This window comes from Mus caroli, unplaced genomic scaffold, assembly GCF_978045245.1.
Source record: "Mus caroli unplaced genomic scaffold, Mus_caroli_1 scaffold_14, whole genome shotgun sequence".
NCBI classification, from domain to species: Eukaryota; Metazoa; Chordata; class Mammalia; order Rodentia; family Muridae; genus Mus; species Mus caroli.
In genome coordinates, this window is record NW_028227269.1 from 64,669,774 (window position 1) to 64,734,122 (window position 64,349).

At 38.1% G+C, this 64,349-nt stretch overlaps 1 protein-coding gene, 1 long non-coding RNA gene and 1 pseudogene across 2 annotated transcripts; 2 read left to right on the forward strand and 1 right to left on the reverse strand.

Annotated features, from left to right (window-relative positions):
• The first annotated feature begins 35,516 nt into the window (after window positions 1–35,516).
• LOC147001247 (uncharacterized) lies at window positions 35,517–40,293 on the forward strand. Its single transcript, XR_015045124.1, has 4 exons — window positions 35,517–35,550; window positions 36,764–36,852; window positions 39,669–39,815; window positions 39,969–40,293. It is a non-coding gene; the product is annotated as an uncharacterized LOC147001247 (long non-coding RNA).
• A 5,823-nt stretch (window positions 40,294–46,116) lies between these two features.
• Window positions 46,117–46,931, forward strand: LOC110306536 (vasculin-like protein 1 pseudogene; annotated as a pseudogene).
• Window positions 46,932–58,730: 11,799 nt separating this feature from the next.
• Window positions 58,731–59,780, reverse strand: Rpl10l (ribosomal protein L10 like). Its single transcript, XM_021179332.2, has one exon. It carries the CDS (start codon window positions 59,687–59,689, stop codon window positions 59,045–59,047), a length of 645 nt encoding a protein of 214 aa, XP_021034991.1. The 5' UTR covers window positions 59,690–59,780; the 3' UTR covers window positions 58,731–59,044.
• Between the last annotated feature and the right edge of the window lie 4,569 nt (window positions 59,781–64,349).

Consider the following 64,349-nt stretch of genomic DNA (forward strand, 5'->3'; position numbering starts at 1 on the left):
TTCTCTCTCAATCAACATTGTCAATGTTTTTAAAGCAGTAGAGCTTCCACTCAGCCTTTAAGCTTTGGTACAGTTATCATCCATGCTTTGCTCATGACTGTCATTTCATGCAGTCTGTGTCCTTAAAAATTCACCTGTACCTTGGTAGATTAAAAATTCACACTTCCACTCAGGAGTTGTCCCTTTGTAACCCATCCTTTCTGATTTAGTTACTTGATGATGCCATATAGCATAACATGGGAAAAAATAAAGATGGGGCAAAGGGACTGATTTAGAAACTGCATTCTTGCTAAAGGGTCAATGAATAAAGGTTTTCACCCAGTGCCCTATCGAAATCTTCTGGAGGTCTAACTGACACCTTAAACTGCCCATGTCCACAGAAAGCCTGACAATACCCTTCTCAGATCTGTCTTATCAATAGGTAGCAAACTCCATCACTTCAGCTGTTCATCCTTCAGAACTGGTATGACCAATGGGCTATTTCTCACATTCCACATCTAAGCATTTAACAGTTTCAAATCATATTCAAGATCCAACTGCATCTTATTACCTTTACTTCCACCAACCCAAAGAATTCTGTCAGTATGTGAACACATCTCTAGCCACAAACCATTGAAATGTTTTCAATTTCGATTTATTTATTAATATGTTTCATTTTCTTGAGGCTGAATCTCACTCTGTAGCCAGAGCTAACCTGGAATTTCCCGATCAAACTTGGCTGCCCTTTAATTCTCTGTAGTTCTTTCTCCTCACCCTCCCAAGTTCAGGGACCACAAGCAGAAGCCATAATGACTGACTCACCTCGGGTACTTTACTTTTTTCTCAATGTTTAAGGAAATTGTATTAAGGCAAGAATTGTATAATTCAAATTACAGAACCTCAATCAGTTCTGTTACTCAATACCAAATTGACAGCCCTGCATTTGCTCAAAATACAGGATCCATGTTTTCTTTTATATTTATACGACTTCATAAATTTTTTTCTATGTTTATATATTTTTCTTCAGTGAAAGCACAAGTCTCCCTTCATGGCCACTGATCAGTTTTAAACAGTCAGGAGTCCAGTGGCACTGCTCACTGCTATCCGGGCTGCCTCTTCAGCTTGGTGGGCTTATAGTACAGGTTCATGTACTTTTGAACACAAAGTCTCTGGAGTTCAAGTATGTGAGGTAATTATGAGTTATCAGTCTCCAATAGCATGCCAGCAGTGTTACAATGAAGTAGTAGAGTACACAGGTATGTTTATAAATTAAAATGGGAGTGTGTGGGTTGGGGAGCAGGGGAAGGGCGTAGGGGATTTTGAAGAGAAAACTAGGAAAGGGGATAACATTTGAAATGTAAATAAAGAAAATACCTACTTAAAATGTCATAAGGAAACTTACTACTTTGTAAACTAATGGAAAAATAAAAATAAAATAATACACTAAGGAAAAAAACCTCTGGAGATTAAACACAGTACTTGCAAAGCAAGTACTTTCTCTGAGCTATAGCCCTAACTCCCACCTTCAGACTTTCGAAGTGTCATTCACAAACACTTCAAATCATCATTACAAATACAAACTAAATTTTAACACTGCCGCTCAATGCTCTCCCTCAGAGTAGGACTGAATGTACTCAGAGATAAAGCCCATTCAGCAACTTTGAAATTATAATAGAAGCTGGATTGTCCATGCCTGTCAGTTGCTTCATCCTAGCCCTATTGTCTTCATGAGGAACGTATAGTGCACTAGAAAGACACAATTTAAACTTTCACTTTATATTGGTCACTACTCAAACCTTTTTAAAAAGAAATCTCCCATAATCCTTTAGTCTCACTGCACCCTGAGCATGTAACAGGTACATTCATGTGTCTGTTTATTGCCTATTATCCCCAAATGAAGACTTTATGAGAGGTTTGAAGCTCAAGGCCTTCAACAGGAATCTCTTATGTGGTACATTTCTACTTCTCTGTACAGTGAGCCACTGAAGACAAGAGGATATTTTACTCCAACCTGAGCAAAAGAATAAGCAGTGAAGCTGAAAGCTCTAGGGTCCGATGAGTGCCTTCCTCAAATCACAGGACACAGAAACTCACTGCCTTCCCAGAAGAAAGCTGAACATACAATTTTATAATTTTTGTGAAACACTCGTACCTTCACACACAACTCATACAGGCAGTGGCAGAAAAAGAGATGAGCCTTGTAGAAAGCACACTCTAAATTTTAGTGGAAAATAGATGTTTTACTCATAAATTAGCAGAGTAGCATAACAAAGAACATTCTCAAAAAATAGAATTATAGTAAAAGAGCAAATTCTATTTATTTAGTGTGCCTGTAGGTATACATATAATAGGAAGGTAATGTTTTCTGGTAATTTATTTCTGATAGATTTTGAAGAACTTTTTATAAGTGTACCAATTGTACTTCATTGGATTTAAAAATTGATCATTGGTAGTTAGATATTAAAGAGAAAACTCAGTGTCTAATGACAATTAAATGTGAAGAAGGATCTACTATAATACTCAAAAATGTAATTTAAAAACAAATCCTTTTTATACTATCTATATCCTCCACATCAAAATGTTAAAATCAACCCATTGGATCATTATAAAAACGGAATTAAAATCCATCCATCTTTTTTATTACAGTTCTGCAGTGTTTCTCAAATCAGGGAAAATTTAATAAATCTTTGAAGGACTTAATAAAAGAACAGAAGATTTATATACCTAATAAAAAATTCATTTATTTCTGGTGGTTTTATTTAATTTGTTTCTCTATGTCTTCTTAAAACCTATTAGATGTCATTTTGTTTCTTAAAATACAAAGAATAGAAATCACTTGTATTGTAATCTTTATAGAAAAGAAGTTTAGACTATTCTAGTCCATATGTTTGTCCTTTAAAATGTAGATTTGATACTAGCCTTCACTGGCACAGAGCATTGGAGCAGAGATTAAAGTTGGCAAGTAAATTTCAGGTCCAATTGTGTTATTTTTAACCTTTTTGTTTGTTTTTGTTTGTTTGTTTTTGTTCTGTTTTTCGAGACAGGGTTTCTCTGCGTAGCCCCGGCTGTCCTGGAACTCACACTGTAGACCAGGCTGGCCTGGAACTCAGAAATCTGCCTGCCTCTGCCTCCCAAGTGCTGGGATTAAAGGCATGTGCCACCACTGCCTGGCTCATTTTTAACATTTTAATTCATCATTCACATAAATTTTCTCCAGAGGGTTCCAGAGATTAGAATTTCAATTAACTGTTTCAGAATATGTTTAAAATGTGTTGATTTCTTTTTGTTTTTAGTAGAAAAGAAGCTACTTTCCTAATGAATTTTTCATGGCAGGTCAAATTGGGTTGTAATCCCTCTTTACTCATAAGAAGTAAGTGTACATCTGGTTTTAAAGCTCATTATAGTTCATCAATTACGAATTAAGATGCATTAAGAGGGAATCAGTAGCCGGGCGTGGTGGCGCACGCCTTTAATCCCAGCACTCAGGAGGCAGAGGCAGGCGGATTTCTGAGTTCGAGGCCAGCCTGGTCTACAAAGTGAGTGCCAGGACAGCCAGGGCTACACAGAGAAACCCTGTCTCGAAAAACCAAAAAAAAAAAAAAAAAAAAAAAAAAAGAGGGAATCAGTAAGACTAACCCTTTGTTGATGGCTGAAGCATGACTGTTCTGATTATAAGCAATTTAGGAGTTAGATAATGGAATGGCTTTGCTCCTGAACATAGGATTAAAAGGCAATGGTAATACAAATTTCTCTCCACTAAGATTGCACTTCCTTTGAGGACCAGAAGATGAGTTTTAAAAAATGGTATGGAAAACAAAATAAATGAGAAATCAATAGCGACACATGCTGTCCTGGCCACATGAACACTATGTGCCAGCATTTTCCAAAGCTCTGTTCAGTAGTTAGCCAGATTAGATAATAGCTATTTTCATTTAACTAGCTATAGGATATTTGATAAAAATTTCTGGCTCTAATTTTCTTTTTGGTTAAAATCCAAGAGTTCTCAGTATGAAATTCTCTTCAAGTTTAATAATTCCACTTGTTTTATAGTAAAGGTGGCTTATTTTACCTTCTTTTGTTTCCTTTAGACATTGACTTAAGTACCTCAGACTGGCCAAGATGGCTTTGAACTCTTTATCCTTCTATTACTGTCTAAAGAGTGCACTAAATCCAGTGTAAGCAATGCTAGGAAGTCAAATCCAGGGCTTCTCTCATGATAGGCAAGCATCCAACACTTGAGCTACATCAACAGCTGTGTTTCATAAATGTAAGTATATGATGTTTACCTATAAAAACCTAAGCTCTAAAATTCATATTGAATGCATGTGTTGTTAGCATGAGTTTTCCACATATTATTTATTTTTGTTTGTGTGTATGTGTATGTGTATACAAGTGGGTACCAGAAACTAACCTTGAATATCTTCTTCAGTAGGCAGATACTTTATTTTATTGGACAAGGTCCCTCATTGGCCTGTTGCTTGCTGTATAAGATTCCCAGGGATCTGACTGGACCTCTTCAGTGCTGGGATTAGAAGCACATGCTACTGTGCTTGGCTTTTTGTTTATTTTGTTTTGTTTTTCCTATTTTTTAAAATTTTTTATTAGATATTTTCTTCATTTACATTTCAAATGCTATCCCAAAAGTCCCCTATACTCTGCCCTTGCCCTGCTCCCCTATCCACCCACTCTCACTTCTTGGCCTGGCATTCCCCTCTACTGGGGCATATAAAGTTTGCAAGACCAAGGGGCCTCTCTTCCAAATAATGGCCTGCTAGGCCATCTTCTGCTACATATGCAGCTAGAGACACGAACTCTAGGGGTACTGGTTAGTTCATATTGTTGTTCCACTTATAGGGTTGCAGACCCCTTCAGATCTTTGAGTATGTTCTCTAGCTCCTCCATTGGGGGCCCAGTGTTCCACCCTATAGATGACTGTGAGCATCCACTTCTGTATTTGCCAGGCACTGGCATAGCCTCACAAGAGACAGCTATATTAGGGTCCTTTCAGCAAAATCTTGCTGGCATATGCAATAGTGTCTGCATTTGGTGGCTAATTATGGGATGGATCCCCAGGTGGGGCAGTCTCTGGATGGTCCATCCTTTCATCTTATGTTCATAGCAGCCTTATTTATAATAACCAGAAGCTGAAAAGAACCCAGATGTCCCTTGGTAGAGGAATGAATACAGAAAATGTAGTACATTTACACAATGGAGTACTATTCAACTATTAAAAACAATGAATTTGAGCCGGGTGTGGTGGCACATGCCTTTAATCCCAGCACTTGGAAGGCAGAGGCAAGCGGATCTCTGAGTTCGGGGCCAGCCTGGTCTACAAAGTGAGTTCCAGGACAGCCAGGGCTATACAGAGAAACCCTGTCTCGAACCCCTGCCCCCGAAAAAAAAATGAATTTATGAAATTCTTAGGCAAATGGATGGATCTGGAGGATATCATCCTGAGTGAGATAACCCAATCACAAAAGAAGTCACTTGATATGCATTCACTGATAAGTGGATATTAGCCCAGAAACAGAATACCCAAGATACAATTTGCAAAACACAAGAAAATCAAGAAGAAGGAAGACCAACACATGGATACTTCATTCTTCCTTAGAATAGGGAACAAAATACCCTCTTTATTTATTTATTTATTTTTTTTTTGGTTTTTCGAGACAGGGTTTCTCTGTGTAGCCCTGGCTGTCCTGGCACTCACTTTGTAGACCAGGCTGGCCTCGAACTCAGAAATCCGCCTGCCTCTACCTCCCGAGTGCTGGGATTAAAGGTGTGCGCCACCACGCCCGGCATTATTTTTTAATAAGCAGAAAACAGAGGTTAATTCAATGTGGTCACACTGGGAAAAATGAAAGAGATAAAGTGGCCTCTTCTCATATCCGTCTTTAGGATTTTGAGATAAATCTTAGCATTCACATAATGTTTTAACATAAATTAATCATATGATGGATTTCATTATGATATTTCAAATATATTATGTATATAATTAACAAATTTATTTCAATCATATTCATCCCCACTATTTTTTTACCTCTCTTGTCTCTCCTACCCCAATATCCCTAACCCCCTTCTGCTCAACTACAGCCACACTGCTTTCATGGTTTTGTTTTTGGTGTGTGTTGTGTGTGTGTGTGTGTGTGTGTGTGTGTGTGTGTGTACACTGAAGAGTTTTATTGAAGTTGTTTACAAGGGCATGAGTGTAGAATACAAAAGCATGGCATCTTACCACTGGCTACAAAACTGAAGAAAATGTCTCTCCTCCTATCATCCATTATTATTTCCATAAATTTGAGGATGGAGGTGCTATGATTCTCTTCCCCTTCCACAACAGGGTGTTGATGGCCTCAGTCTTGTGTGTATCCTGTTCAATTAATCATGGCAAATGTTAGTTCACCAAGCCAGGCTGCCATTCCTCCTCACTTCCTTTGAGTCCTACGTTCTTTCTGTCCCTTCTTCTACAATGTTCTGTGAGCCCAGGACGGTTTAATATAAATGTACCATTTACAGCTCGCCATATTCAATAATTTATTCTTGGCACTTTGACCAGTTATGAATCTCTGAAGTCATTACTGACCACAGCACAAGGAAGTACTTCTCATCAAAAGTGGGCAATAACGCCAATCTATGGGAATAAACATTATTTAGAAGGCAAGTTGATGGACACATAATGCCTATTTAGGAAAGCCACAGCAAGAGTTTCCCCATTAGGGCTATGAACTTATTCACAGTCTTCTGAACGGGTTTACAGTACGAGGAGTTAATTCCCTTCTGTAGAGTGATCATTAAATCCAATGAGAAAGTTATTGCTTGCCCACGTAACATGTCTGAACCTTTTTGCACCAATGGGTTTATTCTACGTGGCTGGTATGTTTTGTTGTGCACAGAGTCCAGAGATAAGTAAAATTACTGATGAAAGTTATCTTCTGGAGAATGGTGTAACCACTCCCAACACTAAATTTTAACCAACAAGAAGAAATTTTCCAGAACAAATCCAGTTTGATTTCTCTGGGCCCTGAAACAGAAATATGCAATTTCTGCAGCAACAGAATTTTACCTTATCGTCTTAGCAGCAAACAGAAAGAGTAACAATTTTCTGTATCTGGGGGGACCCTTGGGAGCCCCCCAGACCAAAAAGCCAGACAGAAGTACTCTACTCTTTCTTTTAATGATAATAATAATTATATATATACATATATATAATGTGGGTAATAAGAATCAAATTAAAGACCTCATGCTTGCACAATAGTGTCTTTATCAATTCAACTATCTCTTCAGCTCATTTCCCCCATGCCTCAATTTCAAATTACCACATACTTCATTGAATAAATTATTACATTTCTTTTACACTTGTTTAACACCAATACAAAACACCAATGCATTAACTGTGAAGAGAGCAAAAGGCAGGGCTACACAGTTCTTTGTTTCCTGATAATAGTTGAGGTATTTTTTTTTTATTGAAAACAATATTGCTTTTGACTCAGATATATCTTCAAAATATCAGTTGAGTGGGATGTGATTATTTTTTCTCTAATACTGATTGTCCATCTTTTTTCTAAAGACAAGTGTGAGTTTGCATTCTCACTGCACAATAACTATTTCCTACTTCATTTTATCTCTCCATCTTCAACAGCCCACAAAAACAGCGCACTCACGTGAGACTATAACGTAAGGATTTGCTTAAATTTGTTAAAATCTTTTGACATGTATAAAAGAATTTTAATCATTTCTCACTATATTTAGATGATTAGTGTCTGTAACAAATGGGTAAGCAATAAACAAATGATATTATAATGAAAGGAGAATTACATGTCATTTAACTACAATTTGAGTTCTTGGTATAATGGGAAACAAATGCCTGTGACAGAAACAGGTAGAAAGAGAATTGAAGGGAATTTGAAGGTAAAACAAGCCATGCCATTCAATAGTGGCTGTACATGCCTAATTTTGAAACACTGTAGATTAATCAGTAAAAACTACTGTTGAACGTAAATTTTACTAAAACAGGTTATGTGGTGTTTATAAGACCTGGCAGAGGGAGGATCAAAGGCTATTTTTATGCTAATTGTATAATTGGATACATTCTTTTAAGCATTAGTCTTTTTCCTTAATATATAACAAATTTCTTTTCCTTAAATGTTGTCATACTAGAATTTATATGCTAGAACAGTTCTTGTCGCAAAGAAATAAAGGACATGGTTTATTCTAGATCATATACGAGTCATCGTGGCCCAGGAAGATACATTTTGTCCTTCCCAAATGTAATGTTCAAACATAGAAGCAGTTTCGTCAAGTTTTATAATTTTGCAAAACAACAAAGTCATACATCAAGGCAAGCTTAAAATACATTGGTGGGTACACCAGAGAGGCAGTTATAGCAAGATGGGGTACAGTTTTCTATAGGTCTCAGATGCTATCCAATGACCTCGTTAGCTTTTGAGTTAGTGAGAGCTGAGTCTGATAACAGACTCTAAAATGTTTTTATCTATTGGTCACATGGGTGTTAATACTAACAATGGTGAGCAAAGAATAGCTAGCTATTCATGGGGCTAAACCTAGCCCAGAGTAAGGTAATTGGGGTCTGGACCTACAACTTTCTGTTCTCTCCACAGTACTGTATTGCTAACCTGTCAGTTTTTTGTTTTGTTTTGTTTTGTTTGTTTGTTTTTTTCTGCAGACACAGGGGTTCTTATTCACATTCCATGTAGCTGGAGGAATTTTTCCAAGGTGTCTTTTTGTTTGGTTGGTTTTGTTTTGCTTCTGTAATATAAGTGAGTAGACAGAGAAGGTAGTCCTTTTATGTGGAATATATATTCCAAAAGAAGGCTGAACAACAACAAAAGATACCTCCTTGTTTTAGAGTTTCATTTGTTTTTATTTATCTATTTATTTATTTGTGTATTCTATGTATCTGAGTGTTCTGTGTTGATGCACATCAGAATAGGGCATCAGATCCCATTATAGATGGTTGTGAGCCACCTTGATGTTGCTGGGAATTGAACTCGGGACCTCTGAAAGAGCAGCCAAGTACTCTTAACCACTGAGCCATCTTTCCAGCCCCCAGGATGCCTCCTTGAATTCTTGCTTCTAGGCTTCTGATAACCATAGTCTCATATCCTTATAGAATCCAGATGGCCTAACCAGAGAGCTATCTACACTCCTTTTCTTGGAACATATACTTTAGAAAACTTAAAAGTGTAAATTCTTTCTCTTCCTCTTGGAGATATAAATCTTCTCATAGCCTCTTGACTGTTTTACAGCATAGTACTGTCTTGCTGTGAAATGTAATTTTTTTCATATTTTGAAATACAGTTGTGAAGAAAGATAGAAATGCCTGCAGGTTTCTGTGGGAGGGTAGAGACTGACTTTGGATGGCTTATGTTGTAAAACTTCTTCCTACCCCAGAAGATTTAAGGAACTTTGCTTTTCTTTAGGGTAAGACCAATTTGTATACAGAGCTGGCCTTAGATGCTTCCCACTCTTGCTCTTAAAACTCTCCAGGCTTTTGGCTCAGTAAAATGGAATTCAGGCAATTTGGAGGATTTGTGCCCCCTGCTGCAATAAAGTCCTTTCCAGTTATTTAATTTTGTCTAGTCCAACATTTGCTGTGGCAAAGCTAAACATATCTTGTGCAGTAAAAACAAAACAGGGTTAGCCTTTGCTGCAAGGGGTATGTCTTCAGAGTCCCAGTGGAGTGGTCCAGATAAATCCAGGAAAAGAGCAACAAAGCAAACACCTGACAAGGAATGGTAAGTGAAGAACAATCCTTTCAGGCAGAGTCTGTCACAGACTCGAAGATACACCTGACAACGTGATGTGTGTGCGGCCAGTGAGGTGGCCACAGGGAACCACAGTCAGGCTCTGGTCTCTCACTGATTAATATATTGTCTGGTGATTTCACTCTAGCGTAAAGACTAGAGTTTTCACTAGAGTACATTGAACAGAAAGAGGTCATAATCCAAGTAAGCTTCTATAATAGCCATGGCTACATTGAAACGTTGAACAAAAAATTGCAGACAAGAAGAGAAGCAAAAGAAAGCTGGTAATTAATTTCAGTAAGAGGAGAGGAAGAAGAGAGAGGAGAGAGAGAGGGGGGGAGGGAGAGGGAGAGGGAGAGAGAGAGAGAGAGAGAGAGAGAGAGAGAGAGAGAGAGAGAGAGAGAGAGAGAGAGAGAGAGAGAGACTTTGGAATTAAAGTAGAACAGAGATGTTGAGAAGTGCTTAGATTCCAATGTATTCAACGTGGAGTGTTAGCACTTCTTAGTAGACTAATTTATGTGACTGACATGTTAAGAGTAACTAAAGTAAGAGACCGCAGAATGGCAGACCCAAATGAACCTTCTCTGTCACACCCTCCCACTTCAGAGTTCAGGATTATCCTGGAAGAGGAGATTGACAGAGCCAGAGAGAGTGAGTGGCTGCAGCAAGACAGTGCTTTCCAGACACCTTAGGGCAACTGCACCTATGCACAAGACCTATGTGAGCTTAAGTCACATAAAATCCCAGCCTGGTGGAGGGTAGGGGGAGAAGGTAGTAGTCATACAGTCTCACTCCTAGCTGAGGTATTATTCAAGATTGATAGCTGCTAAGAGAAGAAAAGTCAATTTTCTTCAGGGATCTGGGCCTTGAGATGTTACCAATGCTCCAGTAGGTAGCCCAACCCCAGTGCACACAGTGACTAATGGGTGCACATCGTGCCAGAACTAACTGGACTCAGAAAATTGGTAGGGAGTCATGGTAAGTGGGATAGGGGAGGATTTGAATGAGAGGTGTGAGGAGCCAAATTGATCAAACTACGTTGTCTATATGAAATTCTCAAGCAAGAAAAAAAATAATACTTTTAAAGAAATTAACTGGAATATTCTTTATTTTAAGTTTGTTTTTTTCAGTTGGTTTGATATTTTCTTTTTGTTTATTCCTTCTTGAATCTCTGTAGTCTCAATTTAGAAGATCAGTTTGGAGAAGAAGTTTAGGAGATTGGTTAAGTTTTTAAAATCCAGTGTATTATTATTTGAGAGTCCACAGCCTAAGTGAGTAATATAATGACAAATTTTAAATAACTACTTATAAAAAATGAGAGGGGGACTGGAGAAATGGCTCAGCGGGTAAGAGCACTGACTGCTCCTCCGACGATCCTGAGTTCAAATCCCAGCAACCACATGGTGGCTCACAACCACCCATAATGAGATCTGATGCCTTCTTCTGGTGTATCTGAAGATAGCTACAGTGTACTTATGTATAATAATAATTGGGCCAGAGCAAGCAGGGACTGAGCAAGTGGGGCCGACCTCAGTGAGCAGAAGTCCTAAAAATACAATTCCCAACAACCACATGAAGGCTCACAACTATCTGTACAGCTACAGTGTACTCATATACATAAAAATAAGCAAATAAATCCTTTTTTAAAATGAACACAAGAATTCTCAGCTCTGTCCATAGTATATAATTAGGGTATTATAATGTTTTTATCATAAATGAACATATAAACCTTGACCCTAACCAATGCCAAACTGCCTTGAATGGCTCTAAAATAAAGTTTATAAGTCATATATTTTTTTATAACCAACCAGACCCCCCTCCAGAGCTCCAAGGGACAAAACCACCAACCAAGGAGTACACATGGAAGGACCCATGGCTCCAGCCACATATGTAGCAGAGGATGGCCTTATCTGGCATCAATGGGAGGGAGAGGCCCTTGGGCCTGTGAAGGCTCGATGCCCCAGTGTAGGGTAATTCTAGGGCAAGGAGGTGGGAGTGGGTGGGTGGGTCGGGGAACACTCTCATAGAAACAAGGGGAAAGAGGATGGGATAGGAGGTTTCAAGGGGGAATTAGGAAAGGAGATAACATTTGAAATGTAAATAAACAAAATATCCAATAAAAATAAAAGAAAAAGAAAAGCATGACGCTTCAAAGGTCTTTAAAAATAATCTCAAGAAATAATCTCACTATACATGTTTCATAGTAGTACTAAAAATATATCAAAGCTAATCAGACTTGCTGTCACTCATCCTTAATTCTAACACTCAGAAGGTAGAACAGGAGGATCTCTGTGACTTCATGACCATCCTGGTCCACACAGTTAGTTTCAAGACAGCTGAGAATACACAGTGAGACATTGTCTTTGAAACAATTTTTAACTGAGTAGGCTTGAAATAATGTTAACATTTCCAAGGATGTTTATTAATTTAATCTAAAGTAATTCTGTGTTTTATGTGTGTTTGGTCACTTAAAAATATCTAATTCTAAGTTTGTAATAAGATACTCATTTCAAATATATTTTCAATAAGCTTTATTGAATGTTGCGGTAATTGTGCTAATAGATGATAGGATTCTATTTTTTGTTCGTTAGTTGACACTATAATGCATAAAATAAATGGTGTATTGAGGCTAATAAACTGGTAAGTAATTTTGAGAAAATGTGTTCTCTAATTTTAAGTTTTCCCTAGGTTTAAGTTTTCTTCTTCATGAGAATTCTATAGAGTTTTATGTGGCTTACTGAAATTAGATATTACTTACTAATCTATATTTATGGTGGGTTTAATGGACCATGACACTGAAAATAGTGTTGGACAAAAGACAGCTCTTTGATGCACAAGAGTAACAGATTAGCAGTTTTATGCAATCTCCCTGACCTTAAATATGAGATGAAGTGACATTTCAACTACCCCACTTCTCATTTTTTACTCTAAACACCCCCAGAGACTTTGTGAACTACATTTCTCAAACTATTCATAGGAACACATCCACAGCTGGACGGTTCTGTCAGAGGAGGGCATCAGCAGTGTACGGGGAGGCTGCCAGGCAGAGGGTTGTACTGCCAGGCAGAGGTTTGTACAGTGGTGTTTTCAAGTCCTGGTTAGTGTCTTCCAGCAAGTGTAAAGCAGTCCTACTCGGTTCTTTCCGAAATCAGGAAGGTAGCTGCTGCAGAGTTCTCTCCAACACACATGCTTGGCTGTGGTTTGTCTCCCTGTAGGGGAGTCTTCAAAGAGCCTCTTCTGAATGGCATCTCCTCAGATGTTTCAGCAAAAACTGTATATTCCTTACCCAAACTCCAAGTACCATCTCTGGGCAAGCTCATCAAATTCTATGTTCTGGGCTTCCATTTTCTCCCTTTATTGAAGGGATTTAGTGCACATAGAGAACATGGATATCTTATGTATACTTTAGGGGAATTCAGTTTCCTTTATGACTTTCAGATTTCTAACATTTCTATAATGAGTTTTCATGAAATGCTCTTTTGCCTATATGTATTCACTGAACACAGTGTTAGTTTATTAGAGATAATTTAAGGATGGCATTTACTGTTCCTGTATTTTAATTACCCTCCCCTTTTATATTTTTTCTAGTCTCTTCCTTCCCCCTAGTGTCTTCTCTCTCTCTCTCTCTCTCTCTCTCTCTCTCTCTCTCTCTCTCTCTCTCTCTCTCTCTCTCTCTCTCTCCTCTTTCCTTCCTTTCCTCCCTCCATCCTCCTTTCTCTAACACACACACATTTTAATCTATCATCTTAGATTCATGTCAACAGATGTATGGTAAAAGAAAATATGCTATATAAACACTATAAAAAATAATGAAATTGTAATTTTCCAGAGAATGGTTGCTGTTTGAGATTATTCTCACATGCACACAGACCTATATTTAATATCTTTTCTTATTTGCAGCTTCTAGAATTCATTAAATATCATTTTTTCTCTGCTAGCCTTGCTTTCCTAGCTGGACGCTCCATTCTAGAATCTACACTGCCTCTGTTGCTCTGTAGTAGACAACAGAACAAAGGATTCTTCCAGACAGATGGACACACAAATGTAGGACTCTGATGTTTTTCTTTTTATGGTTTTTTTAAAACCTGGAATAAACAAATTTGGGTGATTTTTTTTTACAGCTAAAAATATTACTCCTACTCTCTGAATGTATTGGCATCATATTTCAATCAATGGGAAGATCTTTCAGGTAGAATATTTATTGTGAGATCAAGGAAGGCTCAGGGAACCAGGAATTCCAATGGAAAAAGTTAAATAAATAACTAATGTGCAGATCCATTGCTAAGTTTATGCTATGTTTTTCGCATTTTTATGACAATTTTAAATTATTATTATCTATTCTCTTGATAGCTGGAAGCTTATGAGATCCCTCTATCTGTAACAATACATGAAATCAAAGCTGCAACCATGCTATTTTTTGATATGACTCTTAGCTGCTTGTAGAATTTAACGTTGAGACTAGAGAGCTCCGCTTATCTAAATCACCATTCATCAACATCGTCATAGGTGACTCTGTACTTTCAATGTGAATTTTTAAAAGCTGCATATTGCTTATTCTAAAAGATACATGAGCTCTTTGTAAATGGCATTATAGGTTGCATATTTCTTACAGAGGACTAGCACAAATGGACAGTTGCTCAGCAGTGCTAGGTCCTCAGAACTTCTTTGACCACATGATGGCAGATGTTTTTCCTCTCATAAAATAAATACTAAAATATCTAACAAAGCCACAGAGTTTTTGACTCAATAATATAATTTTATGCTTAAATTTTGTATTATTGTGTCCACTAAAACTTCCCAGTGTTTGAAAATAACATGATTTTAATCATCTTCACAAAAAACTTAACAAATTCTTTCTTATTATCCACTGTAAACACTTGTGTTGGACAACTATGCTATACCATCTCTTGTATAATGTAGGTTAATATACCAATTTATGGGTGAGCCAAAATCAAATAATAGTTTAATGCCCAATTAAATTATTTAGACATAAAATTCAATTTGGGATGATAATTATCCTTTCATATGGCTAAATTACTTGTCTATTAAACAAAAGCAAACTCTACATAAATCAACACCTAATTACACATTTTCATTACTGGTGGTTAGTTTTTAAGAAAAAAAGTAAATTTCATTTGTGAATTTATAGAAAGTTCCCTCTACTTACTATACAAAACCATAAAGAAAACAAGAACTCATACTCACTCAATTTGAGAATGCAGCAACAGGTATAGTTTAAAAGGAATCTGCTCAGAAATGCGTTCTGTACTTACTCAGCATCATATACTCGTCTACATTTGCTACAGTATATTTAACTATATAATAACCCAAATACTGAGTCAACGGTGCTGCACTTTCATGAATGATGGGGCTAAAAGACAGCATTCCCTCTGAGGGTCTTACTTGTAATTACAGTTCATAGTTAAAGACAAAGAAATAAAAGTCAAAGACGTTTAAATAGTAAGCACTAGGCTTAAGCAAATAAAATCATGCTGCATTATGTGTGTGTGTGTGTGTGTGCGTGTGCACATGCATACACATGTATGCTCAAGTGTACGAAACTCTTAATCTTCTTTGAATCCCAATGATGAGTTGAGGTGGGAAAAGCATTTGCAGATAAAGAAAGTAGGGCAGATAAATGTGGTCTTCTTGCCTAATTCCCTTTTCTAACTGTTGAAATCTTTGCCTTCCTAGTGTCTAATGTGAGGATGGCAATTTTAATTTGTACATAGAATAAGCCTGAATCTTAAATGATATTCTGTGTGTATAGACTTCTTAGCACTGTATGCATTGGATGAACTTCCAGAAGATGGGCAAAGAACTTGGAGTTGGCACCCGAGCTTACTGGATCTAACCCTGATCCTCCCTTTACTAGTTTTATGACTTTGAGTAAATTTATTAAACTTTCTGTGCTTTAATTTCCATTTTCTCTCATCTAAGTACATTGTATTTGAGATGATGAAATGTGTTTGTACATAAATCAGGGTCTTCATCAAAGCGAAGTTTGTAGAAGAACTAGTTGCGAAGCCCCCTGACTCTCTCTCTCTGTGTGTGTTTTAGCTATATTTTGTTACTCCACACTTGTTATTAACACCTCCCTTTTACAATTCTACTCTGCCTACCTTCCTACTTCTGCAGATTCACTGCACTATAAGGAACTTTGCTCTATGTGAACATTATCTCAAGCACACAATTCTGGTTTAATCAAAGATTCTACTAGCCCTTTTCCTTTCTCACTCCAAAGATTATTACCACAAAATCATATTGATGGGGCTTTGCTAGCTCACATTCAAATCAACATTAGAAATATATTTCTCTTTCTGATACTAATATAAAGTTGAGGCTTCAGATATACCCTTCTGTATTTCACAGACTGATTTGACCACATTGTGCAAGTAGCTCACAATTTTCTCAACATTTCGCCAATTTTTAATAATCTTATAAAATTGAATTATTTCTTCAATTTGTGTATTCATTATCTCATTTTTATGTTTAGCATATTCACCACATAGGGATGAGTATCTGATTAATCAGAGTATCACAGTGCCCTTCAGCATACAGGATGCATCGCTGACATTTACGCATGTTTATTAACTGATTGTTGAGTTGAATTGATAGTTTGCACCTATCACTCTGAATGTCCCAGAGCTCCTGGAACGTAAGTCCAGGGAGTATTGATAGTACCATTTCCTATCTGTATAAACTCCCATAAACACACTGCATTTATAACTATTTGAGTACAAATTTTCCTGTGCTTTTAATTAGTATAAATAATAAATGTTACACTATGCTCAATTCCCAATGGCCTACTGCATGAGGTATTGATAGAGCTGATTTTTGCTTCATATGTAGTTTGAGACATTGAAATTCTGCATCATTGCTGAGCTAGTAATAATCACTCTATTAATAACAGTAGATTACTTGGTAAAAACACAAGTATATGTTTAAATTGTTAATGCTAAACAGAGGAATGCACAAAGAAAAGTCTGGGTTTTTTTTTTTTTCAGAAAGATATGGTGACAATTAAAATAAAAATTTAAGCTTCTGGGTGGCCCTGACTTCTGAGGTCACTCTGTGTAGCCTCCAGCTTACTCCCCTGCTGACAGTAAAGGGAAGAAGCCACCAGGCACCTATCCGCGGGGTAGGAGCATCAGCTGAAACACAAAGTGTAGGCTAGTAACATACACACTTTTCTCTATCTTATTTCCAAACATGTCTCAGATAGGGGTTGATGAGCTAAGATTCCATGTCCTTACCTGAAATTCTCCCATGCTATGCCCATTGCTGTAACATGTATTTAATCACAGCCTTTATGGTTGGGCACATTTTTACTTGCTATAACTATTTACTCATTTCCAAAACTCATATAGGTCTTTCACTGAGAACTTTCACTTTTTATTATCATTGCCGTTGTCTTTGTCAAGGAGAAAAGCAATTTCTTTTGAGTAACTTCTCACTAAGCATCCAAAAATGTAAAATATATCTTTCTGAGCTTATGTTACCTCCATCAACATAATTTTCCTCAGTCCCATCCATTTACTTGTATTATAATTTCATTTTTCTTTACACCTGAGTAATATCCTACTGCATAAGCATATCAATAATATTTTTTGTCTATTCCTCTGTTGATAGTCATCTAATTCGATTCCACTCCCTAGTTATGGCGAATTGTGCAATAAAAAAGGAATGTGCAAATGTCTCTGTAGTCGATATAAAGCCCAGCAATAGCATAGCTGGGACATACGGCAAAGTGACTTTTAAAACCGCCACACTCCTCTTAAGTGGTGGCATCACTTTGCACCTTGAATATCAGTGTTTAAAGCTTCCTTTTTGCTGCATCTATGCCAGCATTCGTTTTAATTTGTATTTCTGATGACCATTCTGACTGGAGTAGGATGGAATCTAAAGCAGTTCTAATTTACATTTCTCTGGTACTAACTAATGTTTGCACTTTTTAAAGTGTTTCCTAGCCATCTGCATTTCTTTTGAGACTTTTCTGTTCAGTCAGATCCATAGCCCATTTTTAATTGGGTTATTTATTTTCTTAATGTTTAGGGGTTGTTTTGCCTTTAAATATTCCAGACACTAAGAATATGCCAGATGAATAGTTAGTAAATGATTTTCTCTCATTCTGTGACTAGCTAGCCATTTGCTTCACAGTTTCCTTTGCCATGCAGAGCTTTCAAGTTTCAAGGGAACTCATTTGTTGGTTGTGTTATTTCCTGTGCTAGCAGAGTTTTACTCAGAAAGTCCTTAGCTCTACGGAAGGTTGGAGTCCATGTTTTTAGTCTATCGTTTAGCAGTTTCAGGGCATCAGACATTATGCTAAGTTCCTATATCTATTTGGAACTGAGTTTTGTGCACAGTGAGAGATAAGCCTTTAGTTCCTTCATTCTTTGCTTCCTTCCTCTTCCTTCCTTCCTTCCTTCCTTCCTTCCTTCCTTCCTTCTTTTCTTCCTTCCTTCCTTCCTTCCTTCCTTCCTTCCTTCTTTTCTTCCTTCCTTCCTTCCTTCCTTCCTTCCTTCCTTCCTTCTTGCCTTCTTCCTTTTTCCATTCTTTCTTTTTTTCTATTATTCATCCTTTGTCTCTCCTTCCTTCCTTTCTTCTCTTTCCTGCATGTTGAAATTCCAGTTTTCTCAAATCCCTTACGTTGTCTCTCATGTCTCTCATGTTAGCTTCAAATCTTTGTGTTGTGCTTATTTAATTTGAAACATGGATGAAAGCCAGGAAATGAGAAAGGAGCCTTTTGAATCAGGAACACATAAATTAAAGAGAGAGGGGCTACATTTTGTTTGTAAAATTAAGATAGATAGGAGGAATGCTGAGGTAGAATGGTTTGATCAGGGTGGGACACGGAAGTACACAAAAAAATCAGGTGAAGAGGAGGGTTAAAGTAAGAGGTATGGAAAACCTGTGACATTACAACCAGCTTTCAAAAAGAAAACATAGGTGGAGGGATAGTAGGACACATGTAAGATGAAAGAGGAGAGGAGAATACTAAGAGTTAAAGAAAAAATGTAGATGATATGGAAAGATGGAGACAGGAGGCATAAAGAAAGGACTGACCAACCAAAACTAAGGATCTATAAAAAACAACTTACAGAAGTCAAGTATATAGTTAGCTAATGCCAAGATACAACTTTAAAAAAAAAAAAGACCTTGGGAAATTATCTCACATAGGAGGACAAGATTACTACCAGAAAAAAATGGTTAAAGGAAAAATGCAATACAAGGCACAGGATGCCTCCCAAAGCTATCAGTCACAGAGATCCCAAGGGACTCCCAACCAACAAAGGTCACTGCCATTGCTCTTAGTTATACAACACAACAATATGGTCAGGCCTTATGGCTGAAGAAAGCACATAATCTGGCTACAGGTCATAGAGAAATCAATCATAAACTCACTAGGAAGTATTCTACCTGCTGGCTACCTTTCATATTGCTGGAAGGTGATATCTAGGCTGATAAGAGAGAAAAGACATCAATGCTATTTATTACACAGCTCTGGCAACGGAATACTACAATACAAACCACCAGGCTGCAGGTGCCCACCAGTACAATAGAGGCATGGCTGTTGTATGGTAACTAACCACTTTCTGACTGGATTGAGGCCTGCTTCACAGAAAGGAATTCCAGGCCTGATGCTACACGCTTCTTCAAAAGGCTAATGGCTATGGCAGACATAGGCCCTAAGATAAAATCTGCTATCATTACTTGACTAAAAATGGACATGTTGTAAAACTGCTTTCTAAATATTTGTATTTATACATCTAAACTTGGGCTGCTCTCAATTTGATGAGATAATCTTTTTTTTTTTCCAGTGAGCAGCAGTTAATGGAGAGAAACACAACTGTTCAAAGTGCTCTCAATCAGATACTGAATGCTCAGCCCTTAAAAATGACGCCGATAGTAATCCCCTCACCACCAAGACTAAGGAAATATCATAGAAGAGAAAACTCATAATCTAAGATCCAAAGGATGGAAAGGAAGCCAAGAAATGTGGTCCTATGGCTAGGACCTGGCTAGCACACCCATGAAGTCACAACTCTTCTGGTTACCTGCACGAGACCATTGTGAAATTAAAACAATCCAAATCCTGACGGGGATAGGTAGAAGATCTCCATGGCTCACTCCTTACTGAAGAGTTACTGGCAGATGACAGCTGTTGAAGGAGGGAAAATTATTCAGTTTTGAGGATGTGGTCACTATAGGTTTCCCATGCTTCTGTAGGTAACCCTGCACCCATGAACATATTGGCAGTGCTAACAGATTATTAATAAAAGTAAGAACTTTGATCTGAGAGTGAAACATGTTGAGGGTAGAACATGGAGGAAGGGGAAGGTGCAGGGGGAACGTGTGGGAAGGATATGATAACATTTAATTATTTAAACATATAAAATTCTCAAAAATAAAAGTAAAATTCTAAAATATATAATGTTCTTGACTATAAGGATTATTTTCACTGCAGGGTTTATCCTAGTATAGCAAAAGTACAGAATGTCCATGTTCCAAGCTACATATGGAGCAAACGCCAACAACATCAATCATCCATTCAACAGCCCAATAGGAAATTAGTTCATTCTAAAATGTATTATATACTGTAATTATAAGAAATGTTTTGTGCCCAAATAACTGAATGCGTGAACATCAAAATGAGGGAGAAAGCATTCAATCATAGTGACACTTTATTTGGGAACATACTCAAGTAGCAGAGAACAAATAAAATCTTCATTTAATTATTCTTAATTGGGAAATTTAAATACACTCAATTCAGGCAACATTATTTTTAACGAAGTATAAAAAAACACAAGCTGGAAGTTGGACTATAAACTTTATAGAGGAGATGTCTTGGTACTGTATTGCTTCATAGTTACTTGTAGCTAGTTCATGTTTCTATATATAAGTAGAAATATGGTTAATGCTTATTGATTTACTTCAGGGTGTATACCTGGTGGTTGCTGCTATATCACCTTCATCTTTTATTTTTAAGGTTGAAATGCATATTTTTTTGCAGGAAAAAGAAAAAGCTGGGTTAATTTATTTCTAACATGCTATTTCAAATTTTGGAATTAGGGTAAGATGAACTTAAAAGTTTTTGTATTTTCAATTGATTGCTTTTAAATTTCCTCATGAAAGCCTAGCCCTGTATTCCTTCACTCAGCCTGGCCTCTCCCAGGGCTCTCATTACTGCCAAGATCAGCATGTTTTTGGATGCTATTAGCTAGCAAAGCCAAGGCATTTGGGATTTACTGCAAAATAAAAATAGGTTTGAACTTGTTCATATTCACCTGCTGTTCTTTAGATGAAAACACTCAGCAAAGCAATTTGAAATTGCCTAAGTTTTTTGTTTGTTTGTTTTTGTTGCTGTTTTTTGTTTTGTTTTGTTTTTAGTTTAAGGAAAGTATTGTATTTAATGAAAGTATGTCAGCACAATTTTGCACTTAAGGGTGAGCCACACTGCTATAGACAATTGTGTTTCTTGAATAAACTCTAAACCTTTTGGTACTTCAATTTTTTTTTTTTTTTTTTTTTTTTGGTTTTTCGAGACAGGGTTTCTCTGTATAGCCCTGGCTGTCCTGGAACTCACTTTGTAGACCAGGCTGGCCTCGAACTCAGAAATCCGCCTGCGTCTGCCTCCCGAGTGCTGGGATTAAAGGCGTGCGCCACCACGCCGGGCTTGGTACTTCAATTTTTAACTTACCACTTTTGTAAGCTTAATTTCAGGAAATAAGAATACTATATACAATATACTTTTGCTGTCTGGAGACTTTATACAATGTCATTTGTGTAGTTTCTAGGAAGTGTGGTCAATTTAAAGTTTTGCTGTGACCTTTGTCTGCTTCAGAGTCATATGGCATGTTCACTGGAGAGACGAAAATGACTATAGAGATGGTTTGGAAGCCAGAAGGCTGTTAGCTACCACCGTGGATGGAATCTCTTCTTATTGGGGCTACCTTTATTTTTCAGTTGGATTTATGTGGAGTTGCTGCTAGAAGTTCATATGAAATTTCCATGTAATTCATGAGCCATCCATTGAGAAAGTTTTGGATTCATCTTCAATTTCTGCTTCTTAGAAATATGCCAGAGGGAACAGTGCTTCTATGAAAAATTAAAAGTCTTAACTTATAAAATGAAGCATATGGCACAATTTTATTGGACAATTATGAAAATGAATATTAGATTATTAACTTGGTTAGTGCCTGGCATAGCTTAGGTGCAAAATAGATGTTTCTCCCTTTCTTTTTACACACTATTTTGTGTATACATTCAACAAATATTTTGCTGTAAGAGATACATCCTCACTATATGTATTTCAACAATTTTAGTTTGTTTGAGTCTTTTGAAGGGGACACTTGACCTCTTCATCTTTTCCCCCTTAGGTTAATTGTGAATTGGCTGTGCATAGGAGTGGGACTTGTGTTTTACGTACACACATGCACCCAATGTACACTGACCAAATCCCACCTCCCGTGAACCAAATTCTCCTCATATTTGCTTCATCTGCTTATTTTAACAGAAAAAAAAAATAGGTCTGTGAGCTCTGGTTTAGGTACTGAACTTGGGGCTATGTTGATCAGAATAGAGAGTGCATGTACCTGGATTTCTGGGCAGGAGTTAAGTGTACACCCTTTAAAAGGCCTTCTTAGCATGCTCGTGCAACAAGTGTGCATCATCCCAATGACTCCTTAGAGATTCCTTTATTCTTTTCTCCGTTTATGTTCAGATATATCTGGCAGATCCTTTCTCCTGATCAGGTTATGCACCATTTTTTTTTTTTTTAGAAAATGGTTCTTTGGCTAGATAAGAAGCCTTTAAATTTGGGTACATGTTATTGGTTTGTTTTCTTGTATGAATTCCTAGTGCCATGTCCAAACATCAAGGCAAATTTCAAAGGAGATTTTTCCCTATATTTTCTAGAACTAACCTGAATTTAGTTCTTACAATTAAGCCTTTTATGCAGTTAGAGTTGATTTCTGTGTGTTGTTTAATTTTCAACATGAGAAAAACTTGTAGGAGATTAATATTCAAACTAAATAAAGATATTCATAATTCAAATTTTTAGATGGACAAAAGACTTAAAAGGCATATTTCAAAGAATTGTAACACAACCAAAAACACTAACATCAGATAAATTCAAATTAAAGCTACAATGGCTTACCTTACTCAAGTTCACAGACTTTGTAAACAATAGAAGAGTTACCTAGTGCTGGTGATGGTGTGGAGAATAGAGAACTCCTGCACACTATCTGCAGTGGTTAAAAAAAAACCAGCTCATTATAAAACATAGTCCCTCAAAGATATAATAAATCTACCATATGACTCATGCCCAGAATAAATAAAATGGGCCTCTTATGGAGATACCTGCATCTCTATGTTCTTTGGTTTGTCTAAGTATTGCTCATAAGAGCCAAAATAAATGAGTAAGTATGCACTAATTGATGATTTGAAATACAATTTGAAATATACATGGCTAAATGTACATATGTGTGTATATGTAATTTCTTTTTATTTATATACCTATATTATTTGGCTTGAAAGGCGATATTAGCATTTACAATAAAGTACGTAAACTTGGCAAGCATTATGTTAAGCAAAAAACAATGCAAAAAGAAATTTATTTCTTAATCTGATTTATATATAGAATTTTAAAAGTCAAACTTACACAGAGAATACAAATATAATTCTTAGATTAAAAAAAGGGAAAACAAAAACAATTAAGCCAAAGACTATGAACTTGATATTAAGTAGTTTGATTAAATAGATTTGTGGTCTACTGCACAAGACCTACCACTAACAATATTGTATTGTGTAAGAAAAAGTTGCTAAAAAAGTAGGTATAAAATCCACACATATGCAAACATACATATAGAAAATTTCAAGGGTGATGAATACATTAATTTAATTAACTGTACTAATTATTCCCAGCCTATGCAAATATCAAAACAATATATTGTAAGACTTGTATATGAAAAAATTAGGAGAAAGATCAAAACGTAAGTCATCTTTTCCTAATGAATGAAATGGACAATGGGGAAGACATTGTCACTTTCTATGCTGTCCAAAAGTTCCAGGCTTCATATTGCAAATCCATCTGAATTTATTAACTGCTGTTCCCAACAACTTTTCTTGTTACCTTGTTCTACCATGGTTGGCCACACATCAGAGGAAGTAGCCATTTTGTTGGAAGAATAATCAAATGGGCAACAGAAAAACTGATCCTCAAATTGATGCCAGACAATATTTATGAAAGGAACCCTGACAAGATTTCATTTCTTATTTTACAGTAAAGCAATAAATATCAAATCCCTTGGGTTCATATTTGGAATTGGGCATGTCACCGTCTAGTTTCAGACAAAATTTTTCTTTGGGGTAATAACATTTCTTTCTTCTCGTACCAATTATAAAGAGTCATTTATTATATAGCAGTACATAGATATCGAAGCTGCTGTGTCCTTCATTCTTCTGAATCTATCTCAGAGAAAACAAAACAAACACCAAATCTGCCCTGTCCTGTTTGATATGTCAAAAGGAAAGAGGCTTCCTCCTTGTGTTTCAACATATAGGATATATGGCTGTGTTGTACAGCATGCTCCAATATAATTATAATAAGAAGGAGGAGGAGGAGAAGGAGGAGGAGGAGAAGGAGGAGGAGAAGAAGGAGGAGGAGGAGAAGAAGAAGAAGAAGAAGAAGAAGAAGAAGAAGAAGAAGAAGAAGAAGAAGAAGAAGAAGAAGAAGAAGAAGAAGAAGAAGAAGAAGAAGAAAAAGCACCTCTTGATTTCTTGAGTTTTTTCCAACAAAATCTTATTGAAAGAGTAAAGAGTTTTCCTTGGTATCTTTACCATCTGGAAGCACTCCTAGACCTTGAAGCACCATGAGAACACAAGTCAGACTCTCAAGATTCCTACAAGCACCACTTTATCTACTCAGTCTTACCATACAGGAAGTGGGAGAGACTTTTGTCCTGGTCCTTCACACAGCTTGTTCTCATGCCAATGCCTGATCTACACTTCAGCATCTATGTCATAGGGAGCCTGACTGCAGCTCCCCAGTAAGTGTCACCTGTGTGGACTCTGGCTCTAATGCTTTGAAACAGATTCAGTTTTGGATTATGTACTTTAGTCAAGTGTAAGGCACATCTTGAGGAGCAACTTGACACATTGCTTAACGTCTCACTGCTAATCGATACATGTACAATCAAATCATTGTCCTCTTTATATTTGTTTCCTTTCTAGACTGAATATGAGTTACCACTAGCAAGCATTTTACTTCATATGGAGACCTGTATACAAGACTTAAAGATGTGAAAATATTCAACTTACAAATTCTTGAAATTCTTATCCATGTACAGTTCAGGCAAAGAGATACATAATATTTCATTATTGTTTCAGATTGACATATCACTTTTTAAAAGGTAAATGAGCACTCACTTCTGACAGATTTCAGGCCATATGAACTTTTTTAAAAAAATGTATTATGTGTGGAGCCTGTCTGCCAGCATGCCAGAAGAGAGCTTCAGATACCAGTATAGATGATTATGATCTGCCATATGTTTCAGGGAATTGAACTCAGGGCCTCTGGAACAGTAGCCAGTGCTCTTAAGCTCAGAGTCATCCTTCAGCCCAATACCTCACTTTTTACAGGTAGTTTGATTAGGAAATACTCGGAAGTTTTCAATTATTCTTATCTCCAAGAGAAAATAGTCTTGTATCTCATATTACTTTAATAATCCTCCACTTGCCATTGTCTTCTATTAAAATTTAGAATACCCAGATATTCTGTCAAGAGAATAAAATCAGGACTGGGTAGATGGTTCAGATGCTGCCAAGCTTGATAACCCAAGTCCGATCTTAGAACTTGGTTGAAGAACTTGGTAGAACTGGTTCCCACAAGTAGTTCTCTGACCACCACATGCACTGTCATGTACACCAACACACCCATAAAAAGAATGAATACATGAATGAATGAATGAATGAATGAATGAATAATATAAAAATAAATGTAGGGACTGGTGAGATGGCTCAGTGGGTAAGAGTGCTGACTGCTCTTCTGAAGGTCCTGAATTCAAATCCCAGCAACCACATAGTGGCTCACAGCCATCCATAATGAGATCTGACACCCTCTTCTGAAGTGTCTGAAGGCAGCTACAGTATACTTACATATAATAATAAATAAATCTTAAAATAAATAAATAAATAGAAATTTAAAAAGAAAATAAAATCCATTTTACTTTTTGTCCAAAAAGCATATACAAAATATTTACAGATTATATTAAAACATTATTCAGAGTATTATCCCACACAAATAAAATACATATCCATACTGTAAAGTGTTCAGCCAGTATTTATAGGCATATAAATATTGAATTAATGCAATCATTTGATAAATAGTACTTTAAAATATTTAAATCATTCACACTTAATGGAAGTAATTGTAGGCATAATTTTATTTAACTCTTGTCTGTGGTTCTGTTTCATACAAATGAAATATTGGTACATTCTGTTTGGAGTATTTGTCAAGCTTGTATTAATATTTAATAAGGACATTTATTTTTTACCTGAATTTTAGGTCGTAAAAATTTATTTTTGACAATTCCAATAATTTTATCATGTCTACCTGTTAAAAAAATAAATGGTTGTGCATAATAGGATATGAACAAATCTTCCCTTGTTTTTACATAGATATCGGTCTTTATTTAATTTATATTAATTAAATTAATTAATATTTAATACTCACTGCCTTATCTATCAAGCAATTTCTATAAGGTATGCTGACTTTTAAAAATCAAGTATAATCCTAAGAATTTAGCGTACTAAGTCACAGTTGAGATTACACACAATCCTGTTTATAAACAAGGATGGTCTAAAATCACACAAGCTTGAATTAAGTAAATAAAGGTCTTTCTGTATAAACTCAGAATTTGTGTGCACACAAACAGAAGCTTTAAGCTTTAACATGAAGCAGGTAAGGTGTTTGTTCATTCTTCCAGCTTGTCTGTTAGGACTCCTTCATTTGTCTTCCGTGCTACGAGACTACCTTGCAGAGACTACAGAGAACACCATGTTCCAGAGACTACAGAGGACACCACCCACCACTGCAAAATGAGGGTTTCCAAACTTGCAAAAAACACGCAAACTTGCCAGGCAGTGGTGGCTCATGCCTTTAAACCCAGCACTTGGGAGGCAGAGGCAGGTGGATTTCTGAGTTCGAGGCCAGCCTGGTCTACAGAGTGAGTTATAGGACATCCATAGCTACACAGAGAAACTCTGTCTCAAAACAACAACAACAACAACAACAACAAATCAAAAACAAAACAAACAAACAAAAAAAAGACAAGCAAACTTGAAACCAGCCACCCCTAAAGTAGTAGATGTATATATTATGTATACATCTGAAGAGTAGGTGGCAAATGTAATCCTGTACTCTAACTTAAAGCAAAAAGTATATTGTCTTTGTGTATGGACACAGTGTCATAAGAGAGCTGGTGGCTCTGTGTAGGAGGTGTGGGCATTTAAAATGTCAAAGGAAGAAGAATATGAGGAAGGACCCAGCCCACTGTGTCTCCTTTTCCTCCTTCCCATCTCGAACCTGGGAAAATGAGTGGTGTTTGCAAAGACATAAGAAAGGTAATTTCAACGACTAAAAGAAGATATCAGTATTGTTTTCCTACTTTATTTTATGTATTCATTTGAAAATTTCTTCTTCTATTATTAAAACTGCTTAGAAGATCTCCTGTTTTCTGAGGCACCATATATATCTTCCTTAGTGATATTATTAAGAATATCAGAAAGTGTATAATCCTCTTCAACAATCTGAAACAATGATTCACTTTGTGAGATAGGCACTGTTGCAACAATATCAAAGTAATACTTATTTTTTTAAAAAATATTATTTATTTAATGCATACGAGTACACTGTCCCTGTCTTCAGACACACCAGAGGAGGGCATCTTATCCCATTACAGACTGTTGTGAGCCACCATGTGGTTGCTGGGAATTGAACTCAGGAAGAGTAGTTGGTGCTCTTAACCACTGAGCCATCTCTCCAGCCCACAGTAATACTTTTGATTTAGAAATTTACCTTTTCTATTGCATTTGCATCTATTTCTACTATAGTTGCAACTGTCCATTCCCAACCCATCACTGAGTGCTGGATTCTCTGTAATTATTACAATTTTGTAATAATTACAAAATTCTCTGCATCTGTAATTATTACAATTTTGTGTTATTGTACAGTAATGAATAACTATAAATAATTCAAAACTAACAAAGTAGATATAACAATGTAGACAAACAAAATGTAAATGTGATGTGAAAAGAAAATGAATTAGACTTGTTTGACTTAATTAAAAAAAATAAAAAAGAAACATAAAATTTCAAACATGATATATAGGTTGGTAAATATATGACTCATCTATTTCAGAAAGAAGTTTCAAGAACCATTTTCTGATAGCATGATACCTTATGGATCATACATTATATATAATAAATGTGTAATAGAATATTATACAATATTGATATTATTAATGCAATTTTACCTAGTTAACCTAAAATACAGAAACTTCTGATTTTCATGGTAATAATTTATAATTCAGCATCCTAAACTGGACAGACCTTTGCCAACTACATCTTGCTTTTATTCAAGGTGAAAAGCCATCTCTATTGAAAATAAAAACATTTTTAAGTAGGGGAAATAAGTAATTCTTGCTTAGTTTTTATTATCTAAAATGCAAGAAAAGGAATCCCTTCCTTTTCTTAGAATATTGAAAATGAGAATGGTGTTCAAACGTTGAAATCTTAGTACCAGAAATAAATGTTTGGAGAAATGTTGCCTTAAGGAAATACCCTGTACAAATATTTGTCTTGTGAGACTTGGAGTAAGGATAGTCAAATAGCAAAAGGAAGAGTTGTCATAGGAATTCTAAATGGGGATCTGACCATAGGATAACTGAGGAAGAATACAGCCAAGGGAGTAGTAGATACTTGCTATGGGCAGACATAGGGAACCTATAATAAACAAAAACTGATGGAATGTGCATGCAAGAATGTTACCAATAATTAAAAGCAATGGGCACACTTGTATATTTCAGGAAGATGCCATCTAAATAGTTAACTTGGCTACAGTTCATTTCCAATGTTCTGTCTCAATACCATGAGCAGCAGTGATCTGAACACAACCTTCCTTTGGAATATTTTAATGAGGCATAGTAGAGTAATATTCCTGATGTTTATATCTATGTCTGATTTGTCCTGCCTGCTACATGGCCTTGGGCTATAGGCTGACAATAAATAAAATGGGGAGGGAGAGCTAAGGGAATGTGACAGAGAAAATAATAATCAGGCACTTGTAAGCTTGGAAAGAAAAGATAACACTGCAACTGCCGGCAATTTTGTATCCCAGCCACTGAGTATTGGCTAAAACCTTCCATTGAAATTCTGCCCCGCACCATTTTCCTTGTGAGCAAGGCCATTCATCAGTTCTTTCATGCTGGTTCAATTAATGCTATAGTGCTCTGAGGCAATGTAGCATCAGCACTGGTGAAGAATTTCAATTCTGTAAACAGGCCTGTAAATATGCCGCTGTGGATAAATTGGCCATCAGGTTGATAGAGAGTAGCAAAGGAAACTGTGTGATTACAGAGAGTTTTAGTGAGCTGGGAAGCTGCGGAGCCATTCCTGTGAGCAAGAACAATGCTTCGGCCTTCTCTGCTTAGCCAGTGCTTTCCCTCTTTCCATGTTAGCTATCTGTTTCCAAGAAATTCTCCTAACTGGTTTCTATTTCTTGCTTAGTCACTTTTGGAATAACCCTGATTCAGATTTTTGGTAGAACCAAACCTAACTTGCCTGCGTACTCCTTTTTTTTTTCTTTTTTTAATTTAATTAATTATTTTGTTTATTTACATTCCATCTGTTGCCCCTCCTTCTTGACTCCTAGAGGGTGCTCCCCTCTACAACCAGCCCCAAGACAGCATCTCCCTTCCCTGGAGTCTCAAGTTTCTCCAGAATTAAGGGAAAACATGTTTCATAATATAAAAACCCTTTCCTTTAATATAACAGTGTTCTCAAAAACTTTCACAGGTTATAGTTCAGGTATTTTAGCAAAGGAAATAACCACAAACACAAATTTTCTGGTTCTCTTTTAGATGTATCAACTATTATAAAATCTGTTTTGTGATGTGTGTATATATATATATGTATATACACATCACAAAACACAAAACAGATCTTATAATCTGTTCACACACACACACATACAACACACACATATGTTTGGAAGAATGTGCATTTGGGGATTTTGGATTTGGAAAGCAGTGGAATGATTTACGTGAGGCTGAATGGGCCATCCTAATAGGAATGTGGAAGACTTTGTGGCTGAGAGAGCGATTTGAACTATGGAAGCTTTGGTCTGGAAGTTTCAAAGGAGAAGAATTTTAGTATGTGGCTAAAAGACTGCTTTTGTGATATTTTGGTGAAGAATGCTTTTTGCCATGGGAAGAGACTCAGATTAATTGCATTGACAAAGGAAGTGTCAGAAACACCCAGCATAGCCTTTGTTCTCTGGTTTAATCGTATGAAGAGCAGTTTCTTGAAGTATAGCAAGCTTAGAAAGAAAATATACAAAAATGTATGTTGCAAGTATTAAAGGGGCACCAGAAAGTAAAATGAAGCTAAGTCCTATGTTCAAGGAGATAAACAGATTCAGAGAGAGGAGACCCCAAAGCAAGAGTCACCATGCTAAGGTTATTGATTATGCTTTTGCACTTGAACTGGGGACTAGGTTATTGTTTTCATTTGGACTTTTAATCTGAAATAAACTACAATCCAGAAATGGAGAGCAAAACTGTGATCCACATCGTGAGGCTGGAAGACACTGGCTCCAGGTCTTGAGGAATAGTGACCATGAAAAGCTTGGGTCCAGGCATGATGGTACATGCCTTTAATCCCAGGAGACAGAGGCAAGCAGATCTCTGATTTTAAGGCCTGCCTGGGACAGAGAAATTCTGAGTAGATAAAAGCTTAAAAGTCCAGAAGTGATGGTACGTGACTTTGACTCCACCATTCAAGAGAAAAAGCCATGCAGATCTCTGAGTACAAGGTCAATCTACAAAGCAAATTCTAGGATGGCCAAGCTTAGGCAACGAAGGAGTTGGAAAACAGAAGGCTTGTGTTAATAGAATAGGGGATCATGTTCCAACCCCAGCAAGCAGCAGAATTCAGCAGGTTTAGACATATGGCTCTGGCTTTAGAGTCCAGAATAGAAGGGACTACAGGGACAACTGATGCTGGTTAGCTGGAAATTAATGGTGATTAAGATGATACCAGCATCATTGAGGTGAAATTTGGGAAGTATTGTCTGAGAGCACAAAGAAGCTGCAGTCCAGAGATAACCAAGGTTGTACCTTGTGCTGCAGCTGGACTTAGTAATGGATAAGAGTTGTCCAAGTGGTACTGGTTTTGAAGGCATGAAGGGGTCATGGAGCGCAGCTGAGCCTTGCCACTGGGAAAGGCCAAGGAAGGCCATTGGTGAAAGTACAGTCTTGGTTGCAGTTAACAACCCAGAACTGAAAAGACCATGAGGCTTGGCACCATGAAGATAGCCTATGAGAGATTGTTAGTGAAGCCTAGTTGCAACAGAAGACTCCAGCGAATTAGAGATGCCAGTACCATAGGGTGACCACCAAAAACAGCAGCAGCAGTGAGATGGAGTCAACCAGTGCCTAGAGTGTTACAGAGGGCAGAGTTGGAAAAATGACCCAAGCATTTTGGGGAAGCCTAGAAGATTGTGTGTGGATCCCAAATATTGGAACAAGAAGCTGTGACATTGAAGTTGTCTAGGAGACCCCAAGATGTTAGAGCTATGGGATACCTGCCAAGAAAAACTACTAACAGGGAGTGCAACCATCCCAGGAGAAAGAAATGTGTTGCAGTTGACAAAGATGAAAAAAATTGGTGATCTGAAGAGCACTTCAGACATGGAGATGCAGAGTTTGGAGTTTGGCCAGATGGTTTTTGACCTTATTTGGTCCACCTCACTTTTTATGTTTTGGAAAGATAATGTATATTCTGTGATGTTTAAGGTATATGATCTGCTGTTTTATTTTGACATTTTAGGGAATTACAGTTAAGTGATTGAATGATGAATCTCAAAAGAGACTTTGAACTTTTAACATTGTTGACACTGCTATAGACTGTGGTGACTTCTGGAATTGGACTAAATGTATTTTGCATTGTGCTATGTTTAAGTATGGCCCCCATAGACTCATGTGTTTGAATGAGCCTATGGGAGCCAGAGAGTAGGATGTGGTGGTTTAAGTACATTTGACCCATAGGGAATGGTACTGTTAGGAGGTCTGGCCTTGTTGGAGGAAGTGTATCACTGAGGGAGTGGGCTTTGAGAGCCTCCTTCTGGCCACATGGGATTGTGTCTTCTCCTGTCTGCCTTTGAATCAAGATATAGAGATCTCAGCTCCTCCAGTGTCATGCCTGCCTGGACACTGCCATGTTTTCTGCCATGGGGATAATGGTCTGAACATTTAAACCTGTAAGCTATCCCCAATTGAATGCTGTATGTTTGTACTGGCTATTTTTGTGTCAACTTGACACAGCTGGAGTTATCACAGAGAAAGGAGCTTCAGTTGGGAAATGCCTCCATGAGATCCAACTGTAAGGCATTTTCTCAATTAGTGATCAAGGGGGAAAGGCCCCTTGTAGGTGGGACCATCCCTGGGCTGGTAGTCTTGGGTTCTATAAGAGAGTAGGCTGAGCAAGCCAGAGGCAAGCCAGTAAAGAACATCCCTCCATGGCCTTCTGCATCAGCTCCTGCTTTCTGACCTGCTCGAGTTCCAGTCCTGACTTCCTTTGGTGAATAGCAATATGGAAGAGTAAGCCAAATAAACCCTTTCCTCCCCAACTTGTTTCTTGGTCATGATGTTTGTGCAGGAATAGAAATCCTGACTAAGACAATAAGAGTTGCCTTGGTCATGGTGTCTCTTCACAATAAGGCAAACCATAACTAAGAATGTGTGTGTGTGTGTGTGTGTGTGTGTGTGTGTGTAACTTTATGTTCAATAAAATGAATAGTTTAAGTGTTTTCACCTAGGGTTAGAGATCTGTCTAAGGGGTTGAGCTTGTGGACTGTCTTACACAGAACCAGAATTCCGTTTCCAGTATCCATGTTGCATGCCTAACCACTGGCTGCAACTCAAGCACTGAAGAGTATGACGTCAGTGACCTCCAAAGGCACCCACATACATATGCACATACCCACACACATACAACAACACATAACTTAAAATAAAATAAATCATGAGGCTGGAGAGAGGACTCAATAGTTAAGTAGACTGGCTGGTTTTCTAAAAGATTCGGTTTGATTCCCAGCACCCACGGGGCAGCTAGCAATCATCTGTAGCTCCAGTCCCAGGGAATCCAGCATCTTCTTCAGGCTTCTGAGGGCTCCAAGCATACACAGTGCATAGACATATATGCAAGCAAAACACCCACATATATATAATATGATTTTAACTAATAAAGTGATAAATATTTTTAAAATAGAAAGAGTAATAAGGAATGCAAACAACTCTACCATTTGTTTGAGCAATTCCTTTGACAAGATACTACAGCCTTTATTTCAAGTATTGTTTTCTAAACCAAAATACACAGCAAAGCATATTTTGTGCTGAAGAGCATAGACAGAAACCATAAAGCAGATTTCCTCTGTCATTTCTGCCCACTCACCATTCAGCAGCTTTTCCCGCTACCAGTCTCCTTGAGGTTAGAACTCACACACACACACACCTGTCTAAAATACAACACACTTCGTGGATTACCCATGCAATCATTTGCTAAGAGGTGAGCAGAGAAATCAACCCCCGATTTACCTGTAAACAACTTATTTGGGCGGAGGTGGGTTAATATTGTCCTTAAAATGCATCTTTTAAGTATAAATCTCACTCTTAAAAGTAAATTTGATTAAAGTGTCTTTGGGGGGCACGCTGACTCCTTAGAGAAATATTTGGAAGAGTTAAATATATAAATCCCTTCATTTTTTAACAAATGGGGTATGCAGAAAAGTGTTTCAATGCAGGGGGCTTGAAATGGCAAACTATACTTGAAATGTGAGGATAACATATGGCAACATGGATGGAAGCATGCTCCCTTTCACATACTAACAGCAGGCAGCCAGTGTCTACCATTTTAATATACATATCAGACCTGCAGTTAGAGTTTTGTTGTTATTGGCGTAGAGGTGTGGGGGTGGTGGTGAGAGAGAAACAGACACACAGTGGAAGACAGAAAGACAGTTTGCATAGGTTGCTCTCCCCCACTCCTCCCCCTCCCCACCATGTGTGTGTGTACATGTGCAGATATGTGTGTGTATGTACATGTGCAGATATGTGTGTGTATGTACATGTGCAGATATGTGTGTATGTACATGTGCAGATATGTGTGTTTCTGCACTTTGACACAGGATCTTCTTATGTAGCCCAAGCTGATATTAAACTCATGATCATGCCTCCATGCTCCTGATGCTGGAATGAAAGGCATATACCACCACACTTGGCTTACACCTGCATGTGTTTTACACAGAATGGAAGCAAATGCAGTTTTATCTTCATACATGGTAGAGGTACTTATGGTATGGTGAGGTCCAATTTTCCATAGCCCTTGTTCAGGTGCAGGTAAGAAGAGCTCGAGATTGGTGATTTTGAAAATGAGATCTCACATTTATTGTTAAGATGTTTGAATCCCTGTATTTTGTTCTGCGTTTTCACAAATACCCAATTCTCAATGATAACTAACCCCATATATTATGCTGTCCCAACTGAAGCAGGCCATAAAGTGACTGGATTGAGGATTTGGATTAAAGTCCCAATTCTTGCACTAACTAGCAGTTAAGAATATAATTAATTAATAAAGGATAACTTACTTAGATTTACATGCCTCAAGCTCTAGCTACTGTTGCAGTTTTAGTTAATTAGGAATATTAAGGGTTGTGCCAGGTAAACTTGGGAGATTTAACAAGATCCAGAAACACAGAGAACATGACAAACTTCAGTGTTTTAAATGTGTAGTGAATCTTAGTCCTGTGACCAATGAATAACATCGCCAAAACACTGACTTACCTTGCCATTAATATCATAATCAAGTTTGACATCCTCTCATAAGGATTCTAAGAAGTAATAAATTTTTAACTTTAAAAAATGAAGTTTTTAAGTCAGTTGTAGTGAAAAATACCTTTCATCCCAGCAATCTAGAGACCTAGGCAAGCAAATCTCTTTGAGCTCAAGACCAACACAGTTAACATATTGTGTAGTTGTAGGCCAGCCAGAGCTATACAATGATACCATGTTTAAAAATAAGGAGTAAAAATTTTTTGAAAAAGAAATAAAATTTCAAATAAATGCTGTGAGAGTCTCTTGAACATCACTGAGTGAATAGGGTTTGCAATTTGAGACCTTTAATGTGTCTTCATTAGAACATAACCTGCCTGTTTGTTCTTCTATTGCCTACAACTGTTGACCTATTTCAGAAATAATATGAAGCTGTGACACAGACAACATAGTTCTCACAACTGAGAGTGTTTGTTGTACTGAAAATTCTGCTGACCCTTTATGTGTAACATGGTTTAAACCAAGTAAATTTATCAGAACTTTGGTTTCCTCAAAGTTCTGTTGTTGGTAGGTTCTTTTTGTCTGGATGGCAGCAAGGAATTTGCATACAGCATTCTAGAAACAGAACAAAACTTCTCTCTTCCTTCAATGCTAATATTTCCCCCACAGTCTTTCTTCATGCCACTCAGCTGCCTAAGGTAAATTTTGATGGGCTGGAGAGATGGCTCAGGGGTTAAGAGCACCGATGGCTCTTCCAGATGTCCTGAGTTCAATTCCCAGCAACCACATGGTGGCTCACAACCATCTGTAAAGGGATCCAATGCCCTCTTCTGGTGTGTTTGAAGACAGCTACAGTGTATTCAATAATATATATATATATATATATATATTAAATTAAATCTTTAAAAATATTTAATTCACTCATTTTCATAAACCCTCATCATGTGACCCACCAACACATTTCGTAAAACCTCCCACCAAATGCTCTGTCTTCCTCATGTATCTGCTCCTATTCTCAAGCCATCTACTAACGCCCTGTTACTACTAGAAGTCAGCATACACCGTGACAGCACAAACATACTGTCTTCTAGTCTGAGGTTTAATTCAGAATGTGATTCTAGCTGGCTGAAACTGTAATGTGAACGTCTGCGTTCCACCTTGGGGATGCTGTGGAAAAATCCATTTTCTTGATTTTTCCAGCTTTATTTTATGCTTCTTCATACCTGTGCCTGCAACCGAATCTTTCTCATACATGAGTCTCCTCTCTGAACTTTACCTCACATTTGCTGTTTACTACAGGATGTTTACAAGGTGTGAGTATCTGCCATGGTGGAGAAGTTCTTCCATTGAGTTTCAGAGTTTAGTAATCCATTAAGACAGAAACTTGGGCTCCCTGCTAACCATCCTGTTTGTATCTGTATTCCTTCCTAATACCGCCTGTCCACTAATGCTTTCATAAGTATCTTAAACTTTTCAGAGATTGTGTGTTTACCTTGCTTAAGACTATTTATCAGCAGCTTTTCACTTTGCACAGAGAAACACTCAGGTTCCTAACCGAGCTCTTCAAGGCTGTGTGCAATTTGGCCCTGCTTTCTCCAGGATCATCATCCACCCATTGTCATTTGGGATCACTACCTCCCAGAAAGGGTCTGGAGGGGCGTTTCTCTGCCTGATGCATTTCTACTTTCATATTAGTGAACTTCACTCTTTTCACAAATCTCATGTTTGATCTGTCACTTCTGTCTTAGTTTAAAGGCCATTTCTCGGAGAATCTTTCCCTCTTGACCAAACTTAAACGTCACTCCAAGAATCCTGCTCTGTCAGTTAAGATATTTGATAAAGAATTTTTTTTCTTTGCTCCCAGGGTTATTTGTTTATTTGTTTATTTATTCTGTGTCTCTTCTATATCAGAGTTTGAGAACTGAACCTTCATCTACCTGGTTGAGAGTGTCATGCCCACTGTTGAATAAAATGAGGAACAGATATTCAGCTAACATAAGGTGAGAAGAACAGGGAAACAGAAATGCTGACAATGATTATGGTAATGTGCTCCACCACTAGAGACCTCATTTAAAAAACAAACTGAGTAACTGATGTGATAGATTTTAGACACTGCAGTCTCCTTCACTGGTGACTTCACCTTCAAGTTCAGGTACCTGCAGTAATCAATGGTTAGGCAATATTAAATCCCAAGTTTCAGATTCTAGCAATTCAACTTCTGAGTCCTAACCGTATGTCCTGTTCTTATTGGAGCAGGAGCATCTTGCTGTCTGGGGAGTTCACCATGTGCGCACAACCAACTCATGTGTCACTTCACCTGGATTATCATACCTGCTGGCATAGTATCATAGGGCTGTGTTCAAGTAACATTTATTTTATTTAATTACAGCCCAGTCTGGTAAGGAAAGAAAACACTGTAGGATAAAATTGCTGAGAAATTTAGTAAGGTATTATGAGAAAGAATGCATTCATCTAACTTTTATTAATACTTGTTCTGCTTTATTACTAATTATTAATCTTTTGTGATTACTTTGTAACTTAAAGCTCATCATTGGTATATGCATAAGGGGTGTGTGCGTGTGTGTGTGTGTGTGTGTGTGTGTGTGCATGTGTGTGTGTGTGACTCATTATCATCTCCTATTTTGAGAATCCACTGAGGTTTATAAACTGTATACCCCATGGATAAAGAGAAAATATTGTAATGAATTCCTAATAAATATTAGCTAGAATTCTCATATAATTACCTTGCCCAGTAGTACTAACTCTCTAATTTTATATTCAGTGATCTCAAAGAACCCAAGAGTACAGCTACAGGAACAGTGTGGAATATAACAAGTGTTTTATGATCAGCATGTTTAAGTACTTTGCAGAGATTATTAAATTTAAGCTCTATCTTTAATTTTACATAAGAAGAAGCTAGGACTTCAAGTACTAAAGCAAGTAATAACTGATGGATGTGAAAAAAATTCATGAAAATCATGAGCTCTGTTCAAAAGCATACAGTTGCCGTTGCAGAAAGAAGAGAAGGAAAACAATTGAGTAGTTAAGGTAACAAGCAGGGAAACAAAACCAGCTAAAAGCAAAGCGAAGCACTCAGGCAGAAGACTGTTAGATGAATGCTGATTGGGAAGTAAAATCCAGTCAGTCCTTACCTGGGTCCTGCCATAAATTTAAAAAATAAATTAGTAAAATGTGCTTTTACTTAATACTGACTTAAATGAAAATTCAGAAATGGATTATACTTGCCTAAACCAAAGCCTTTTCCAAAAACCAACTTAAAATGTCTTCATCTATAAACAGAGTTTTCAAATAATGACAAGCAAGAGCAATCCTGAAGCAGAAGATGTGAGTAGAGCAGGCACAGGACTACCACAGTTAGAAAACATAGCCTCGAAAGCCAAAGGTTACACAGCACAGAGCAATGTGCATGTTCTCCTGGAGTGCATCATTTGTCCAGCAAAGGATTCTCTTCACTTCTCCAGCCCAGTGCTTCCGCCGCACCAGTGACTAGGTGCATGAGAAAGGAAGACACAAGCAGACTGTACAGGCTGGAGGGATGGCTCAGAGGTTAAGAGCACTGACTGCTTTTCCGAAGGTCCTGAGTTCAAATCCCAGCAACCACATGGTGGCTCATGACCATCCATAATGAGATCTGATGCCCTCATCTGGTGTGTCTGAAAACTTACATATAATAATAAACAAATCTTTGGGTTGAAGCGAGCAGGGCCAGAGTTCAATTCCCAATAATCACATGATGACTCACAACCATCTGTACAGCTACATAATAAAATAAATAAATAAATTCTAAAAAATACGCAACAGTCAGAAACTGATGGGAGCATCCCATTTGTTTTGAAAAGAGAACACACTGGGAAAATGAGGACAATGCAGTGTTCATCTTTGCACTTACAATCATACTAAATATGACATTATTGATCATCTAAGCAAAGATGACTGAACGACTGAGGAAAAGCTATTGTTGCCATGAAAAGTCATGCATTGTGCCTAGCACAGCCTTCAGCTCTATATACAACTTGATTTTCTGGGAGCTATTGTACAGACAAGTAAATTACATATGACTTATAGAAAAACTAAAAAGTTTTTTCCATTAGATATACAAATCACCATGCCAACTAGCCACTCAACTGTCTTCCCTTCATTGTGAATGAAATCAACTCCGCTTCCATTTATGCATTCATTTTAATGTTCCTGAAGTATTAATGTGCTTCTTCTTTGAATCTATTACAATCTATTTTTCATTTCTTCATTATGATTGAACATTCGTTCAAGTATAAGAGTCATATTGGAATTATATAATTCTGATTTTATAAATAACTATAGAAAGCTGATATTAGTTTACATTGACCTATTTTCTTTTTGTCAACATCTCTCTCTCTCTCTCTCTCTCTCTCTCTCTCTCTCTCTCTCTCTCTCTCTTCCTCTGTGTGTATGTCTCTGTGGTTTCCCGGTGTGTGTGTGTGTGTGTGTGTGTGTGTGTGTGTGTGTGTGTGAATGTGTTATAAAAGACAAAAGAACATTGCCATGACTTTATTCAGAGTACTACAAACAGGAAAGATAGAGTTGGATTTCTTTGATAAGTTCTACTAAGATCACGTTCTCATTAAGATTTTTATAATCCTCATTTTACTTCTGAGACTGTTAGGAACTTCAGGCAACTGAAAGATTAGATAAATTTCTCAAGATGAAAGGAAAAGTAGCAGAAAAATTACCTACTGTGATTATGATTGTTTTCTTTATTAATCATTTTATTTGTTTAGGTTTCAAATGTTATCCCTCTTCCCTGTCTCCCCTCCAGAAATCCCCACCTGATCCTCCTCTCCTTTGCCACTAAGAGGATACTTCCCACCCACCAACCCACTTCCAAATCATCCTTCTAGCATCCTCCTTCTCTTGGGCATCAAGCCTCCACAGGACTAAGCACCTCCCCTGTCACTGATACCAGGTGAGGCAATCCTCTGCTGCAATCCTCTGCTACCTCTGTAGCTAGAGTCCTGAACTGGCCCATATATACTCTTTGGTTGGTGGTTTAGTCCCTGGGAGATATGAGGGGTCTGGTTAATTGATACTGTTTTGTTTTGTTTTGTTTTTCCTATAGGGTTGAAATCTCCTTCAGTTCCTTTATCCCTTCCCCTAACTCTTCCATTCCTGGTCCCAGGCTCAGTCCAACAGTTGGCTATGAGTATCAATTTACCACCGCTTAAAATTATCCAAGAAGAGAAGCTCAGTTGAGAAATTATCTAGATTACTTTAAACTGTGAACCTGTCTATGGCAAATTGTCTGGTTAATTGATGTCAGAGGGTCTAGCCCACTGTGGGCAGTACCATCCATAGTCAGTTGATCATAGAATGTATAAGGAAGCTAACTGAGCATAAGCCTGCCTGCAAGCCAGCAAGCAGCACATTCCATCATTCCTACCATGTTTTGCGGACTCTAAAGAAGCTTCTTAGGTCAAAAGTAAAACTGTGAGACAGCAAGCAGGCCTGCTTTCAAGTTCCTGCCTTGAATTCCTGCCTTGCATTCCATCAGTGATGAGTTGTGATCTGAAATCACAAACTGAATAAATGCTTCCCACATCTGATCAGTTTTGATCAGTTATCACAGCACCAGAAGAAATGAAAACAGCATACACAAAGCTAAATTGTTGCCTTTGATTTTCCTGATTTTAATGATCATTCTGATATAATTTATAGTCTGCTCAGATAAGCAGAAATACTAAGAATAATATGGAATAATGAGTTTACTATTATTCTGAATATTGAGAAGGCCTGGGATGAAGAGTCCTAAAGGAGATAGTGAGGAATCAAATAAAAAGTGACTGACGCCACCAATCAAGGACAATAAAAACATCTACTAAACAAAATGTGCTTTCTTCTGGCTCTGATCCAGAAGTGACTAAGTAAATAAAGCAGATTGAGGGAAGCTGGAAGAATACTGAATGCAAAGTGAAGTCAGTTTGAATAAACTGAATCTCACAGGGCAATGGAACCCACAAGGATCATTTAGAATCCAGGTCTGTTAGAGAATCATCACTCATGCCAATTAATAGAAGACCTTGCCTTTTAATACAAAGGTGAACATATGCCTTACCTAGGTCTCTGAAAGGGCAAAAGGGACCATTTATCAAAGGGTGTAAGAATATTGTCATTCTGTGGGGAGGTGAGCCAGCAGCGCATCCCAACATTCAACCACTATAACGGTGACCTAGACATGAACAATGAGTGCTAATTGGGGCTTCTTCACTTAGGCCTTCTAAATAGCATGTAAATTTACCTTGTGATAACATATACTTTAGAAAACTATGAGAATCATAGTTCTAGCTTATGTGTAAAACAAAATAGCAATGTCCCACCTTTCACAGAGTGTTTCCGATTTAAACTTTGGAAGTAGAAATTGACTTAGGGCTGGCGGCATGGCTCAGAGGGTTAAGTCACTTGCTATCTAAGCCTGGAAACCTGAGTTCTATCACCCATTTTCACATAAAGATTGTCCATTCTTCACAAAGTTGTCCATTCTTCCATATGTGTACCATGGCATTGGCAAATCCATATTCTTTTTTTTTAACTGGATATTTTACTTATTTACATTTCAAATGCTATCCCCTTTCCCAGTTTCTCCTCCAGAACCCCCCTAGCCTGTCCTCCTCCCCCTCTCACCTCACCTCCCTGGCATTCCCCTACACTGGGGCAAGGAGCCTTCACAGGACCAAGGGCCTCTCCTTCCATTGATGCCTGACAAGGCCATCCTCTGCTTTATATGCAGCTGGAGCCATGAGTCCCTCCATGTGTACTCTTTGGTGGGTGGTTTAGTCCCTGGGAGCTCTGGAGGGTTCTGGTTAGATGATATTGTTGTTCTTCCTGTGGGGTGCCAAATTCCTTCAGCTCCTTCAATCCTTTCTCTAACTCCTCAATTGGAGACCCTATGCTCAGTCCAGTGGTTGGCTGTGAGCTTCTGTCTCTGTATTTGTCAGACTCTGGCAAAGCCTCTCAGGAGACAGCTATATTAAGCTCCTATCAGCAAGCACTTCTTGGCATCTGCAATAGTGTATTGGTTTGGTATCTGGATATGGGATGGAGCCCCATGTGGAGCAGTGTCTGGATGGCCTTTCCTTCAGTCTCTGCTCCACACGTTGTCCTTGTATTTCCTTCAAACAGGAGTAATTGTGGGTTAAAAATTTTGAGAAGGATGGGTGGCCCCATACCCCAACCAGGGGTCTTAAGTCTTGAATATAGTCTCTACAGGTTCTCCCTCCCCTTTGTTAGGCATTTCAGCTAATCTCATCCCTGTTGGGTTCTGGGAGATTCTTCCTTTCCTGGCATCCTCCATTGCTACATACCTCTGTTCAAATTCCTGACCCTCTGTATATCATTGCTCCTGTCTCCCCCCAGCCCCGCCCCTGCCCTCCTCTCTTCCTCCTAAGTCCCTCCCACCCTCTACATCCCATGACTATTTTGTTCCCCCTTCTAAGAAGGACTGAAGCATCCACACTTTGGTCTTCCTTCTTCTTGAGTTTCATGTGGTCTGTGGATTGTATCTTGGGTATTGTATTTTGAGCTAATATCCACTTATCAGTGTGTTCTTTTTTGACTGGGTTACCTCACTCAGGATGATATTTTATAGTTCCATCCATCTGCCTAAGAATTTCATGAAGTCATTGTTTTTTTAATAGCTGAGTATTACTCCACTGTGTAAATGTATCACATTTTCTGTATCCATTCCTCTGCTGAAGGCCATCTGAGTTCTTTACAGCTTCTGGTTATTATAAATAAGGCTGCTATGAACATAGGGGAGCATGTGTCCTGCAAATCATATTCATACCACACAGAGAAACACCTACACACAGAGAAATACACACACACACAAGCACACACATTAATAAAATATTAAAATAATAAAATATAAAATTAACACATATTAATATCACATATTAATTAATATTAAATCAATTTAGAAATAGCCATAAAGTTGCCTGGCTGTAATCCTAGCACTTGAAGAGGTTAAGGCAGGAAATTCAGGATTTCAAGGGCATTCTTGGCTACATAGTATTAATCTCTGGTAATACTGGACAAAGAGAACGAGGAAGAGGAAAAGAAAACTTAGCAATAATCTTTAATGTCTCTCTCATCATTAGTAAAGCTACATCTGGTGTAAAGGAATCGTGGTATTTGTCAAGATACCAGATTTAAAGCACTGCAGGACTTCCAGTAAGGAGGTTGAATCATACTTTAAAAGCAATCTCTCACCAAAATATAATTAAATTATCTTATTATCTTATTATATGATGACATGTTTCTAGTTAAAATGAAAATAAAGAAGTCTCTAAGAGTTAAAAAACAGAAGCATACAAACAGCAAATTGGAATTGAAGAACATCGCTAGATTGTTAGCAAAATAAAAGGGGTAGATTTCCTAGGAACACTCAAAGAGAATCTTTGCAAAAATCTGTGTGTAAAACTAATTTAGAGAGAACAGTGAACAAGCTCTACACTCCTGATCTCTAGTGACAAAAGAGAAATCAAATCTGTGATGGTAGCAACTGAAGTAACTGGCAAAACCTGCTAAGTCTCTATTGGAAAAAGATATCCAGCATAGGTCTTGGTATATCAGAGAATAAGTTAAGCAAAATATAAACTCAGAATTTTAAATGTTAAAAAAAAAGTTTAAGGTATTATTATAAAATAGAAATGGAAGCAAAACCAAAAAAAATAAATAATAAATTAAATGTAAGTTAGAAGTATAAAGTATGACTCTAATCTTGAAATAATTAATTGTAAAATACAAATTATATACATATAGATATGCATGAAAAAAACAAAATAGCAATAAAGACTAAGTAGTTATTTCAACAAAAAGGAGCATTGCTTCTAAAAGTTAAAAATCCAAAGCATAGTGAAAGTAATGTGTTGAAAATGGAAATACAGACACTATTCACATGACAAAAAAACCAGAGACAGGAAACAGAAGAAAAATTAAGATATATAATGAGTCTAGCAAACCAAGCTATCTGGGTTTCAAACTAAAAGACCAGTTAGAACTATAAAGGTGATAGCTAAATGAGCTATATCTCTACAAACACATACAGATGAAGATACAGCAATCAGGATAACAGAGAGAAACCAAAATGCCTTAAAGTCTATTGCTGTGAAGAGACACAATGACCACGGCAACTCTAATAAAGCAATATAATTGTGGCTGCCTTGCAGTTCAGAGGTTTAATCCATTATTATCCTGGGGACAAACAATGTGGCTTGCAGACAGACATAGCTCCAGAGAGGTAGCTGAGAATTCCATATAATGATCTGCAAGCAGCAAGAATAGATAGTGAGCCACTAGGCTTGGCTGGAGCATCTGAAACCTCAAAGCCCACACCACACACTTCCAGTAACACACTTCCTCCAACAAGGCCACACCTACTCCAACAGGGTTACACCCCCAATAATGCCACTCCCTATAAGTCTATGGGGCCATTCTCATTCAGATGATCACATTGATATTTGTGACATAAAATATGAAGATAGATAAAAACAAGATTAAAAACAAAGAGAATGGTTCAAAACATTTATATCAACAGCATAAGGAAAACCTCAAACAAAAATACCATACACACCACAGATATGTTATACTATAATTAGTATATGTACTCATATACATGCATATGTATATAGACATACATATGTATTATGTAAGTTGTCAAAAAAAATAGGAAGGCAGTATATCTCCATAATCACTAAGCTATTAATAGTTAAAATTACTCTTGCACATACCACTCACACAAACACATACACAGACCACACGAAATTCAAATATTTGAAAAGTAAATCTAACAAAGCTGACAAGGGTATTATTTGTAATACAAGGTTTTTTGTAGTAAGAAAGAGTGAAATGTTTTTCTAAATCAACATATGAGGGAAGAATATCCTACTAACCAGAACGATAACAGCATTACCATTTATAAACTTTCCTCAGCAAGTATCAAAAATTATAAAATATTCAAAGTATATTCACATTTTTTCCCAGAAACACAAGTCTGTTTTGTGAGGACAAAAATGTTTTCATGTAATATATATCATTTATATATTACTATAGAGAAAAACTAAAGCTAAGCCTATGCATTTGATATATTCAATTCCAGCTAGTAATTTGAAAGAAGCATAAATAATCCCATCTTCAGGCAAACTGAATACAATTTAAACGTCTATTATCCATCAGAAGAGTTTCCATAATAAAGACCAGAAATATCTTTAAAGAACTAGTTAGAGGCAATTTCTTCAAATTCAGGATTAATGTAAGGTTATTTTTCACCACTATACTTTTTATTGAAATTTTATTTAAGTTCTTATTGTATTAAGGGCAGTAACATGTTAAAAATGAGTATTAGAAACAAAAGGATAAAATAAAGTAGGAAATGATTGTTTATGCCAAAAAGTTAAGAGAATTAAATGTTTAGTAATAAAGAGAATCAACTGCTAGAGTTGATCAAAGGCCACATTCAAATTAACTTTTTGAGATAAGTCCTCCGATGTAGATCATTCTTCCTTTAGATAGTTCTTCCTATGTCTGTCTCTGAATTCATTATATTCCTGCTTCATGCTCCAAATTCTTATGATGTCTTACGCTTAAAATGGATTTTTAACGACTCATCTTTTCATTACCAACAAAAAAAGGACAAATCTAAAAATAAATCTTTTTAAAGACATGTAAAACAATAATGAAAAAGTTATAAAACTATATTAAAACTCTCAAAAGGAGACCTACTGAATGTAGCGATCTCTACGTTGTAAGAAGGGTCAGTGAACTCCCAGTACACTTCAGATTACAAGCGTACATAAGATGAAAGCCATGCCAGTATTTTAAAGTGCACCCGAAATAGGATATATACTTAGGAGCTTTATACCGAGAAATTTGCTGCTATTCTGTGGCAGGAAAAATACATCAAGTTTCTGTTGGATTGCTTTTTCAAAAAACAAAACAAGACTTCTTATATCTTTAGATTTTGAAGGTGAAAAGCGATAAAAGCATCTGCACGCTGCTTTAAGCAGTTGTGTAAGATAATGAGATTTGTTTTAAAAGCTTTTGTTGTGGCTATTTTGCCACCAGTATTGACTGCGCAGAAGCCCTCTTACGGTTTTTGAAGCTCTATTACATTTTTCACCTGTCACCTTGATGATATTTCTTGCCCACACCTGAGACCACTTGTCTTTCTAGCAATGACCTTGTTGTGAGCAGTGTTTGCACTCAATGTGCAGATGCCCATGTTTTGCCTATTTAAGTTACAGCTCGAAGAGGAAGACTTCCCGTCTTCCCGTCTTTGAATCCAGAAGCTGGCAAACAGAATCAGCCATGCAGACCTATTGGGACCCCTTCTGGAATGTGGGGAAGTCTACCTGGTGCCAAGCAACCCTCAAAGATGCTAGTCATCAAAAAATTTTCTAAAGAGGATTCTGCTGCTGCCTTTTCTTCTGCTTTCACCTCCTCAGGATCCCAGCATGCAAATGGGAACAAAGTGTCAACTATGGCCCCAATGTCTAAGCCGACACCACCTCCCTCTCAGAGTCCCTCCAGTATTACCCCTCCGACTGAAATCAGCTCCTCTTGCCTGACCAAATTGACCCGATGAGCCACAGACAGAAAGAGTGAGTGCCTGAAGACTCTGAAGGATGAACGAAATGGAGACTGCAACAAGCTGGAGGGGTTAAGATTGGAGAGCATCCACACACCCAATCCAAAGGAAAGTGGAGAACAAGGTTGTCTTTACAAAGGTCTTTCTCTACTCGCGGTAGAAGGAGAGCTCCTGTCATGCTCTCTGGAAGCAGAGCACAGGTTATTAAAAGCAATGGGATGGCAGGAATATCCAGAAAATGATGAGAGTTGCCTTCCACTCACACCGGATAAACTCAAGGAGCAGAGCAGCTATGGAGAAACGGGTTTGGCAAGAATGGCTTCTTACAAAGCTGTAGTTCCAGCCTGTTCTCCCCGTGGAGAAGCACTTGCACTGCAATGTGAGGGCTCAGACAGGTAAACAAGCAGCTGAGAGACACCAGACAATGATACCTGGAAGTAGAAATACAAGTGCTCACAAACAACGTGCCCTACTGAGCTCAGCCTTGTGTTCAGAGAATATAAACTGTTCTTTGCCTTTTCTTAGGCTGTTGAATACTTCATACACAAAGGAAATAATCATATCCCAAAGAGAGAGCCATTGTCTTGCTTAGTTTTTGTTGTCCTTCCCTGTTATCTGCTTAATAGACATTGGTGTGGTGGTTTTGTTTTTTTGTTTGTTTGTTTGTTTTTAAGCACCCACACAGTACCTGTGGGGCTGTGCACAAGTGGAAGCTGTCAGGGCAGAAATGCAGGGGGGAGATGCTGCTCTGCTCAACAGCTCCCACTACCAGCCCTTGGGGACTCACCCCTGTGCTCAAGCAGTCATTGTCAACAACAAACTCACTGTTGAAGTTATAATTGTACTAAATAAATGCTAATAATTTGGGTATAGTATTTTATTTTTGGCTTCTGGGGTAACACCCCTTAGCCAAGCCTATGGGGTCATTTCTAGGGTTTTTTTTTTTGTGTGTGTGTGTGTTTTTTTTTTCTTTCTTTTGGATACAGCTTTAAAATATTTGGATATAGGAAATGTTATTCTTGTAGCCTTGATATTCAGGGTGGATTTTGTAAAATAAAAATGTTTGTGAAGATTTCAAAGATTAAGATTTCTTTTTGTTTGTTTGTTTGTTTTTCAAGACAGGGTTTCTCTGTGTAGCCTTGGCTGTCCTGGAACTCACTATGTAGACCAGGTTGGCCTCAAACTCAGAAATCCACCTGCCTCTGCTTTCCAAGTGCTGGGATTAAAGGCATGCACCACCACTGCCTGGCAAAGACTAAGATTCTTATGATAATATTATTTACAGATTTAAAAGATGTGGTCACCACTAGTCTGTTGAGGTGGGAAACTAATGCATAAAATAAGTAATGTGGAATAAATATTTTGCATCAGTTAAAAAAATAAAAGCCCATGCCCACAGTGACACACCTACTGCAACAAAGCCCCACCTACTCCAAGAAGACCACACCTCCTAGTATTGCCACTCCCTAGGCCAACTTCATACAAACCACCACAACTACCAACTGTGCTCTATTGAAATTCTATTGTTCTTGTCAGTGTATTTTCTTAATTGTATGTAAGCCTTATTCTATAGCTTTTCAGTTACTATCAATTATCAAAAGTGTTATTGTACTGGCTGGTTTTGTGTGTCAACTTGACACAGGCTGGAGTTATCACAGAGAAAGGAGTTCAGTTGAGGAAGTGTCTCCATGAGATCCAGCTGTGGGGCATTTTCTCAATTAGTGATCAAGTGGGGAGGGCCCCTTGTGAGTGGTACCATCATCCCTGGGCTGGTAGTCTTGAGTTCTATAAAATAGCAAGCTGAGCAAGCCAGGAAAAGTAATCCAGTAAGTAGCATCCCTCCATGGCCTCTGCATCAGCTCCTGCTTCCTGACCTGCTTGAGTTCCAGTCCTAAAATCCTTTGGTGATCCACAGCAATGTGGAAAGTGTAAGATGAATAAACCCTTTCCTTCCCAACTTGCTTCTTGGTCATGATGTTTGTACAGGAATAGAAACCCTGACTAAGTTATCCAGCCCATTCAAGTCTAGTATAAGTTCCATTACTATAATACACACACACACACAAATGGCAAATAAACCTACTTAGATCCAAAAAATAGAAAAGTATCTTTTCCTAAATTTTCTCATATTTTTCTATTTCATCCCTTGGTTTAGGTGATTGACAACATAATTTAAGTACTGATAATATTCAATTTCCTCTTCACATCTGGTGAAATACTGGTTATCTTTACCATGGTATTACTTAGCTCCCAGGCACTTGTAGTCAAAAGCTAACACTTGGGGATCTATTTGTTATCTCTTTAAAGGCTACTAGAGTGTCTTCCCTCTCTTTGAACCTAATACAGAAATCATAATACAGTGGTTCTTTCATTTTCTTCCATCATCTGGCATTATAGAGGAAATACCCCAGATGATATTTGCATGCCATGTCACTTGTTTCAGAAGTCAATCCTCTCAGGAAATGGTGCTTAGAACTTAGTGTTGCTTCAGCTTAAACAAACATAGCCTTAGCCACACTGATGGGTCACTTAAAACTCACCATCAAGATGCAAAAACTGGGGCCCTACTGGCCAGGAAACCTGGTAAGAGATCTTCAGATCTCTGCTCTTCCCTTGTTCTCTAAATCTAGTCCCCCAATCTCATGCTCAGCTCTATGGTTGATGACTGGCTGTGGCCTCTCCTCCCTCTCTGCCTCTATTCCCAGGGAACTATGGAGATCCTGGTGGTACATCCTACTTTTGTCCCTCTTGTGGATTCTCTGGTCTCCCTCACTTTTAGCCCATCTCCATTTGTCAGCTCCCAATACCGAGAAACACATTCTACCTAAAAATCCCAATGGCTACATCTGGCAGCCATCACATTGTCCTAAAAACTAGAAAAGGCAACAACAACAACAAAAAAAATCAAATAAAGAAAAACACACCCAACAAAGACAATACCAGCTATCAGCACCTATAATTACAATCATCCCAAACTCAGATGCCTGGACAACAGCATAAAAACACATTCAATAACAGCCAGGACAATGTGTCCAACAACTCCACTATACTATAGTAGACCCTCAGAAGTTCAACAAACCTGAAACACAAGACAGGGATTTCAAAATAGCCTTTATGAATATATTAGAGGTCCTGAAAGAGGAAGTGAGTAAATCCATTAAAGAAATCTGTGAAAATGCAAACACTGAAAGAAAATTAATAGGACAATTCAAGTTCAAGACCTGCAAGTAGAAATAGAATCAATAAAGAAAACCCAAACTGAGACAACACTGAAAATGAAAAACATAGAAAACTCTGATGCAAACACCACCAAGAGGCAGATTGTAAGCGATGCAAGAAGGTTGTTAGTCATTGAGCTAGAAGAAATAGATACCTTGGTCAAGGGAAATGTCTAATGACCAAGCCAGCTCAGTCAGTCAACATATTCTCCAGGGAGGGAGCGAGAATTGGAAAGCAAAAGACAATTAGACAGCGCTGTAACCTGACTCCAGCCAGTTCTGAAGCTGAAGCAGGTTTACTTTCTTTTCTTTTCCAGTCTGCTTTTATAACTTGAACCTACTTCCCAGTCATAACCCAAGGCCAAATTCTTGTCTTAGCCTACTTCTCTGACCCAGTCCAATGTCAAATTCCTGCCAAATTCTTAGAAGGCAGCCCCTTTAAAAGCTCTCCACAGTCTTAAAAACAAAGAAAGAAAGAAACAAGCAAAAAAAAAAAAAATCTAGGCAATCTGGGACACTATGAAAAGACTAAATACATGAATAATAGGAACTGAGGGAGAAGAAACCCAGGTCAAGGCAAATAAAATATTTTCGGGGGCTGAAGAGAGGGCTTAATGGTTAAGAGCACTGACTGCTCTTTTGAAGGTCCTGAGTTCAAGTCCCAGCAACCACATGATGGCTCACAACTGTCCATAATGAGATCTGATGCCTTCTGGTGTGTCTGAAGACAGCTCCAGTGTACTTACATATAATAATAAACCTTTGGGCCGGAGCCAGTGGGGCTGACAGGAGAGAACAGGGCCAGAGTGATCAGAAGTTCTGAGTTTAATTCCCAGCAACCACATGATGGCTCAAAACCATCTGTACAGCTACAGTGTACTCATATACATAAAATAAATCATTAATTTTTTTTAACAAAGCCATAGAAGAAAGTTTTCCAACCTAAAGAAGTAGGTGTCTAGCCTGGTACAATAAGTGTGCAAAACACCAAACAAACTGAACCAGAAAAGAAATTCCCCCATAATACAAAATAATCAAAACACTAAACATACAGAACAACAACAAAAAAACAAAACAAAACAAAACAAAACAAAGCAAAACAAAACAAACAAAAAAACCATTAAATCTGCAAGGGAAAAAGACCAAATAACATATGAAAGAATAACACCTGAATTTTCAATTAAGAGGGGCAGGACAGATATGCTACAAACGCTAAGAAAGCACAAATGTCACCTCAGGCTACCATACCTAGCAAAGCTTTCAAAATAGCTGGAGAAAGACTTTCCATGATAAAATCAATTTTAATCCCTATCTATTTTATAAGTTCAGCTCTATATAAGGTGCTAGCAGGAAAACTTCAATCAGAAGAGGTGAATCATGCCCAAGCAAATATAATAGATAATATCAGACCATGAAATCAAAAGTGGGGAGAAAAAAGCCCACACCACAAAAATGAAATGATGGGAATTAATAAACAATGCTCATTGATAGCTTTCAACATCAATATTCTCAACTCTCCCCTAAAAAGATACAGACTAAAAGAATATATTCAAAATGGGATCCATCCTTCAGCTTACTCAGGAAGTGTACCTTCACAAAATAGACATCACCTCAAAATAAAAGGATGAAATATATATACATATTCTAAGCAAACAGTCCTAAGAAAGAAGCCGGTATAGCCATTTTAATATCTGACAAAACAGACTTCAAACTAAAAATAACCCAAAAAGAGAGAGACTGTCACTGGGTCACCAAATACTCATCAAAGGAAACATCCAAGAGGATAGTGCAATTTTTAACATTTATGCACCAAAATGCAAGGGCAGCCAAGTTTGTAAAAGAAACACTACTGAAGTTTAAGTCGCATACTGCCCCTCGAACAGAGATGAATAACTCAGCGACATCAATATCCCATTCTCTCCAGTAGATGTCCCATTCAAACAAAACCTATACAGAGAAATGCTCTGCAGCTTACTTATGTCATAAACCAAATGAGCCTAACATACTTACAAAACATTTCACAAAAACAGAACAGAATATACCTCCTTCTCATGGAAGTGTCTCCAAAATAGTCAACATACTTAAACACAAAGCAAATCTCAACAGATACCAAAAAAATTGAAATAACTCCCTGCAGCCTATCTGACCACCACGGATTAAAGCTGGATATCAACAACAGAAACTTGTACATTCATGGAAACCAAACAACTCACTGCAGGATGAACGATGGGTTAACACAGGAATTATGTATTTAGAAACTTTTTAGAACCGAATGAAAATGAATGCACAACCCATGCAAACTCACAGACCGAGTGAAGGAGGTTTTAAGGGGCAAGTTCATAGCCTAAGTGCACATATTACAAAACAGAAAAAACTGGAGAAATTTCATATTACTCACTTAAAACCACACCTAGAGACTCTAGATCAAAAAGAGAAGTGATACCCAAAAATAAGAAGATGGCAAGAAATAATCAACCTGACCCTCTGGAAAATCCCAGGTAGAGTTCAAATGCATGTCAAGCTTGCTAGACAATACATTTAAAGGTCAATATGCATAGCCAAGCCAATAAGACTTAAGCTCTATGCAAAGGACACTTACCAGTCTGTACCAGGTGGGATCCTAAAGCTGAAAGGAGAAATAGAACAAGCCCCATCCCTAACTGAGAAGCCATCACCAGTTAATCGCCACTTGCACATGAAAAAAAGATTTCTCGAAACCAGTCTCAATGAGGGGGAAAAAAAAACCTCCTAAGGGTAGGCACACCTAGCAGATGGCAAAACCCTGAACTCAGTGGTATCTGGAGATACTTCGTCTTACAGTGCTAAGTCTGAGCATTGCTGTTCTCTTCTACTTTACAGGCCCTTTACATAGAGCTTTCATTTTTGTTTTTGTTTATTTGTTTGCTTGTTTTATGGGATTCCTCTGTGTGCAAATGTGTGTAACTCCAGGACTACATGCATTTCTTTGTCACTTTTTATTTGGTTGTTTTATCATATTCCAATCTGTGTGTCTCATTTTATCTTATTGTGTGTTATATTATCATTTCTTGGGGCAGAATGATAAAAGGAAATGGTGGTGAACAGGACAAGGAGCAGCCTCAGCTTGGAGAAGGGTTCTCAGAGAGGGCGTGTCTGGAAGCAGCGAAAAGAAGGACTTCAAGTCAAATCGTGTATCCAAGCTGATGACCTGTGTACTGCTTGATCCAGCTTTTCCAGTCTGCTTCCCTCTCTGTTCTGCTTTCTCTCTGGAGATCTCTCTGTCTAAATTCTGCTTGCTTGCTATTCTAACAGATCTCTCTGTCCACGTCCTGCTTGCTTGTGTGTGTGTGGCCAATCTCAAAGCAGTTTTCTCTTTTTATCCTAAAAAAAAAAAAAAAATGTCTGGAAAGCTCAGCTCCTGCAGAACACAGGTCTTTGGTCTTTTATTTTACACATAAATCCAGTCATTTGCTCCAGGTTCCTTTTGATTATCTTATGAATCAGCATTCCGTGCCCTCGGCCTTTGATTCTTAGGAGATAGCAAGCATACATTTTTTTTTTCCTTAACAGTGCAAAAGAATTCAGAGATTTGTCTGCTTTTGCTAAGCACAAATGATAAGACAGACGGTTGGGATCCTGCTCTGAAATTATGAATTCCACCACTCCGAGCCTAACCTCGCTGTCCTAGGCTGATCCTGAACTCAGGAATCTTCTGCGTTCATGCGTTCATCTTTGTGTTCATGTAACCATGAACACAAAACTTAGCTGGGTGGGATCTCCTGAGATCCCCACTCCCTAAACCTCTATCTCCTTCCTTCGTTAATTTGTAACAAGTTGGCTCCCAGCACAGATGCTTCTGTTCCTTTAGATTTGTGAAGCCCCTCATATAATTCATTTTGCATCCGTATTTTCTGCATAGTTAAGAAATTACTTTTTTTTTTTTTGGTTTCTCTGTGTAGCCCTGGCTGTCCGGGAATTCACTCTGTAGACCAGGCTAGCCTTGAACTCAGAAATCCTCCTGCCTCTGCCTCCCAAGTGCTGGGACTTAAGGCGTGCGCCACCACTACCCCGCTAAGAAATTACATATTTTCAAACTCATATATTTAGAGTTCTTTCCTATAGCTTTAAGGGCTATCCTGAATGTCCCAGTATTTACCATTTTGCTGAGGCACAGCCATACCCTCAACCCCTGGACTCTTGCTATTACTAATTATCATGGAGTCATTAACATTAACAGAGAAGACATTCCTCCAAAGAGTACTCCACTGCTAGTGGGTCCAGAAAATATGTACACTATGACACAAACAATCCTTATGCCCACAGCAGCCACAGATGTGTGTGTGGAGGTTCACACTGGGGCCCTATCCCAAGGGCAAGAACTATGTCACTCTGTCCCCACCAAGACCACACTAGTCTTGGCAATGAACAAAGTCGGGATACTACCCATTTTTCTGACCACCAGAATAAAGTCTTGTTTGTTGATTTGATTTGGTTTGGCTTCACTTCAGTGATTCAAACTTTAAGATAAAACAAAATTACCACTTTCTGTACCACAGTCTATGTCCTGTTTCTATCCCATAAGAACTGGAAAAGAGAAATTGCTCCTATAAGAACCAAGTTTCTGTGTAAAAGATGCTGCCTCTTCCACAACCAAGTATAAGAAGCAAAGCACGTCGGGAGTGTGGGCTACACATCTGAGCTGGTTGAGTGTTACTATAGAATACCCAATGATATATTAAGAGGAGTCAAGACCTGGCATCCATCAGACTGTGTCACTTGACCCTGCTTCCATCCCCAGGATATTGTAAAGTAGATGGTTTGTATTATACAGCCCTTGAACTCCAGTCCTCAGAGAGGAGACTAAATGAAAAATGGCAAAACCCCTGTGAAAGAGTAACTAGATTCATTCTCAACCTTTCAGATGAAACAAGCCTGTGAAACACAGTTTATATCCCAAGAAGAAGCCTGAAAGTAGTGGTTTGAATAGCCACTCATACTTTTGAAAACAAGAAACAAATAAATAAATAAGGCGTCCTTGAGAGTTCACATCTGGGCAGGATAAGGCAAATCTTCACAGTGGGTCATGTATAAAGTATTTAGTGAAAACAGAGACTACTTTTTCTCAAAAGGAACTCTTAATGTTGAGGACAAGATCAAATTAAACAGACATAAACATTACAAAATTGAAAGTAAAAACAAAAAAAATTGAACAACACATTGATTACACATAAATCTAGAGGGGAACGTATACTTAAATCCAAGAGCATACTTCAATATGGAATATTAAGGTCACAAAATCATTTTTGAAAAGATAACACAAATATGGGGGCTGAGTAACACTGAGACAGGAACAGATGTAACTGCAATACCAGTGTCGATGGTTAAAACTGGCCAGCAAGGAGTGTCCTTAGTACCTGAGAGGCATCACACACGTGCTTACTTGCCTTTGTTTGTTTCACCACATTTTAATGTTTCCTTCAGTTATATACTTGTTTTAAGTAAACTCCAAAATTCATCTCCACTATAGGATTTTGGGAACATGTATCACAAAGTCCAACCCAACATTAGTATTATTTATGAATAATTCCATCATCTAGCTGTGCCTTCCCTGGAGTTTACAACTCAGCTGGAAACATATCTTCTCGTGGTTTATTGTGGTAAGCAAGTATCCTTTAATATGGTTTTACTAAGGTTTAAGGTTTTTCATATGTATACAAAGTATTTTGATCTTCAACCTCGCTTCTCCCCTTACCTCCTCTCAAGCACACTCCTCATTCCCAACTTCATCATCAGCTTCTTTTTTTTTTTTTTAACAGCACACTGATTAAAATTTGTGCTGCTTACAAACTGTTTATGGAGCCATGCCATTACTTTTAAAAAATGGGTTTTTTTTAGATTTTATGTGTGTGGGAATTTGAGCTGCATGTATGTATGTGTACCACATGTGTGCCTGTTACCATGTAACCCATGGAGGTTAGAAGACAGTATCATAGTACCTGGAACTGAAGTTAGATGTTTGTAGGTGCTGAAAACCTAACCTGAATCCTCTGTAAAAGCATCAAGCACTCTTAACTTGTGGAGGTTGATCTTCATGTGGGTCCCCTACCTCCACTTTCTGGTTGGGCCTCAGTGGGAGAGGAGGTGTTTAGTGCTAATGACCGAAGTTCAATCCACAGGACACACATGGCAGAAGAAGAGCCAACTCCCAAAAAGTTCCCTGTCATCTTCATATATAGCCCCAATATCTGAACTTAAATTTTAATTAAAAATGTAAATAATTACTTATAACACAAAACTGTAGTAAATGAACAAACCTGAAGTGGGAGGAGAGACAGCTAACCAGGTAAAATGACTAATCCTGCAATTAGGACAGTTCTATCCCTAGCACCCAGGAAATTGCCAGGCATGGTGGCCTACTTAGCACTAGGAAGCCAGAGCTTGGCAGATCCTGAAGCAAGCTGGCCACCCAGTCTATCGCGTTTAGCAACCTCCAGATCCCGGTAAGACCCTCAAAACATAAGACCTTCAAAGATGGCTTGTTATTCAAAGTCCTTGTTGAAGAACATGAGGACTGGCATTTGGACTTGGATCCCAGAGTCCATGCAAAAACCTAGCAGGTATGGTAGCAGCCTATAACTCCAATAACTTAAGGCAATGAAAGAGGATCCCTGGGGAAACTAGCTAGCTAAGCTAATACACATACACAAACGAACACACACACACACACAAGCGCGCGTGCACATACCTTATTACCCAAGGCAGACTTCTAGTCTTAATATATGCAGTATGCATTCATGCACATACCCATGCTGCACAAAGTCCTCTCCTCTAAACCTTCTGCCACCTACCCACCAGTTTTCAATTTTTTTTAGTATTATTTAATTACATTCCAGCCATTACCCCTTCCAGTCCCTCCCCCCTCAACACACAGTTCCTAATCCTATTCCTCCTCCTCCTGCACCCCCCCCCCAAGGAATGTCCCCTTTCCTGGGGCCTCAAGTCTCTAGAGGATTAGGTGCATCTTCTCCCACTGAGGCCTGACCAGGCAGTCCTCTGCTATATATATATATGTCAGGAGCTTTGGACCAGCCAGTGTATGCTGCCTAGTTGGTGGCTCAGTCTCTGGGAGCTCGTTGGGGTCCAGGTTGAGACTGCTGGATTTCCTAAAGGGTCTCCCTTCCCTTAACCTTCCTCATTCCTTACAGTAACTCAACCATAGGGGCACCTGACTTCAGTCGAATGACTGGGTATGAGTATTTGCTTCTGTCTAAGTCGGCTGTTGGTAGGGCCTCTCAGAGTACAGCCATGCCAGGCTCCTGGCTGCAAGCACACCATAGCATCAGTAATAGTGTCAGGTCTTGGTGCCCCATCACAAGATAGATCTCAAATTGGGTTGGTTAATGGATCACCTTTCCTTCAGCCTCTTCTGCTTTTTTGTCCCTGCAGTTCTTAGACATAACAATTCTGGGTCAGAAATTTTGAGTATTGGCAACCCTCCACTTGATGCTATCTACTGGAGGTGTAGTCTTTCAGGTCCCTCTCCCCACTGTTGGGCATTTTGGCTAAGGCCACCCCCATTGAGTCCTGAGTCTCATAACTCCAAGGTCTCTGGTACTTTCTAGAGTGTCCTACCAACTCCCACCCCCAAAGGTTGCATATTTTCATTCATTCTCCTGGCCTTCTGGGCTTTTCCCATCCCCTTTGTCCATACCTGATCCCCTTCCCCTCTCCTCTCCCACCCAGGTCCCTCCTTTCCTCTGCCTCCTGTGATTTATTTTGTTCCCCCTTCTAAGTGGGATTGAAATTGTATCCTAGGTATTCTGCACTTTTTTGCTAATATCCACTTCAGTGAGTACATAGCCATGCATGTCCTTTGGAATCTGTGTCACCTCACTCTAGATTTTCTAGTTCCAGCCATTTGCTACCCACCAGTATTTAACATTTAAAACCTTATATTTGTTTTTTCTATCTACTAGTATTTTAGATTTCTTTTGTGATAGGGATCCAATCCAGACAGAGCCTTGATTCTTTTCAAATCTTCCATATTTGAGTTTTGAAACTAAAAAGAAGGGTGAACAGCAGTGACAGAAAATTTTTATGGGTATACTAATATATAGCTAAACAAGAGCTTCATTATGTTTTTTTTTTGTATTTTTAAACAATTTGGGGTTTTAGACATTATGTCAAAATTTAAAAAGGAATGCACATTGGAGTCAAAATATCTGGTTAAACTTTACCTAACTGCACATGACCTAACTTCCTAGAGTTCTCAGAGGATCAAGTGAACCAGGTAAATACTTATGTTGAAGAGCCTTTGGAAAGAACTCATGTTGTTACTTATTGAGACTTACCTAGGAGTGTATTGGCATTGCTTAAAATGGTAATTAAGTGTGAAAACACAGGAGCAACTTAGAGGGACAAGTCAGATGCAGTAACTTTTGATTGGAGAAGACTTTACCTAAATGCAAAACAATGAGCAAGGTATCCACCAGTTCACTCCCCCTTTTCCTGCTTCCATTAAATATGTTGCCCTTGGAAATGCATCGTTGAGGAAAACCGAAGGCTCTGTTTCCAGGATTAAGATTCAGAAGTTTAAGTTAAAAAGCAGATAAGGTAACAACAAAACTAAACAGTTCAACCCAGCAGTTTTAGGTTATATCATTTCTAAAATAGAATAGAAAGTACCTGCTTCATCAATGTAATTGTACAGGGCAAACAGCAACAGATTACAAACATTCTCTAAGGCCCCTTAAAACAGATGGCTGATTTAGTGTCATTTTCTCTTCTTTGTTGATTCCTCTGGGACCCAAATACAAGCAATATAAACTCTGTTGTCACCTATAACCTTTCTGTGATGAAAAAAAGATTGGATCACTGTCTCCTGAGTGTGGGACAATGTAAGGCTTGTCTAGAAAATCCTTTTTCAGTACACCCGACTGTTCTAAGATTGATAACCTGAGGCTATGGGTAATTTAAAAAATAATATTGACAAGTTTAAAGCAAAACAACCAAAGCTACAGTTGAGATGTAATTTTCATGTTTAATTCTCTATAAAGAAGAACTTCTCACACGTCTTCCAACTCCTCTAGCCACTCTTAATCCAAGATAACAAACAGTACCATTTACACCATCACAACAAACCATTTGCTACACTGCAGTATACCCCCCAAATTTTAAGTACATGGGTCAAAATAGAAAATTCTTTCTCTATAAACTGCAGATTTCTTGTTCCTTAAGGCAGGTACTTTCCATTGTAATGGTCCATACTATGCAAAGTAACATTCTATAGTCAATAAACAGAATTAACGTTTTTCAAACTATAACCTCATCTGTACTTTTTTTCTGCCAGCAAAGTCCTCAGGAATGCAGGGCTCGCCACTTGTCCAGAGGACCGCGTTCAGGGATGTATTTGACTCCACAGCCATCAGGGATGAGGCGCTTGGCCGCCACCTTGTCTTCAAATTCATCTGCGTTGAACTTGGTAAAGCCCCACTTCTTGGAGATGTGGATCTTCTGGCGGCCTGGGAACTTGAACTTTGCTCGGCGTAGGGCTTCGATCACGTGCTCCTTGTTCTGCAGCTTGGTGCGGATCGACATGATGACCTGGCCGATGTGGACCCTCGCCACTGTACCTTGTGGTTTCCCGAAGGCTCCTCGCATGCCGGTCTGGAGCCTGTCAGCGCCTGCGCACGACAGCATCTTGTTGATGCGGATGACGTGGAAGGGGTGCAGCCGCACGCGGATGTGGAAGCCGTCCTTGCCACAGCTCTTCACCATGTACTTGTTGGCGCAGATGCGTGCTGCCTCCAGGGCTTCCGAGGAGAGCTGCTCATACTCGTCCGACACCATGTGGCCGCAGAGTGGAAACTCATCCACCTTCGCCTTCTTCCGACCCAGGTCAAAGATGCGGATCTTCGCATCCGGGACCCCTCGGCAGAAACGGGACTTTGGGTACGGCTTGTTCTTACAGTACCGGTAACAGCGAGCCGGACGACGGCCCATGGCGACAGCAGGGACCTCAGCTGTACGTGCCCACCGCCAGCCGCAAAATGGAGGCCAAATTTCTATCTGTTACCCATCAAGCCTTGCGGGAATCATAGAGACTGAGGAAGACTTGAAGATAGACCTTTCCACTCAACCTCCGGGTCACTCTACGCCTGCGCAGGCCTCAGTGGTAACTACTAAAAGGTTTCTTTCAGGCCGAAGAAAGCCCACCACTGTCCACCGAATTTGGAACTTTGACCTTAAGCTTTGTAGTAGGCTTAAAAATAAATGTTTACAGCTGGGCGGTGGTGGTGCACACCTTTAATCCCAGCCCTTGGGAGGCAGAGGCAGGCGAATTTTTGAGTTCGAGGCCAACCTGGTCTACAGGGTGAGTTCCAGGACAGCCAGGGCTGCACAGAGAAACCCTGTCTCGAAAAACCAAAGGGAAAAAAAAAAAAAAAAGATTTATGGTCATGGTGAATTTCTTAGTGACCCTAGACCCATAACTTTTGATTCCTCTTTTGGGCAAGTAGTTCTGGACTCCTTACTATGTTCATGGGTGTGGAGATAAAACAGCATGCTATCTCCATATTTGGCGTACAGAATTAGAGGAGTTAAGTGGTAATAGTCTGTCTCATTTTAGATAAATGTGGAAAAGAAGAAGAGAATATAACCCCTGAAATCCTGTATGGAGTCCTGATTTGGACAGAGGAATAGTTAGGGAAGACTAATCATATGTACTTGGCAGTAACAGACAAGTGGGGCCCAGCATATGTGAAGCCCCCTAAGTACAAGGAACATGGAATCTTTAAACTAAAAAAGTAAGGCTGTAGTGATTGTTAAGGTGCTTCACATATCACAGCTCAACCATTTTACAAATTAGGAGGCTGGTTAGCATAGGCTTTGAAGAATTTTACACAATTATTCTCATTGACTATAGTATAATGAATAGACTTGGTCGCTCAAAAATAAATGCAAGAACACAAGAAGGCCGTACTTTATAATACTGAAAAAAAATGATGATAACATGAACATGATTTAGTATATTTTCACTCATGGATATGTACTGTGTCCCCAGAATGTATCATAAGCCCGGGAAGCAAGAAATCTGTAAGGTAAATATAAAATGACTGATCAGAGTTCATGCAATATTAGGTACTTTTACCAGTCCAGATCTTGCCTCGTGCTTCCAAAATTATAGAATTTTTAAAATAGTGAGTGGTATCATAATGACTTATCTGATAACCTTTTTCAAAAAGTCAGGAAGTAACCAACCCTGGATTACGTGGCCTAAAGTAATATGTCCTACAAAGAATTAAGATGGCCGTTTTCTTTACTGTAGTCATGCCTATAACTTCCACATACTCATAAGGAGTCAGAAGGTTAACAGAGAAAGGGAGGCCAGGCTGTCACACTCCATGGGTACTTTTTTGCCTAGCCCCCCCACCCCCCACTGTAAGATGACCACTCACAATGTACATTATGCTAAGCCAAAGGAAAACAAAACAAACAAAAACCATACAGTTTGCCTTTCTTGAAATAGCCTAAAATAAAATGGACTGCATAGAAGGAGCAATTTGAAATTGTGTATTTGAAATTTGTGTTTGTTTTTCGGGACAGGGTTTTTCTGTATAGCCCTGGCTGCCATGGAACTCACTCTGTAGATCAGGCTGGCCTCGAACTCAGAAATCCACCTGCTCTGCCTCCGGAGTGCTGGGATTAAAGGCAGAAGACACCACTGTTTAAATTAATATAGATAAAAGTTTAAGAAACAAAGACATCAGTCCCATGAAAATAAAAATGGAAAAGGGAGATGGCTCAGTGGATAAAGTACTTGCTACCCTGACTCAGACCAGCTGTATAAGAGTTCCAGGGGGAAGACCAGGAATGTGAAAGAAAGAAAACAGTTATACCAAGCCATGTGAGCGACCACATGAGAGATATCTAAATTGCCAAAGGATGCTGAATCATTGCTAAATAACCAGATGGATAGATCCTTTCATCTTACTGGATGAGCTATTGGGGGAAACAGCATGATTTAGGTTATGGGGAATTAGAGGATGAAGGGAGTTAGCCTCTGACATCTTTATTTTTTTAAAGAGCATCTCTCATGGAACTGTTTTCATTTACACCAGTTTGTATGTTTAACAATAGTGCAACCATTTAGTTGAGATTTTTAAATAAACATTTTGACATACATTTTAACAAAATTGTTGGTTTTGTATCATACATATTATTTTCAAATTTCATATTTTATGTATTTTATATTAGTTAACTCATTTAGACCTTTATTTATTTATTTATTTATTTTATTATGGTTTTTCGAGACAGGGTTTCTCTGTATAGCCCTGGCTGTCCTGGAACTCACTCTGTAGATCAGGCTGGCCTCGAACTCAGGTAGACCAGACTTGCGTCGAATTCAGAAATCCGCCTGCTTCTGCTTCCCAAGTGCTGGCCCACTTTGCCTGGCTCTCATTTAGACCTTTATAACTTGTAATTGTTTTTTAGGTTTCTATTTTGTAAACATCTATCCATATTACCTTTTACATATAAATTTTTATTTAAAATTTTTCTTTTATATATAAATTCTGTGATGACTATTCTCAGTTATCAACTTGATTATATCTGAAATAGCTGCAATCCAGAAATACACACACACACACACATATATATATATATATATATATATATATATATATATATAGAGAGAGAGAGAGAGAGAGAGAGAGAGATTCATTCCATAAGTTCTGTTTCTCTAGTGAATGCTGACTAATACACATCCCTTTAATGTTTTGCTTTTTAATATTATGAGAAATCATAGCATTAACAAATGGATTTATTATCTGTCATGAGAAATTTGTTCCTTAGAGGAGAGTCCTACTAAGTAATGTCCATTCATTCTTTATTAGGTCCCAACAACAGGTGAAAGATCAATTTTAAAGTTCACTATGGGAACCAGTGGATTTATGGGACTTCTTTACAGAGAATTGGTAAGGGAGAATTGGTTGGGAGTGTAGGTGACACATAAACAGTCATACAGAAAAGTCTGTATTCTATGAGGACATCTTTTAGTTGTAATGCAGATGCCTCCATTTTTTAGCTTTTTGTCTGTATAGAAGTGGCTGCGATGGCCTATTCATCTCCTATTCTATAAAGGAGTGTTGGCATCTAACAGGTTCTTCCGCCATCCTTTTAGCCTGACAGAGCTAGATCTATGCAGATGCCAATTGTTTACTGCAGAACCCGGTATTGGATCTGGAAAAACCTTTTTGTTTTTTTCTAAAGAGGCCATGAAGGTCAAAAAATGTTCTTAAAGTCTTTAAAATGCTTGTATGTATGTATGTATGTATGTATGTATGTATGTATGTATGTATGTATGTATTCATTTACATACAACACACATTTAAAGGCACAGACATACTTTATTATCTAAGTAATAGGGAACATATTGTAGAGCAAGAATTGGGAGAAGGATCAGGATATCACGTTCACCGCAATTGTATGATTATGACTATCATGTTTTCAAAGTTGCTTTACAAATTTTTAACTTAGAAAATCGTGTTTATTATTTTTAAAAACGATTTCAGATCATTAGCCACTATCATTATTATTTTTTTTAAATCTAGTTATACTGTAAACAAAATGAGGTGAGGCCAACTTAACTACTTTTAGTTTACGTACATATAAGATAATTTGGTTCTAAGTGCATGATGCATAGAAGCAAACCATAATCATATATAAACTAACTATATAAGCTTAATCATATTTAAAGCATTTTAATAAAGCAAGATTTTGCACATTTGTTTGTATTATATTTTTATAACTTTCATTATGAAAGGGAAACCACAGAGAGGTCTTTAGTCAACATATTGTCAGCTTTGAAAAAACAAGACAGACATGTGGAACGAAGGAGTACTGCAGGAAAAGAACAATTGCCTCAGATCAAGGAAAATGGGCCTGAAGATATTTGGCAGCAACAGCACTGAGAGCCAACAGAGCCTTCCTTCAGAACTATCAAAATTAAAACAAAACACTAAAATTATAAAATAAACATTTTCTCAGCTCAAGGACGTTAGTCCATAGATGGTGGTTGGAATTGTTAGCATTCTTTCTAGGCTCCGCCCAACAGTTACCTAGCAAAAGCGGGATAGGCTTGGCTTGCTATAAAAGAAACTGTTTGGCCCCCTGTTGCTCTCTGTCCCTTTCCTCTGACCCCTTTCTTCATCTTTCTCCTTCCTCAACTCTCTTCTTGACCCCCCTTCCCAAGCCCCCAAATAAACTCTTCTCTACTAACCCATTGTGAGGCTGGTACCTCAGGGAAGAGGGGATGCCTCAGCATGGGCTGTCCTAGGCACCCCCTCCCAATGCACCAGACTGTGCTCTACAATACATAGCATTGGCTTTAGAAACATATCAGGAATCCTTGAGGTTTCTCTCAGAGGTGCAGAAGAAATGAGGGGCTGGGGTTGGGGGTCGGAGGTGAGGGCAGGTAAAGGACAACAGCGTCCCGAATCCCCAAGGAAAGTTATCAGTTCAGTTCCTGGATGGCCATGGTTCTAAGAGCTCCCTGCCACAGAGTCAAGGGGACCAGCTTTTACCTTTTGGATCCATTTCTTGGGCTGTTTTGTTCTTTTTCCTATCACAGAGTAAGGCACCAATGTAACTCAGAGTAGGGCTT

Bases quoted from the DNA above. Each gene is read 5' to 3' on its own strand.
- Rpl10l (XM_021179332.2), bottom strand. From the start codon at position 59,689: ATGGGCCGTCGTCCGGCTCGCTGTTACCGGTACTGTAAGAACAAGCCG.